The 70,295-nt window shown below is 54.7% G+C and overlaps 2 protein-coding genes across 4 annotated transcripts; both read left to right on the forward strand.

The window, feature by feature from the left end:
* Nucleotides 1–21,677: 21,677 nt before the first annotated feature.
* Nucleotides 21,678–37,452, forward strand: LOC146765583 (uncharacterized). Of its 3 annotated transcripts, XM_085559148.1 has the most exons (4): nucleotides 21,678–27,970; nucleotides 28,334–28,505; nucleotides 33,916–34,099; nucleotides 34,325–37,452. In XM_085559148.1, exon 1 carries the CDS (start codon nucleotides 23,071–23,073, stop codon nucleotides 24,178–24,180), a length of 1,110 nt encoding a protein of 369 aa, XP_085415274.1. In that variant the 5' UTR covers nucleotides 21,678–23,070; the 3' UTR covers nucleotides 24,181–27,970; nucleotides 28,334–28,505; nucleotides 33,916–34,099; nucleotides 34,325–37,452. The 3 variants fall into 3 exon arrangements, with proteins under 3 accessions (XP_085415274.1, XP_085415273.1, XP_085415275.1); XM_085559147.1 differs by having other exon boundaries at nucleotides 21,678–28,505; XM_085559149.1 differs by lacking the exons at nucleotides 33,916–34,099; nucleotides 34,325–37,452 and adding an exon at nucleotides 31,442–32,660 and having other exon boundaries at nucleotides 21,678–28,505.
* Nucleotides 32,432–33,908, forward strand: LOC146765584 (uncharacterized). The gene is made up of 2 exons (XM_085559094.1): nucleotides 32,432–32,447; nucleotides 32,538–33,908. The coding sequence occupies exons 1-2, from the start codon at nucleotides 32,432–32,434 to the stop codon at nucleotides 33,422–33,424; spliced, it is 903 nt and encodes a 300-aa protein (XP_085415220.1). The 3' UTR covers nucleotides 33,425–33,908.
* Nucleotides 37,453–70,295: the final 32,843 nt, after the last annotated feature.

The raw sequence follows: 70,295 nt of genomic DNA on the forward strand, positions 1-70,295 counted from the left end.
ATTTTTCCTTTTGCTTTACGGAGGTATTTTCCCAGCCCCTAAAGCTCTCTCACACCCAGCTGACCACTCGGTGCCCTCCATCCCCCGGTGCCACCCTCATCTCTGCCCCCTGGGCCCTGCCAGGATCTCAGCTGTGCAAACAGCCCAGCCTCTGTTTATTTTGGTAGCCTTGCAAAATATTTATGGAGAGTTATTCGAGCAGAAAGGCTGAATGGAGATCATTGCAATGTGTCAAATTAAAGAGTGCTTAATGCTGCCTAATCTCCTGGTAATTGCTGTTGTGGCAGCGATGGCATCGGGCTGGGTAAGGAAGCTAATGACAGGCAAAGGGCTGCTCCTGGCACAGCCAGCTCCCACAAGCCGGCCCTTTCATCTCTATTTTCATCTATTTTTTGATCTGTTTATTGATTAAAGACCCCTCAGTGTTCCAGCACATCCCCTGCTCACAAACAGGGGTTACCTGCCCAGGGCAATGCCCCAAATCCAGCCCCTGCCCCACAGAGGTCGCGGCCCCTTAAAACATCCCAGACAAGGCAGGTTTGTCATCTCCATTGCAGAGCAGGGGAATGAAAGCATCCAGAGACCACCAGGCCCAGCAAATAACAACAACAACAATCAATTAAATACTCGCCATTGCTGATGCTTCTCTGCACTTTGCAGAGTTTGTGCCGCACTAATTACCGGCACTGTGTGTGACGGGGCCGGGGTTTACTGGGGGAGTTTTGTATCTCTGATCACTGAGAGCCAAAACCAGTCCCCTGTGGGGCACGGGCACCTGCAGCCTCGTGGTTTGCCTCGCTTTTGTCCTCGTGAGGCCAGCGGGGAGAGGAAGAGGAGAAGGGAGACACGGCCTGGACCCGGGGAGGACTGGGAAGGACAAAGTGGCCGCTGGACGCGTTTCCAGGTGAACTCTGATTCTGCTCCCTAAGAACTCTCTCTTCTCTCTCTGTTCAGTAATAATCCTGCCTTCGGAACAGCAAACCCATTGCCCTGGCAACCAGCTGTGATGTCAGAGGAAATTGGCTCTGACATCCTCGGGGGAAGCAGCAGGAGTCAATAACCCTGGAGCGAGGCAGATCCCCCTCCCGGCACCCAGCACCCAGCACCCAGGAGCAGCCCAGGGAAGGAGGATCTCTCTTCTCTGGGCAGAAAAGTGGGAGGCAGCTTTCCCAAGATCAGCAGCATCCCACAGTGAGCCGGGGGCTGGCACGGGCACATTCCTGGCACATTCCCGGCGATGCCTCCTCTCCCAGGGCAAACAGCGACACTCCCCAGAGCCTCGGGGCTGCCCCGCGTGGGGCAGGGTGGGGAGAAGCCCCGCGTGGGGTGGGAGGGGGATGCAGGAAGGGCTTTCCAAGGGGAGGGGGCTGAACCGGTCTGTTCCAGTCGCGGAGCGCAGCGAGCGAGAGGTTCATCATTAACTGTCAAACAGCGGTTTTAATCAGCCCTGCTCCTCGGTGGAAGATAGATTTAATATCAAGGCACATTTTCAGAGCCATTAGTTTAATTATGACAGGTGTCTGCAAACTGGATGGCTCCGCTTTCAGCTCTGAATGACAGCGCTTAATTCCACAGGCCCACAGGGGCCATGAGGGTACTTTACAAAAATGAGCTTCCATTAAAGCATAAGTGTTTCTTTCTTTCTTCCTCCTTTTTTTTTTTTTTTTTTTTAAATACATATATATATATATTTATCTCCTTTTGTTCTCTCTCCTCTACTGAGAAAATGAGAGCTGATCAGAAAATTGCCCTTTAGCAGAAGCCAAAATAATTTTCCTTGCCCATTAGGAGGGGTATTACAGGTTGGGAAGGCTGTGCCCTGTGCTCTCTGGCCAGGAAGAAGCACAGCAATTTGCTGCTTAACCTTTCCATTATCCATCTCCCTCTCCAGTGTTTTCCCAGTAAAGAGATAAATAACCAATAATAACAAATAATGGAAGATTTGGGTGCCTGTAAGATGCTGTTTAACCGAGGCAGGTTACCCTGAGCCCCTCCAGCACCGTGTCCAGCTCACAGCATCTCACACCCACCTGCTTTCGGCCCCAAGGAGTTTTCCCCTCACCCTTGTTCCCTAAAAACGGGGAGCTTTTCCATCCTCGGGGCAGGCAGGGCTAAACCCACTAAACCCACGGGGATTTTGCAGCTTCGGGAAGTTTGGATCAACTTCACTAACGCCACAGCTCCAGCCCTGCCCGGGGCCTTCAGCCCGGCCCTGGCCGTGCACCGGCTCCCTGGTGAACGCCCCTAATTCCCTGCTGGAATCTCGCTCCAGCTCCCCACGGGGCGCAGGGAGGCCGCCTCCCTCTGTCCCACCGGCTCCCGCCGGGATGCGGCCCTGGAGAGCGGGCGGGGATGCGGGGAGCAGGAGGGACCCGTCCCCTGCGCCATCGGCAGCCCCGCATCCCTCCCGCATCCCGGGGCTCTCCCGCATCCCGGGGCTCTCCCAGTCCCGCATCCCGGGGCTCTCCCGCATCCTGGGGCTCTCCCGCATCCCGGGGCTCTCCCAGTCCCGCATCCCGGGGCTCTCCTGCATCCCGGGGCTCTCCCGCATCCCGGGGCTCTCCCGCATCCCGGGGCTCTCCCGGCACCGCATCCCGGGGCTCTCCCGCATCCCGGGGCTCTCCCAGTCCCGCATCCCGGGGCTCTCCCGCATCCCGGGGCTCTCCCGGCACCGCATCCCGGGGCTCTCCCGGATCCCGGGGCTCTCCCGCATCCCGGGGCTCTTCCACATCCCGGGGCTCTCCCGGATCCCGGGGCTCTCCCGCATCCCGGGGCTCTCCGAGTTCCGCATCTCTCCCGCATCCTGGGGCTCTCCCGGATCCCGGCGCTCTCCCGCATCCCGGGGCTCTCCCAGTCCCGCATCCCGGGGCTCTTCCACATCCCGGGGCTCTCCCGCATCCCGGGGCTCTTCCACATCCCGGGGCTCTTCCACATCCCGGGGCTCTCCCGGATCCCGGCGCTCTCCCGCATCCCGGGGCTCTCCCAGTCCCGCTTCCCGGGGCTCTCCCACATCCCGGGGCTCTTCCGGATCCCGGGGCTCTCCCGGATCCCGGGGCTCTCCCGCATCCCGGGGCTCTCCCGCATCCCGGGGCTCTCCCGCATCCCGGGGCTCTCCCGGATCCCGGGGCTCTCCCGGATCCCGGGGCTCTCCCGCAATCCGGGGCTCTCCTGGATCCCGGGGCTCTCCCGCATCCCGGCGCTCTCCCGCATCCCGGGGCTCTCCCGGCCGCACAGTGACCTCTGCTGCAGAGCGCAGCAGCGGCCGGCCCGGCTCGCACTGCCGCCTGTCCCGGGCAGCTCCGGGGTGCCTCCCGCACCCCGAGGCCCTGCCCGTGACCCCGCAGGGGCAGAGCCGCCGGAGCGGGTGCCCAGCCCCTGCTGGGAGCTCCGGAGGGCAGAAAAGGAGATTACAAGGCGCCGGTGACTGCTCGGACTGGCCGGGACGTGCCCGCGGGTTCTCAGCAAGGAACGCGCTCCTCCAGCCCTCCCCAGTCCCCGTTCCTCCAGCCCGCTCACCTCGGGCTCTGCCCCGGCACCCCAGCCTTGCCCCGCTGCTCTGCCACCCCCGCTGCCACCACCTTCCCCGGGCAGCCCCGCACAGCCCGAGTGTCCCCAGGCGGTCCCGCACAGGGAAAGGGCACCGGCAGCTCGGGATGAGGGGACAGAGCCGGGGGGGGATCCTTTGAGGGGACAGAGCCCTCAGGGTGGCTCCTCCGAGGGGACAGAGCCCCAGGGTGGCTCCTCCGAGGGGACAGAGCCCAGAGTGGCTCCTTGTGAGGGGACAGAGCCCCAGGGTGGCTCCTCCGAGGGGACAGAGCCCAGAGTGGCTCCTTGTGAGGGGACAGAGCCCCAGGGGCGGCTCCTCCGAGGGGACAGAGCCCCAGGGGCGGCTCCTCAAGGGGACAGAGCCGGGGGTGGCTCCTCCGAGGGGACAGAGCCCCAGGGTGGCTCCTCAAGGGGATAGAGCCTGGGGTGGCTCCTCAAGGGGACAGAGCCCCAGGGGTGGCTCCTCCGAGGGGACAGAGCCGGGGGGGATCCTTTGAGGGGACAGAGCCCCAGGGTGGCTCCTCCGAGGGGACAGAGCCCTCAGGGTGGCTCCTCCGAGGGGACAGAGCCCTCAGGGTGGCTCCTCCGAGGGGACAGAGCCCCAGGGTGGCTCCTCAAGGGGACAGAGCTTGGGGTGGCTCCTCCGAGGGGACAGAGCCGGGGGGGATCCTTTGAGGGGACAGAGCCTGGGGTGGCTCCTCCGAGGGGACAGAGCCCCAGGGTGGCTCCTTGTGAGGGGACAGAGCCCCAGGGGTGGCTCCTCCGAGGGGACAGAGCCCTCAGGGTGGCTCCTCCGAGGGGACAGAGCCCCTGGGGTGGCTCCTCCGAGGGGACAGAGCCCTCAGGGTGGCTCCTCCGAGGGGACAGAGCCCTCAGGGCGGCTCCTCAAGGGGACAGAGCCCCTGGGGTGGCTCCTCCGAGGGGACAGAGCCCCAGGGTGGCTCCTCAAGGGGATAGAGCCGGGGGGGGATCCTTTAAGGGGACAGAGCCCCTGGGGTGGCTCCTCCGAGGGGACAGAGCCCCAGGGGCGGCTCCTCAAGGGGACAGAGCCCTCAGGGTGGCTCCTCCGAGGGGACAGAGCCCCCAGAGTGGCTCCTCCGAGGGGACAGAGACCCAGGGGTGGCTCCTCCGAGGGGACAGAGCCCCAGGGTGGCTCCTCAAGGGGACAGAGCCGGGGGGGATCCTTTGAGGGGACAGAGCCCGGGGTGGCTCCTCTGAGGGGACAGAGCCCGGGGTGGCTCCTCCGAGGGGACAGAGCCCTCAGGGTGGCTCCGTTCGGCCCCGCAGCCCCGGGGCCGCAGCTCCCGCAGTCTGGAGCTTTTGAGGCTCTTTCCGAAAGGTCACAAGGAAATATCACTCCTACTTTTCCCCAAGCCCGATGTTGAACATTGAAGTCTCCAGCCAGCCCTAAGCGCTGTTATTACTTGCTCCTAATTCACAGGGTCCCTTGTTATCTCCACGTGTCCGTGACCTTTCTGTCGAGTGTTTAGGAGCTGATGGAGGGGAGCTGAGATGTGTCAAAGCTGCTCGTGAGACAGAGCACGGCAGCCTCACGGGCTGGCAGGGCAGTCCCTGCTCCCCCAGCCCTGCCCCAGGCACAGACCCGGGTCCCCCGGTGCAAACCAGCAGAGCCAGCCTGATTTCAGCATCCGAGGGCTCCTGGAGCAGCGAGGGAAAGGAGAGGCCTCCGGACCCTTCTCTGGTCTGCTTCCACAATGGACTTGGTCCAGGGCTGGTGCCAAGCTCAGGAATGCAGGACTGGTCCGGAGAGACGCCGGCATTCAAACCTTACAGAGGCTTGGAGGTGGGGAGAGGGGCTGGACGAAAGTTCCAGGTGATGGAGGCACCCAGCACAGAGTGGTTTTCAATGGAAATCAGCCCATAATATGTTTTGGAGGTGTTGCACAACCCTTCAGCACCCAGTCACCGCTTGGATCAATTTGTAAGCACAGCCCAGGGGTGCTGAGCTCCAAAAAGCCACTGGGATTTCACAGGAAAGAGATATTTTCAGGATCCATGACCAAAGTTAACAGCAAAGTTGATTCAATTTCTGATTTAAACAGTTTTCCAGTTCCTTCAAAAACCACAAACCGCCCCCAAAACAAAAAAAAAACAATGTTTATTCAAAACACAGTCACCCCCCCTTCCCTTTCACCCCCTCTGGAAGTGGCTCAGAGCCAGGAGGGGTCTGGCAGGTTCCAGCACCAGAGGAACCTGGGAGAGACAGCAGAAGTCCTTTAAGCCCAACCACACAAACCCACAGATATTCCAAACAAAGAGCATGGGAACTTGGCAGTGGGAGAGGCTGTCTGAGTTATAACTCAGGAGCTGACACATGATGTGGCTCTGAAATGAGATTTAATAACACACCCCCAGAGGGGGAAGCTGCTGCTCTGCCGCACCCCGCTGTCTGCAGTGCCTCTGAGGGCAGCAGGACAGGCCCTGCTGTGCCTTGTGGGACTCGGTGCCGTTGTTACGGCAGAAAAGCACCATCAGCTGGCACAGGGACTGCCCTCCTGGTTTTGAGGCCATTGCTCCCACAGCTGGGGGCTCAAGGGGCACCGGGTCGGTGTCAGAGGAAGCCCAGCAGCTCCCAAACAGCCTCCTGTGTCAGCAGCCCCTGAGCCCATGGAGCCACACCTGGGAGTGCTCTGGGGCAGGAGCAGCTGGGGTGGGTCAGAACCGAGCCCCACAGCAGGACACAGGAAGGGCCAGGGCAGCCCAGTGACCCCACAGCTCCCAGCCCGCCTGGGCTGCTCAGCCAGCACCCCAAAATCGCCTCTGTGGACTCCTGGGGTCACGGCACTGATGGGAAGGAGCCTCACTGCCCACCTGGGCTGCAGGGAGAGCCTGGGGGGCCCCAGACACAGAAAATCTCCTGCGGCCCCACACCCGGGCTCTGGGCACCTCCAGTGCCCCCAGGACAAAATAAAACTGTCACAGGTGAGAAACAAAGCCCGAAAAATCCCCAGGGGCTTTGAGCAAACAGCTCCCCACGCTGCTGCTGCTGCTGCTGCGGGAGCATCTCATCACTGCAGGCGATTTCCACGCGGTTTCCAGGGCTGACTGCGGCCCTCGGCGCTGGGGCTGCTGCCCCTCCGAGCCCCTGTGACCCTCCCCAAAGCGTGGCAGCAGCACCAGGAGCAGCCAGCCCGGGATTTCGCCACCTCTGCTGCTTTGTCTCCTGCCCTCTGCTCTGACCTGGATGTTTCTGTGCTCCCAGCCAGACACAGCAAATGGAAAAACAAACCCACTCTGCTCCATGGCAGAAGAGGCAGCGGATTTTTGTGCCTGGTGGCAAACACCCAAGCCATGATGGCAAGTAAAAGGCATCAGCTGTGGCAGGCAGGCTCCTGCAGCAGCACGGGACGCGTTCCCTCGGGGAAACCGGCAGGAACTTCCTTAAGGTCAAGCTCTGGCTCCAGGAGGGAGCAGAGGAGATTTTCCAGGCTGCCAAGCACTCGCCTCGGTGCTGCTCAGAGCAGTGGGAGCCCGCTCGTTTGTGTTTCAGAGCGCTTGAAACAGAAAATCCTCCAGGAAAAAGAGAAAAAGGGCACAGGGGCAGAGCCCCAGAGCTCAGCCCTGCCGAAAGCAGCGACAGCACCCAGGGCAGAGCTCCTGCTGGCACAGCCTGGCCATGGTGGCCACACTGGCCAGGGCAGCACGAGGAGGTGGCCGGCCTTTGGCCATCCCGATGGTGGCTTTTGCCCCTGTGGCAGCTGAGTGTGCCCGGGGGCTCTGCTGGGGCTGGGCACAGCGGGGGCAGTCTCCACAGAGAGGGGCAGCAGAGGAAAGGGAACGTTTCCTTTGGGAAGGGCTGGCCATGGAGCACGGGGCTGCCACTGTCCCTGGGGCTGCTCACGGTGGGGATGTGGCACTGGGGCTGTCACTGTCCCTGGGGCTGTCCCCATCCCTGGGGCTGTCCCCATCCCCGGGGCTGCTCACGGTGAGGATGTGGCACTGGGGCTGTCCCCATCCCCGGGGCTGTCACTGTCCCTGGGGCTGTCCCCATCCCTGGAGCTGCTCACGGTGGGGATGTGGCACTGGGGCTGTCCCCATCCCCGGGGCTGTCACTGTCCCCGGGGCTGCTCACACAGGGTGAGGATGTGGCACTGGGGCTGTCCCCGTCCCTGGGGCTGTCTCCATCCCCGGGGCTGCTCACGGAGAGGATGTGGCACTGGGGATGTCACTGTCCCCGGGGCTGCTCACACAGGGTGAGGATGTGGCACTGGGGCTCTCTGTGCTGCTCCTGGCTGCTCTCAGCCCCTGTTGTGCCACCGGCTGGAAAGAGGAGGTTGCACAGTCCCACCCCACCAGGAGAGCTTGGATTCAGGCCCTCAGGTACAAACCTGCTCCCCAGGAGCTCCCAGGGAGGAAAAGCTCCTTCTGGGCTCCTGGTTCCTCTCTCTGTGCCCACCCACAGAGCTCAGGGCACTTGGGGTGCTTTTATTAACTCCTGCTCCTCCGTGGGCACTGAGTGTGACGCTGTTGAAGCCAGGTCTGGGGTGCCTGAAGGGGAGACAGAAGGCGTTTCCTCAGCAGTTATCCATCCCAAAATACAGATTTGTATTGCTGAGGCATTGGCTGTCGGGCTGTGAGCAGAAAATCACTCCTGATGCAATCAAAGCTCGCAGCCTGCTCAGCTCTGATACAGCAGCCCCTGCCCAGCATTAATTGCCAGTTCCAGGCTGAGAAACCCAAAAAGGGAGAACTTCCCCAGCACCCAGGACCCTCAGCACAGGGATGGCACCTGGCCCTGGCAGGAGGAGGAGCCCCAACGTGGCACAACAAAATAATTTTAAAACACCTTCAGAAGGGTTGGGAGCATAAAAATTTCTGGCTCTGTCGTCTCTCTGTTTCTGCAAGCTGCAAAAGATCCATAATTCTCACACTTAATGTAATTCCAAGGCATCTAAAGTGATTTACAGTCAGTTTACTCAATACTTTCAGCTTTATTTAATGTAACAGTTATGGCACATAAAAAGTTTATTGAAAATCCTTTGGGAGTATGATTGAGTAAGAAACAGTCATTGCTAATGCCATTACAAGAGCTGAGGAGAAGGATCCCAGCATGTTCCCTGGGTGACCTCTCTGGCTCTGAGATCTGGGGCCACCCCAGGAGGGGACAGGGCCACCCCTGTCCTGGCCTGGTGGGGAGGGGGTGGCCTGGGAGGGACCCTGGGGACAGCCAGGAGGCTGCTCTGCTGGCCACAGGGCTGGGAAGGAGAGCAGAGGAACTTCTGGGAAGCTGAGGTGGCAGGACTTTGCCTCCTGCCAAACTCACTCGTTTGAGCAGATACTTAATTCCGTATTTCCATATTTCCATGCAGAGCTGAGCCCCTCCCGGAGCAGTTCTGGGTCAGATGGGATGGAAACAGGGCGGCAGGAGGCTGGAAGTGCTGGGATTGTCCCCAGCTCAGCTCCCTCCTTGGCTCTGCCAGCATCCCCAGAACGTTAAACTCGTCCCCAGAGGTGAAATTGCAGAAGATGTTAATTTGCCTTTGCAGTTAGCAACCATTACTTTTGCCATCATTATGGCAATAACTCCCATTTATTAATTGCCAGCACTGGTAGTGAGAACATCCACAGCGGTGAGCAGCTCTCAACATCAATTTTTGTTGGACATTTTGCAGTGCTGGCAGCCCACCAAGGCTGCCTGGAACAACAGAAGATTCACATTTATCTTGAGAGGTGAGAAAATGAACAAAAGATCTGTTCCTGTCGCTCTGGCAGCAGCCCCAGGCTCCAGTCCAAACCCAGCCTGTCCAGGGGGATAAACAAATCCCAAATCCCAGGCCACAATCCCACTGGAGAGAGCTCCCAGCTCCTCCAGCCCTGCTGCCAGCCTGGGTGAGGCCTTGGAAGGGGAACTCCAGCCTGGCTGGTGCCAGATGTGGGGGCTCCACCCAGCTGTGGCACCGCTGATATCCCAGGAGAGTGGGCACAAAGCCACCCTTCCCTTCCCTTCCCTTCCCTTCCCTTCCCTTCCCTTCCCTTCCCTTCCCTTCCCTTCCCTTCCCTTCCCTTCCCTTCCCTTCCCTTCCCTTCCCTTCCCTTCCCTTCCCTTCCCTTCCCTTCCCTTCCCTTCCCTTCCCTTCCCTTCCCTTCCCTTCCCTTCCCTTCCCTTCCCTTCCCTTCCCTTCCCTTCCCTTCCCTTCCCTTCCCTTCCCTTCCCTTCCCTTCCCTTCCCTTCCCTTCCCTTCCCTTCCCTTTTCCTTTCCTTCCCTTTTCCTTTCCTTTTCCCATTTTCCCATTTCCCATTTCCCATTTTCCCATTTTCCCATTTTCCCATTTCCCATTTCCCATTTCCCATTTCCATTTCCCATCCCCTGGGGCACTTCAAGGTCTCTTTTCCCATCCCTGTGCCCTGCAGGGCTCCCAGCTGAAGGTGGAAGAACCAGCCCAGGCCAGCAGGAGCAGAAAAAATCCGAGTGCCCCAAGCAAACGGAATAAACAGGCAGTGGAGGAAAAACATGTTCCACATGTGCATGTTCCATAAACAGAAAAAGGTTACATTTTTCAGATAAGATGGATGATGGATTGTTTAGCTGTGTTTGTCAATCAAGTATTAAGGCTTGCAGAATTAAAATCAGAGCAGTTCAGAGATGGGTTCCAAGCTCTCCAAAACATCAGGTTTGGCATTTCGATAGCTCTCAAGCTATCAACTCTAGACACACAAACAGAGAGATGGATGGCTGATTTGGAGAGGAGATGGAGACATTCTTTCAAGAGCAGTTTTTTTTTGTTGTTGTTTTTTCTCCCTTTTTTTTTTCCAAGAGATGATTTGCTTGTGCCAAGAATTCAGCCTGGGGAAAAGTCCAAATGCAGCATTTCCTCTCTCTGAAACTGGGGCTTGGCCCAGAGCGAGCTGTGGCTCGGCAGCTCCGCTCCGAGCAGGGCCGGGGGCTCCAGCCCGGCCGGGTGAGCGGGGCAGGGGGGGCAGACACCCCTGCAGCTGCCACAGGCTGGTGGGGCAGGCAGGCAGGACCCGGGGCTCCCCCGAGCCCGCTGCTGTCGGACAGAAATTCCTAGAAACAGCTGCGGAGCTGCGGAGGCTCTCGTGGAGTTGGGGTCTGCTGGGAGCAGCCTGTGTAGCTTATGGATTAATGTGCTATTATTACATTACTCTTTAAGCTTCAAAGGTCTGCCAGGAAACCTAAGCCCACTATCTATTGAATGACATTTTAAGAACAAATAATACATTAATATATTTAATTTGAGAATAAACACATACATTATAGGAAGGGATTTTGTCTATGCTGATAAGTCAGTGCCTGACCTTTCTGCTGCAATCCCTGGGTGCCGAGCCAGGGCCTCTCCCTGAAGCTCAGCCCCAGCCCTGCTCCTGCAGCTCCAGGCCGCCTCTGGAAGCAGCAGCTCAGCCCTAATTATCCCTTCGACACTAATCTGCAGCTACACTAAATCTTGTTGCCTCAAATTAGTTAATCAATTAAGTGTCAAACCACAAAATGTTACTGATTGTGGCCTGAATTTATTGCCTTGGCACGAGATTCCATCTGCTGCTCCCTCCTGGCTCAGGTTCTGGGCTGGAGGACTTTGGGCTGCTCCAAACCTTCAGGGAAGGGTTGGTGGAAAGGAATGGGCTGGAGGAGCAAAGTCCTGCTCCCAGTGAGGAATGACCCTTGAACTGGTTATACTGGGGACAGGGTTGGGCAAAGGCTCATTCACTGCAGAGAATGGACAATTTTAGGAGATGATCAATGTCACTGAAAACCTTTTCAGATTCAGAGTGGGTTTTCTTTTTTAGAAATTCAACAAAAGATAAAACTGAAATCTGCAACACTCAGCTTTTTCAAAAGTCGTGAAAATATTCAGCTCTGGAAAACATTTTGGTCACAAAATAAAATAATCTGCTTTCTTGGAGACAGTTTCAAAAATACATGTCAGATTTAAGTGTGTATTTGAAAGAGGAAGGTTTCTAGTAGGAGGTTTTTGGGTTTGTTTGTTGTTCTTGAAAAACAACAACCACTTTTAAACAGACATTTCAGATTTCAGAGAAATATTATCTCTCATCCAAATGATGTCGAAAGGAAAAATGTTAAACAGTTCTGATCCTCAGGTTCATGTTTGCACGAACGCTGTGACCAAGGGATCTGCTGTCCCAAATCATGATGTGGGCAAAAATCCAAGGGACAAGGGGGAGTGTGGAGAGCTCACAGTGACATTGGGACAGCAATGTCATAATGAAAGAAGGGGAGCTCCTGAAACAGAAATATAATCCGAACCTAACCCTAAATATAAACATGATCCTAAACCTAAACCTAAACCTAACCCAAAACCTAAACCTAACCCAAAACCTAAACCTAACCCAAAAGCTAAGCCTAACCTTAAACCTAACCCTAACCCTAACCCTAACCCTAACCCTAACCCTACCTAACCCTAACCCTAACCCTAACCCTAACCTAACCCTAACCTAACCCTAACCCTAACCCTAACCCTAACCGTAACCCTAACCCTAACCCTAACCCTAACCCTAACCCTAACCCTAACCCTAACCTAACCCTAACCCTAACCCTAACCCTAACCCTAACCCTAACCTAACCCTAACCCTAACCCTAACCCTAACCCTAACCCTAACCCTAACCTAACCCTAACCTAACCCCAAACCTGCTCCTGCTCCTCCCCTCCCCGGGCGGTGAACCTGCTCCTGCTCCTCCCCTCCCCGGGCGGTGAATTGCAAACCAGGGCCGGGCTTTGGGAGAGCAGTGCTGGGCAGAGATTGCCAAAGCCAGGTTTATCGATCCCCAGTCCAGATTGATGGCACAATAAGAGCAGGAGGCGAGGAGTGATTTTGCTTTTGAAAACGTTGATGAATAAGCACTCAGGGGCAACAAATAGCTGGACTCCCCGCATGATGGACGGCAGCAGCAGAACAAGATGCATTTTTATAAATGGGTGAAAGGAGAGGAGGACTTATTAAAAAAAATGAATGACCACACGTGGCAGGGATATGCCACTGGGGAGAAGCCAGCCATTGATTTATGTGCACTACTGGCATTTGAAAATTCAATAATAACATTGACAAATGAGAGGCAAAGCTGGCCAGAGGACAGCAGAGAACTTGGAGTGGAGAAAGAAAATGCCAAGGTCAGGATGAAGGAACAGAAAAACATGCTTATGTTGGAAAGGTTCTGAGTGAACTCATCTATATAAAGACATTAAGAAAAATCACTCTGGGATCAGAGCTCACCCTCCTGCCCGTGGCAGGGACGGAGGAGCTGTGGCAGCCAGAGGAGCTCTGGGGATGTCTCCGCGCTGGCACGGGCAGCAGGACCCAGCCTGCCCCTCCTGCTGCCGATAAGGGGCTGCTGGTGCTGCCTGGCACCCCTCAGCAAAGCCTTGCTGGATTTTAGGAGCTGCTGCAGGATTTTGTTTATTGCTGCTGGCGAGCTGGGGGCACAGCCCAGCCCCAGAGCTCTGTGCTCCCTTCCCCTGCCCGGGGAAAGAGGAAGGGAAGAGCTGCTGAAAGCCTCTCCTGAGCCACAGGCCCGTGGACAAAAGCACTAATTGAGCTCATCAGAGCCATCCCCGCTCCCTCGTGGACAATCCCTGTCCTCAGCAGCCTCTGGAAGGTGGTGAGGGCAGTGGTACCTCAGCGTTTGATCTGCTCCTCGCCCACCGCCCTGGGGGCAGGCGGGCAGGGCAGGGGCTGCCAGGGCTGCCCTGCTCCCCCTCAGCTCCCTGCGGGCTCCTCCTCACCTCTGCAGATCTGCTCCAGGTGCTGGCAGGGCAGGGCTGGGCGTGGAACAGGGTTCTGTGCCCAGCCCAGGGGCACCAGGAGCTCTGTGCCCAGCCCAAGGGCACTGGGGGCTCTGTGCCCATCCCAGGGGCTCTGTGTCCATCCCAGGGGCACCAGGGGCTCTGTGTCCATCCCAGGGGCACCAGGAGCTCTGTGCCCATCCCAGGGGCTCTGTGTCCATCCCAGGGGCACCAGGAGCTCTGTGCCCATCCCAGGGGCACTGGGGCTGTCCCCATCCCAAGGGCACTGGGGGCTCTGTGCCCATCCCAGGGGCACTGAGGCTGTGCCCATCCCAGGGGCTCTGTGTCCATCCCAGAGGCACCAGGGGCTCTGTGCCCATCCCAGGGGCACTGAGGCTGTGCCCACCAGGAGCTCTGTGTCCATCCCAGAGGCACCAGGGGCTCTGTGCCCATCCCAGGGGCTCTGTGCCCAGCCCTATCTCACGGGGCAGGGGAAGGGCTCTGGGCTGGGGCTGCAGCCCTGGGGAATGCCCAGGGAGTGATATTTGCTGCTTTGGAGCACCTGGAGGGAGGGCACAGCTCTCCCTGGGGCTCAGCACAAGACTGGAGCAGCAAAGGCTTTGCTCAGTGTGGAGTTTTAGGACAATTTCCATCCCAGAATGGCTGAACCCAGCCAGGAGCCGTTCAAGCCCTCAAAAGAGCACTTGACATATTATGGCTGGGCTTTTCCCCTTGTCTTTCTCCCAAACAATTAATTTCCACCCTCAGCAAAGCAGCTGAAACTCCTGCTCGTGGAGCTTTTCTCAGTCCTGCAGCCTGGCAAATCTCCCTGCCAGAGCCAGATTAGCTCTCAGTATTGTCTGATCTCTGTCAGCCGCAGCTGATGTGCAGCTCTGCCCTGGCTCCTTCAGGAGGAGTCCCTAAGCAAGCTCCAAGCCAACAGATCCTGCAGCAGAGTCATCCCCTGGGTGCCCTTTGCTCCAGCAGGAGCCATCCCTGCCAGGTGGTTTTGGGGAGATTCCTAAAAGTGGGGCCAAACTGCTCAGCTCTGTGGGAGGTGGACATGGACAAAGCCTGCTCTTTTGTGCTGCCCTGGCAGAAGTGTCAACAGAAGGATTAATCATAATCTCATTAAAATTGCAGTGCTGAGGACGGAGTCTGTGGTTCTCTTGGATGTTCTCTATATTTAGATTCCGTGTTGCTTTTGCCACTCTTCTCCTCTACTCCCAGAATTAGTGCCCGTGACACCAGCGAGGTGCTCACAGCCACACGCAGTGCTCAGTGTGTAAAAGCTCTGAAAACAAACAATATCACCTGGAGTTTCCTTAACCTGAGGATCTCAAAGCAGTTTGTGTAGGCAAGTATCTTCGCTGGGAAGGTGAAGTGCAGTAGAGGGGATTTTTTGGATTCCCCCAGGTTTTATAGCAAATCAAATTTTCATCTCTGGATGAGAATAGGCTGAGACTTGCAGAGAGCCCTGGAGCCCCTTCCAGCTCCTGGAAGATGCAGGAAAGTCTGTGAAAGTCTCTCAGTAAGACTTTTACACAAGCAATTAAGGCTGGCAAGGAGGCTCTAACTCTCTCTGCTGCAAAACCCCTCTGCTCAAGTTTGACAGAACTGAAATAATGAATGAGGGAAAAGTTGAAAAGCTGATAAAATCTGTGTGAGCCCACCCCTCTGGCCGGGGGGGGGGAGGAACAACGCTCTGAGCTGTGTCAGCAGCAGGGTTTTGCAATCCAATCTGAGGCAGTGCAGCTGAGGACAGCTGCAATTTGGAGTTTGGAGCCAGAACTGCCAAACCCCATCCACAGCTGCTGTGATTCTGCTCCCCGAGCCTTGTGAGCAGCCAGCACCGAGCCCCCTCTGCCCCAGGGGTGGGAGCAGCTCCTCAGCACCACTCCAGAGCCCATTAAACCAAAAGTAAGATACCTCCAATCATTATTACTCATTTTTATGGCCACGTTGTTCACAAATGACTGAATTTAGCTGTCAAATGTACAGAAAAGAAAAATAAAATCCGAGCAGCAGCCATCTGCACCCCAGAAAGGTTTGTGCTTCCCTGGTTGTTTATGGCACGAGGTCCCAGCTCCTTTGTTCCCCCAGGTTTGTTCTTGTGTGGGAAATGAGTGGCTTTCACTTCCCCATTTAGAAGGCTTTTGCATTCTCTCTCCGGTGCACCCTCGCTCCCTCCCTGTACGTATTTTTAGTCCATAAATCTGGGATTGGCACGTGGAATTGTGTTTGTTTTCCCGGTGCTGTCTCTCTGATGGTTTTCCCTCGCCTGGGTTCTTCACTCTGCTCCCTGGCACTGCTGTTCTCCCTGGCCAGGCTGCTTCCCTCAGCCCCGGCAGCTCCCGAGGCTGGGGAACGAGCAGGGGCAGCCCCAGCCCTGCCTGGGCTCGGGGGTGCCGGGGGGGCTCAGCTCCTTCAGCTCTGTCCCACCCTGGAGGGATTCGTGGAGCACTCACAGCTTCCCACGGCTGGGGATTTATCCCGGGCATTTCCAGGAGTTCCTTGTGAGCAGGTAGAGGAACCCCCTCTCTGAACCATCCCCCCGAGGCTCCTCAGCAGCCACTCCATTTTCCAGCAGCTCCGTGCCCCTGCTCAGAGCCTCTCTTGAGCACGGTGTCCCAAATCCAGTGGCCACTTAAGACAATCTTGGCCAAAAGGCATCGAGAGCAAGGCACAGTTGACACAAGTGAGAGTTCCACTCCATCAGAGCATGTAAACACGTATTTAGCTCTAAGTGGATAAATAATCCCTCTGAAAGCCACCCACACGGAGCTCTCCTCGGGCCCTGGCGCTGCGTTTTGGGCGAGCGTCACGTCCTTCCCCTTCCAAGGGAAGAGAAGCACGGGTTAAAATCCCAGTCCCTGGAATGGTTTCGGTTAGAGATCATCCAGTTCCAATTCCAATCCCAGTTCCAACCCCCCTTCCAGCAGAAGGGGACACAGGACAGCCTCGGCCCAGGTCTCCAGCAGCAGTGCCATGTCTTGGGGAGGTTCTGGTGGCCCCACAGGTCCTTGCCCAGAGCACCACCCAGCCCTGAAGGACCTGTGCCCGTAGAGGTTCTGTGACCCCAGAGAGCATCCCCAGCCCTGCCCAGGGGACAGGAGCAGAGCCTTTGGGACAGGGAAGGATTGACACAGCCCTGAGGGACCTTGGAGGTTCTGTGACCCCAGAGAACATCCCCAGCCCTGCCCAGGGGACAGGAGCAGAGCCTTTGGGACAGGGAAGGATTGACACAGCCCTGAGGGACCTTGGAGGTTCTGTGACCCCAGAGAACATCCCCAGCCCTGCCCAGGGGACAGGAGCAGAGCCTTTGGGACAGGGAAGGATTGACCCAGCCCTGAGGGATCCTGGAGGTTCTGTGACCCCTCAGAGCATCCCCAGCCCTGCCCAGGGGACAGGAGCAGAGCCTTTGGGACAGGGAAGGATTGATGCAGCAGCAGCAGGAGGGCAGAGCAGGAGCGGGGCTGTCCCCAGCACAGCAGTGACACCAGCAGGCACCAGGGCTGGCCCTGCTGGGGCAGCCTGTGGCTGGCAGGGTGGGAATGAGAAATCCCAGGGAAAGCGAGGGAGGAAATGAATTCCAGGCAAGTGGCTGGGGCAGGGGGAGGGAAGGGTGGAACGAGCGTCTCTCTTTTCAAGGCAGCTGGGCTTATTTTAATGGGCAAGGTCAGCAGAGAAATGACCAGGAAGAGAAATCGCTGCCATTACAAATCAGCCACGATCTTGTATCAATTATTCCCGGCGCAGTTCCCTGCCTTGGGCTCGGGCAAACACGGCCTAATCAGTTTTACATCTACGTTTAATTTTATTGGAAAGAGGAGCCAGCAATGCATCATGGGGCTGCTGCGTGACATGAAAGGTGACCCCTGCCAGCTTAATGACACAATACATAACCCTTAATGAAGTCACTATCTTGTCCTCTTTTTGCTGTCTCAGCCTGATGATTTATGATGGCATCATTTTGCTTTGCCCTCTTTTCATTTCGGCTTGACAAAGTGGATGAAACAATTATCTTCGTTATCATCCGGAGCAGGAGAATTGTGATAGCTGAGGATTTCTGCAGGTGCAGGGCCTCGGCTTGGGATCAAGGGAATGCAAAAATATGGCTGGGAATTTTGGGGTTCCCTCTGTCTTTTCTCTTTCTCTGACTGTGGCCTTGTGAAGGTGGAGGGAGGATCTCACCAAGCCTTGCAAACCGTCCATCACCATGGCAAGAAGTAATTTCAGGAGCTCTCTGGAGCAGCAGGGAAAAAAGACCTGGGAGATGTCAATACATTTCCTTTTCCATCTTTTTTTCCCTCTCCTCTCCACACACACCTGTCCTGGAGTGCTCTGTACCCCCAAAATAACTTTGTCAGGCTCCCAGGTGCCTGACAAAGGTGACGGGGCAGGTGTAGTGTGTGGAAAGGTGGCAGCAGTGACTCTGTGTGTGCCCGTGCCTGCACACCCCGAGGTGTGTGAGCGTTGTACCTGATTTTCTGTTTCACTAAACCCAGCACCAACCCCTCTGAGCTGGGCCCAGCCCTCCATGGCCACAGCTTGGTGGCTGCCAGCACATCACACCTGCTGCAGCTCAGAGCCCCGGCCCAGCTGCTTTTCCCACGTTTTAGGGCTAGCAGGTCCCTTTTTGGCCGTGCTGCCCGCAGAGGTTGCGTGAGGAAAGCCTTCCTCGTGGACTGGGATGCAGATGGAAGCTGCCAGCTCAGGGTTTCAGTCCTGCCAGGCAGAAATGACAAAGTGCCCTCGCTGGCCATCTGCTTGCTGGCACTTGGCACTGCCAGGCGACGGCGTGGCTGGTGCTGCTCGGGGTCCGGGGGCTGGAGCTGTTCCTGAGCTGATTCGGGGTGACTGGGAGCAGCCCTTCACAGGCTCCTGGACAAATTGCTGCAATTCCTCACATGGTGTGAAGAGACAGAGACAGAGACAGGCCCAGCTCTTCCCAGCACGTCCTGTTCCCTGCAGAGCCTTTCCCAAATCTGACCTCGGTCTTTGCTCCAGTCCACCAGGTGATGGAAGCCCTCCTGCCACGTTTCACCACTCAGCTGAGCCCAGGGGTTTTCTGCTGTGTTCCACCACCCAGCTACTCCTCCTTCCCAGTCAGCAGCTCCTGGAGCACCCTCTGTCAGCAGAGCTGGAATTAAAGTGCTGTTCCAACCCTCAGAGGCAGCCCTCAGCCAGCCCCATCACACTGGCCTGCTCCTTGGATTTACATACTCACAACTCCACCTCTTTTCTGCCACGCTTTTGATGTTTTTGGGAATAGTCAAAGCCTTCCTGGCTTTTACAACCACGGTTTCAGCCTTCTGAGTGCTCTTACTTGTAGGTCGAGGCCTCTGTACACTGAAGCAGTCAGAGCACATCTAACTAAGTTCTTGTGCCTCGTTCCTGACTAATATAAAACACGCTTGCCAGCCCGATTCTGCATCAGGGCCCCATCCTCCTCCTCCCGGGGAAGGCTTTCTCTGCACGCTGTGACCTGAGCAGGCTTTCTGCGGGAGGGTGGGGAAGGAAGGGGAAGATAAATGCAGTTTGGCAGGACATTAAGGCAAAGCACAATATTGCCTTGTAACGCAGCTCCTATCTGATCAGCAGAGTCAAACGGTGCCGAGCTGTGTCTCAGAGGAAGTGGAACCAGCTGCCCCCGTCAAGCTGATTGCTGAGATCCTCCCTGAGATATTCCTTCTGTCTGTGGGAGATACCAGCTGCTGAGGGATTCCCAGCATGTGCTGAGTGACCCTGGCCCAGCTGAGGCAGCCCCTTCTCCTGCCCCCACCCTCAGGCTCCTCCAGGGGCACAGCGGGGAGGGGACAGCACTGGCACGGAACGGGGACAGCCACTGGCACTGCCACCCACCCTGGGCTTTCCCAGGCAGCAGGGGCTGAGGAAACACGGCCTGCCTTATCCTGGAGAGCAGGGGATGTGGGAGTGGGACTCGGGGGCTGCTTTCTCTCATAGTGAAAGAAAAGCTGCAGCTCTCAAATTGCTCCTTTAATTTCCTAACACCTTCCTCCGGCCCGTGCAGGAGGTGTTTCCTGCTCCTCTTGTCAGTTTGGAGAGTATCCTAGGAATTCATTCACATGGGAAGTGGGAAATGTGATGCGTTGGCAGAAAACATAGGCAGCAGCAGTCTCCAGTATAATAATAAGTTTCAGAATAATTTGCACAAATTTAACTAATTAATTTTCAGAGCAATCCCATGGAGCAGGGAAAGGCTGAGGTCACCCAGGTCCAGGGCCTCCACACCACCCTCACCCCAGCAAGGGGTGCCCAACGTGACCAAGCGCCCAGAACCTCCTTGCTGGGCAGGAGCTCCAGGACAGAGCCACAAATCCTGGTTAGCCTCAAACACATCAGGGAGAGGAGAAAAGGCTCTTGGAGTGACTCCTCCACCGTCAGGATAATTACAGCCAAGATTAGAACTGGGTGGAAAACAGGAGCATTTTACAAATGAAGGAACAACTAACTGTAGGGTGGTTTAATCATAATTAATGGGAAGACAGTGCTCAATGAGGAGCTGCACAAGGGCCTGGCTGCGGCTCCAGCAGCCGACGGTGATGGATCGTGGCTGCTCCCTAATCCCCGCTCTTTATATGCCCATTCTTCCTCATGTCCTTGCTCTAAGAGCTTTTGCAGGTTTTACATCATGTGGTATCCAAGGGTGTTTAAGTGCCACGGTTTGATCCATGGGCTCTGGATTTGGGAGTGAGGGCAGGGCGTGCTGTCTGTGCTGCTCCGAGGGTTAACGCATCCCTCGCTCCGCATCCTGCGCCGCTCCTGCCTCCCGCGAATCCACCGTCTCCCAGCTCCAGATTTGGGGAACTTTGACATCCCCTAATGAGGTAAACACATTACTGTCATGTACAAACAAACAGCAACAAATTAGCAGCTGACACGTGCGGGAGCCGCGGCTCAGCGACGCGGCATCGTTGCACTCGTTAGAGGCAATTAATGCCTGCCCGTGCCCCACTGCTGGCCTCTGGCTCCAGCCTCCATCTGCCTCCTCCTCGAGGCCTTCATCCCCCTGTGCCGTCCTCATGATGCAGGGCACGTCAGGAGCAGCACCAGGCGCTGCTGGGAGGACTGGGAAAAGCCACCGCAGTGCGTGGCTGGGACCACGCGGAACTGGCGGGGCACAGGGAGGGCTGGGACATCCCTGAGTGCCCGGCCTGGGCTCACATCCCGGGATTCTCACTTGGAGTCTCCTGCTTGAGGCCCCACCCCAGCTAAAACAGGCTGGGGAGGGGAGGGCTGCGAGGGAGAGATGGATATTTGACTTTGTTTCAGCAGAAGACTCTCTATTAAGCGAGAGCCAGGACGGCAGGCCCACGGTCAAAGGGCTTTATTATAATAATTGCTTTGCAAGGGTGAGAGCTTCTGGATAAGAATCCAAATCAGTCATCACTCACAGTAATAATCGCAAAAAAAGATAAATAAATAAAGGTAGGATCCAGCCAAAAAAGGAGCTCACATTATCAGCCATTAAACCAATAATCCATTAGTGCCCAAGGTTGCTGAATAATATAGTACTTTCCCAGCGCCCATAATTTATAGTGCAGACTAGAGAATAGACACGATTATTAGAGTGAGGGCTACTGGCTGACACATGATGCATGACCGTGTGGCATTGATCTTCACACAACAGGAAGGTGTCTAGACGGGAGATGTATGGCCCCCGCAGCCAGAGCGGGGCATATTTCATGCGGGGCCTAATGGAGTGGTGGAGGCCGTGATGGATGAGCCGCGGGCACGCGGAGCCGCGCGGGCACGGCCCCGCTAATGCGTGACCCCGCCGCTGCCCGCGTCCTTCACTCGCTCGCCGTGACCTCGCGGAGAGGCAGGGACAGCGAGAGGCGCACAGGGCGAGGGAGGGAAGGGGGGTGGAGGGGAGGAGCAGAGGGGAGAAGAAGAAAAATAAAAGATAAGGAGAGGCCGTGATGTAAATGAGCAATCTCGCCTGCCTCAGGCTCACTGCAGCGCTGCGCCGCTGCCTGCAAGGCGCATTCTGTTCCTGCATGTACAGGGTTACTCCTGCTTCACACAGGTGCTACTGAGAGCACCGAGGGGGCCCTGGGGTGCAAGTCTCAGCCTTGCTTGTGCTGCTGGAGCTTGTGGGACCAGCACCATATTCCATGGGAACAGCCCCAAATGAGCACCATATCCTGTGGGACTGGCCCCAGATGAGCACCATAGCCCATGGAAACAGCCACAAATGAGCACCATGTCCCATGGGACCAGCCCCAAATGAGCACCATATCTCGTGGGACCAGCCCCAGGTGAGCACCATATTCCATGGAAACAGCCCCAAATGAGCACCATATCCTGTGGGACCAGCCCCAAATGAGCACCATATCCTATAGGACTAGCCCCAAATGACCATCACATCCTGTGGGACTGGCCCCAGGTGAGCAGCATAACTCATGGAAACAGCCACAAATGAGCACATCCCATGGGACTGTCCCCAAGTGAGCACCATATCCCATGGGAGACTGGCCCCAAATGAGCACCATAGCCCATGGAAACAGCCCCAAGTGAGCACCATGTCCCGTGGGACTGGCCCCAGGTGAGCACCATATCCCATTTTATGGCAGGCCAGGTTCCTTGTCACAGGATAAAGTGGGAGGGGATACTTTTGGGGCCTTGTAGAGTCTCTCAAATGGCTCTGCCTGTGTCTGTCCTCAGCCCTAAACAGGAACCCCATAGCAGCAGATGAGGTCCTGCCAGGACCTTTGCAGCTCCTGGAAAGCTTCTCACCACCCAGTCTGGGCACTTCCCTTCCCCAAACAAGGAACAAATCCACGTGTTCCCCCTGCTCTCTCCAAACCACGTACAAATCTCATTCCACCCCTTGCTGCGTTCCTTCCCCTCCATGTAAGCTCCCCGAGCTGCCTGGGAAGGAAAGGAGAGAATGGCCATTTACTGTGTTTCTTTTGCCATCTGGGCTTATTAAAAACTGCGCAGCAAATTAAAAATAGGTGGGAACAAAGATGGGGGAATGACATAAAGGGTTGCAGAAAATTCTCTGTGTACTTTTAAAAGCTGGAATTGCCATATGGACTGGCAGAGAGACATGTTTTACATTTCCACTGGTACATGACTGACATCATTTAGCATTAACTTCTATTTGAATAAAATGGTAGTAGACATTTAGGTAATATTACAGGGCAATAAATGTTTTAAAGAGCCTTGGGGGGATGCTCTTGAAACAGAGTCCAGACCAGAACTCTGAAAATATGTCTTAATATATATTAACCTCTTTTAGGACTTTTGGCTCTCAAACAAATAATGGAGGATAGAGGGTTTTTTTTCCCCCCTCCCCTTTTACTTTCTGAATTAAGAGTCCCCAGCTATATTTTTCCCTTTTTCCTCTTTAGCTGTGCTGGGGAGAACATGAGGGAATGTAGTTAAAATTCAAAAAGGTTCCCCTTTATCATTACCATGAATCAACACAATAAATGAGCCCCTTCAGAGCACGGTAATAAGAATTTGATAAATCATCAGCCAAAAATTAACTAGATGTCAAAACAATCTTTGGGAAGTGTGATGGATTAGGGGCGATAGTGGCAATTAATCTCCCAGCATGAGTTCACAGGAGAGACTGAGCGGTGGGAGATGGATAGGGGGGAGACCAAGGCCTCACAAGGTCAGGACACTGCGGAAAGGAACAGGAGGCAGAGAGAGACGGAGAGAAAAAGAAAAAAATTCCACTGAGTCGGCAATCCCCGGCCCCCGGCAGCCGAGGTAGAGGTCAGTCACACGCCTTTGAAAGCCTCTCTGTCTCCAGCTGCTCCTGTGATGAGGCAAGCACTTTCTGCTCCTGCAGTAAATGCCAGCAGCAGCTCGGGGTCCAGCCCTAGGAGAGAGTCAGGGCCAGGGATGCTCTGCCCTGATCCAGGGATGGGCGTCTGCAGGGAGACAGATCCACCTCGGATGTGGGAATCCACCCATCATCCATCCATCCATCATCCATCCCCCATCCATCCATCCATCCATCCATCCATCCATCCATCCATCATCCATCCATCCATCACCCATCCATCCATCCATCCATCCATCCATGCATCCATCCCCCATCCATCCATCCATCCATCCATCCATCCATCCATCCATCCATCATCCATCCATCCATCACCCATCCATCCATCCATCCATCCATCCATCATCCATCACCCATCCATCCATCCATCCATCCATCCATCATCCATCCATCCATCCATCCATCCATCCATCCATCATCCATCCATCCATCCATCCATCCATCCATCCATCCATCCATCATCCATCACCCATCCATCCATCCATCCATCCATCATCCATCCATCCATCCATCCATCCATCCATCCATCCATCCCCCATCCATCCATCCATCCATCCATCCATCCATCCATCCATGCATCCATCATCCATCCATCCATCCATCCATCCATCCATCCATCCATCCATCCCCCATCCATTCATCCATCCATTCATCCATCCATCCATCCATTCATCCATCCATCCATCCATCCATCCATCCCCCATCCATCCATCCATCCATCCATCCATCCATCCATCCATCCATCCCTCCCTAGGCCCAGCTGGGTCAGCAGGTCCCTCTGCCCGTGCCGGGAGCACTGGGCAGGGCTGGCACAGCGGTGCTGCTCGGTGCAGGTACCTTTGAAGAAGGTTTTGGCTCACCAGAGGTTGGGCTCCTCCAGCACCACCCCGGATCTGGCAGGGACCCGGGGCTCCGGCCCTTGCTCACAGCCTGGGGGTGCTGCAAGGAGACAGCCCTTGGCTTCCGCACCAAATAAAGCAAAATGTTTGTTGTGTCCCCTGAAGGTGCAAACCCAGCTCGGGAGCAGCCTGGGAGTCATTCCTCTGCTGAGCCGGGGTTACCCACTGCTGCTGCCCTCCCTTCCCTAGTGATGTGCAGCTCTGCGAACAGAAACTCAGTGACACAACACGACTGGCTCGTGATTACCCCTGGTTGGAGGCTGAGCCTCCCCGAGCTCTGACTGCTTCACTCCTGCACGCTCACACTGTTGGTAACACCTTCCTCAAATATTTGCATCCTAAAGAAGCAGCAGCCTTTTTTTTTCCCCTTTCTTTTCTTTTTTTAATTGCATCTTTCATCATTTCCCCCGGGTTGCTCACACAGTTCTGTGCAAGAGACAAATGCCTGGCAAAGGCTGGGACGGTGCTGGCTGCGTGGTGCACATCAATGTCAGTGAGATTTCGGGAGGGGGAGAGGGAAGCAAGCCCCCGCCCAGCTGGAATGCTCTCCCACAATGCCTGTCTCTTCTCAAGACAGACAGGCCTTGGATGGGACAGATGTTTCCACCCAAAAGCAGATGTGAAGATGTTACTTTCCCAGGGAGGAATGCGGTGGGGTTTATTATTAACCAACAGTCCCCACATGACAGCTTCCCTTGACCAACAGTTGGAAAATCTGGAAAAACACAGAGCTCTCTAATCCAAGTGGTGGCAGGAAGCAGCCAGCCCTGACGGACTCTGCTGATTTATTATTATTAATTACAAACTGGAAATGACCGAAAACATCTGGGAGAGCCGAACGAGGAAGAGAAAGAAAGCTTGAGCAGAGGGGCCAAATACTTGATTCCGTGCTGGGCGCAGAGTGCTGCTGAACTTCAGCAGCAGCTCTTGGAAAGGCTCTGGGCAGGCTCAGAGGCAGCCGAGGGATGGGTCTGGGGGGCAGCAGCCCCAGGGGTCACCCTGCAGCACACGGGTACCCGAGGAGCCACCCGGGGGCTGTGTGAGCACAAAGGGCTGTTCATCCCCCAAAAGCTGAGGCTGTGTCTCCTGAGGCCCCCCAGCACTGGAGGGGTGAGCAGAGTGTGGGCAGCACCAGCAGTTTTGGACATCATCGCCATCCCCAAAACTGTCCCTCCTGCTCCTAGCCCAGCTGGGGCCTGTCACTGTCACCCTGCCAAGGTGACATATGGCCCTGCTGCTCCAGAGCTCTCTGCCCGTGGCTGAGGGGGAGCTGCAGTCATTATTTCAGAAATAAAATTTACCCCCAGCCAAACCTGGGGCTCAAACTTGGGGTCCCCAGCAGCTTCACGCTTGGCAGGTGCACACAGAGTTTGCTGAACCATCGGATAGCCTGGCTCAGCGTCACCCAAAGCTTTGGATTTCTTTAATCCTTTCACTCTGTAGAACTATCCCACTTCCAGATTTTAAACCAAACATTGAGTCAGGCATTATTTGGTGTAAAAGAAGGCATTGCCTGCTGCCAGCCCCACCTCAGGACACACGGACACTTTCTCACCCGGTACACAGAGCCCCTGACACGCACACGCAGCTGTGGTGATCCCACGACCTGAGAGCTCCTAAAACATCTGTTTGCATTTTCAGAGCAGTACTAACATTGTCAGACCACGGCAAATCTGCTTAATTTTCATAGACATATGTATAGCACACAAGCCAAAATACACTTAAAATGGGACATTTCAGAAAACAAACAACCATTAACTGATGAAATAGAAAGGAAGTTGGTTCCTGCACTTGCCCTCTCCCACACACATCCCCTGCAGCCGCAGGTCCATCATCTCCTCGTGACTCCCTGCTCAGGCTCACACCCAAAAACTTCTACAGGAAAACACAGACACTTCCCATGCCAAAGTGTCCATCCCTTTCTAAGGGAGCTTTCAAAAAGGCACCACATCCATGGGAAAAGTCGGGCTCACCCACCTTGCCTCCACAGATCCATTTGTAGAAATTGAACCTGAGCAGGTTCTTGCCACCCCTGCCCTTTCCCTAATTTACACTGGGAGGAACATCCAGCCCAAACCCATGCCTGGAGGTGAGCAGAGGTGCCCCCTAATTGGGAACAGCAACTCCAAGGGGCTTTTCCAACGAGGTGCAGATTTCTCTGGCACACATTGTCAGAGCTGAAGGCAGCATAATGAAGTCCAGAACTTTTAGGTTTCCCCTTTAATATATCCATCATGTCTAGATCCATTATTGACATGTTGACTTTCTTGTTTCTGATTTAAGCTGCCAGACTCGGTAAAATTGCCTTGACAGCTTTAGCATTTGTGGCAGAACACTGACATGATGTTACTTACAGCTAATTAAAGTTGAGAGCATAATAAACAATCTCGGGATCCTAGCAACCCACTTTCCCCGGGCATGGAGTTTGCTGGATCTTGACCCGAGATCTTTGAAGCTCCAGCAAATTCTTTGAGTGACCTCCCTGCTCTGAGGGCACTGGCTTTGGGGAGCAGGGCTGGATAACACCAAAAACACCCGGGCATGGCTTGTCCAGAGACATGGGGAGTGATGAGAGACAGGGAGGGGGAACTGGTGAGGAAACGAGACCCTGGGAGGTGCTGGAAGTGGGTTTGTAAGGCCATTTCACCGAGGAGGAACGGGCCAATGGGTTACAGCTAATTAGCAACGTGATGAAAGCCAGCGAAGGAAAATTCAGACTGATTACCAGGAAATCTTTCCTCTGGTGAGCTCTGCTGAGTGCAAAAACCTCTCTGGAGGGAAGCAGAGCAAAGCAGAGCACTGAGTCGTTGAGCACTGATGGACGCAGCCGTGTGAGCCTGGGGAGGGCCCTGGGGGAAGGCTGAGTGTGAACCAGAGATTCACAGGAGCAGACTTTGCATGGCTGTTCCAGAAGGTCCTGGAAACTTTCACTGCATCAGTTCCTTCTCCTTTCCTCCCTCGTGCCATCTCCAACCCAGCTGCTTCACACACGGGAGCCTCTCACGGTGTGAAATCACTCAGTCACAGAACAGAAAGATCAGGCCAGTCCAGGGCAAGATCTCACCTTCCCTTCTGATGAGCACCGTTTTGTTATTTATTTTGTTATAATAACAAAAGAATGAACCTTGCCATACACAAATCAGATTCTCAGAGCTGACTCAGCCAGCAAAATCAGCATTTTTTTCTTGTCTGCAGGGAATCAAAAATCACTACTCACTTGTGCAGAATCAACTGCAATTTGAGGTGAATTAAATCCAAAATCTCCCTCTGTTCCTACAAATGACTGACATGCCTTCTTTATTGCCAGTTTCTTGAGTGCTATTGGACTGATTTCTCCCATTTTCACTGAATCTCCTCATTCTGCAAAGTAGGGCAACAACAACATTTCACATCTCCTGCAAAGCCTCAAACGCAGTGACACGCTCGCTGTGAGTCACGAGAGCCACTGAACGCTGTGGTTAGAGCAAACAAAGGTGAAGCTGTGCTCAGTGGGAAGCGGGCAGGCTCCAGCACGTTCCTCTGCGTTTGTGCATGTGAGGAGCGACTCTGAATCCCAGCGAGGTGATGATGCAGCTGACATGCCCACAGAGAACCTTTAACTGGCTTAGCAACCCAGCACAAAGGCTGTGGCTGCTCTTAATCTCTTAATTCACCTTAAACCAGCCTGCAACCAAAGCTCTGTTCTCACAATGATTTACTGCGCTGACAGAGCCTTCAAGACTTTTTTATAGAGACAAAACTTCTGGGCACAGACAAAGCCCTGGAGGTGAACCAGCCACTCGTGAGTGAGAGAAAGAACCTGGTGAGAGAAAGGACTTGCATCCAGGCCCTGTTTGCACACACTGGTGCACTGCAGGAACCCCAGGAACATCCATTTTATTCCCTGCTTCCCAGGGACCTTCCTCTCAGGCTGCAGCGGCACGATGTCCTTGGAGCAGCGCGTGGGGACGGGCGGATGCAGAGGACAGCCAAGGAAAAGGTGCTCACTGGCAGGAAGTCTGGGTTTACCAACCCCCAGCCAAATCTGGGGCTCCAACCAAGCCCCAGCTCTCTGACCCCCAGCAGTCACAGCTGGGTTCGGCCTTTATCCAGGCTGACATTCCCACCACCACATCCCAAGAGCTCCGGCTTTTCCAGTGGTGGCCCCCAAAACAGCAACAGAACCGTAGAGCAGAGCAGGTTTAGAGCAGAGCTTTATGTGAGATTCCCAGAAAAACCCAACCCAAACAACCACCCCCAGCCCGGCCCTGGGTTTAGTCTGCGGGCTGGGAAGGGTTTCACCTCTGGGCAATGAGCTGTGGCAGCAGGAAGCCGCGTTGCCAAATACCTGCCACGCTTGCAGGGATGACAGGAATCCATCCCAACAGCGATGGAAACAAAACAAAGCCCTGCACAGCCACCTCAGCATCGACGCTGGAAGTGTTTATAACAGAGATCCCAGGGTCCTGGTGTCCAGGAAAGCTGAGTGATTGCATCCTGACATTCCTGCTGCCACGGAACAAACGGCATGGCAGGTACAACTGGTAACAATTTTCTGAAATTACAGAAATTTCTTGTTGTTTTCTTTTTCCGTAGTTAATAGTTCTTTTGTCCCGGCTCTAGACATTTTGCTAATCAGTTTCTATCATATGGGAGCTATCAGCAGAGACAGTCAAGCCTCAGGATATGTAAAACCTTTCCATTGCCTGAAGAATCCAAGGAGACCTTTGACACTTGCCAAATTCCCTTGCAGGGGAAGGGTAAGGGAATAAACACGGAGCCAAAATCTGAAAAGTTGTTTCTTCATCAGCCTTTAAACAGAATCTTAAAAGTTTCCTCTGTTCGTGTCATGTTTTTATGGGGCATCAACAACCGAGGGGCTGCTTTGCTAAGGCTGCTTCTTTTTATCCTCTCCAGTCTCCTAGGAAAAAACAGCCCCAAAACCCAACAAAAACCCACTCTGCCACTCATGAAGCCATGTGAGGGGCTGAGGGGAGGTGCCACAGCAGCTTCACAGTCCAGCACCTCTGTTCCCTTTCCTACTGAAACCAATGGAACACGGAAATCGGGGAAAGTGAACCAAGGCAATTGGAAGCAACAGGGCAGAACCCCCGGTGCGTGCTGCAGGGCCGGGCTGCCTCTGGCACTGCTTTTGCAGGAATTGATCCCTGGAGCCATCCCTGAGCCCGGCTCTGCCCTGCTGAGGCTGCTCCTGCCAGGCTCCGGGCTGGGACCGGGAACAGGATCACCCATCCTCACGTGGGCCTGATAAAAACCACCCCTGTGCCACTGCAACTATATCAAACCTTCTCCAAAAAGTCACTTCGAGGTCACTGTTTTTGTCCAGTATTTCAATACATTAAATGCAATTACTTCATTGTTGATTTACCTGTCATTAGAGGCATGTGTTTGAACATGATTTATTGAGTGAGTTTTGTGCCAGTTGACTTGCAATAGATTGCACAATATTCAAAAAGGCTCATTTGCTTGGCATTACATTAGAAGCAGGGTGATTGCAACACAAAGCAATGTAAATGAGTTCTGAGAGGCTCCATCATTCATGTTGTCATGTACTGAATCCTATTATTATTTATTACCATAATTGTACTGTGTTTCCTGGGGCGATAAATTAGGACTGATGGGTCCCGCTGACAGCCAAGGACTGGACTCGCTCTATATAATTTAATAGGGATACTGTTGGATCTCTGCTCGGAGGAGACTTAGGCAGGAATTTAGTAACTAAGCAAAATCCTTTCTTAAAAAAATTAAAAATAAAATAAAAGCAGTGAGGTTCCCCTCACCCCCCTTCTCCCTTGGCAGCAATTTAAGTCTTGATAAAAGCTGCAAAGGAAATGGGAGCACTCTGTCTTTCATAATAGGATTGTTAAAAAAAATCACTGCCCTGTGTCACAATCTGTTTTCTGCTCCCCGCTGACAGGCAGCCTCCCGTGCTGGGAGCGCGGGGACAGCCGATGGCTTAAAGGGACAGCGGGGACAGCTCCTGGCCCGCAGCACCGCCCAGCCCTGCCTCCCATCCCCAGGATGGCTCTGGGCAGCCGGGCAGGTTCCCCACACCTCACACCCAGGGGCACCCGGGCCCCCAGAGCCAGCCTTTCCTCAGGTCCTCAGAGGGGGCTGTCGATGGCCTGAGGGATGTCACCTCCCTCCGAGGGGCTCCCAGAGACTTCCAGGGGTTCCCCTGAGCCCTCGTCCCAGGGGTCCACCTGGAGCTCCCCTCCCAGGGATTCGCCTGGATCTTTACTCCCAGGGATTCACCTGGATCTTTACTCCCAGGGGCTCACCTGGATCTTTACTCCCAGGGATTCACCTGGAGCTCCCCTCCCAGGGATTCACCTGGAGCTCCCCTCCCAGGGATTCACCTGGATCTTCTCTCACAGGGATTCACCTGGAGCTCTGCTGCCAGGGCTTCACCTGGATCTTCTATTCCAGGGCTTCACCTGGATCTTTCCTTCCAGGGATTCACCTGGAGCTCCCCTCCCAGGGATTCACCTGGATCTTCCCTCCCAGGGATTCACCTGGAGCACCCCTGCCAGGGCTTCTCCTGGATCTTCTATTCCAGGGCTTCACCTGGATCTTCCCTCCCAGGGATTCACCTGGAGCTCCCCTGCCAGGGCTTCTCCTGGATCTTCTATTCTAGGGCTTCACCTGGATCTTCCCTCCCAGGGATTCACCTGGATCTTTCCTCCCAGGGATTCACCTGGATCTTCCCTCCCAGGGCTCTGCAGGCAGCCCAAGGCTCAGGGGGACTCTGTAGTTGAAATCCTGGGGATGTTTTCAGCATCGTTTTGGTAACAACCTCCCAGCTCAGCCCTGCTCTCTCTGCTGGAGCTCCCTTCCCATGCCCTGGAATTCTCAAGGCCTGAAGGGCCAGGTCAGGGCTCAGGCAGCACCAAAAGAGAGAGCAAAGGCCCCACCACCTGTTGGAACTGAGGAGTTCCTTCCTCCTAACCCTGGGTGCTCTAGAGTGCAAAACACAAGGATGAGACACAAAACTCAGCTCTTATTTTATATCCAGGCACCAAAAGCTGTGAGCGGGACAACTACAGGGGAAATAGGGAAAGAATGTCTGAAGTTCTGATATTTAGATTAAGATTCAACAACAAAATTCTTCTTTCCAAGCTTTTAAACACCACCAATACTTAATTTTTCTTCTACAGTTCTTGTAAAGACACTCAGAGTTGCAGAACCTCAGAACTGTTGGGCTAGAACAGGTTAATGGTCCCTACAGTCCTGTATGTTGTATTTGTGAGCAACCAAATGTCCATAAATCCTCCTAGTGGACAATTTTATGGAATAATCAACACATCAGGGATATTTCTTTCTAACCTTCTCTGAGTTAGTGACTGGCTTATGCCCTGAGGCATGAGAGCTTATTGACTGGATCCATCTCTTGTTCAAGTCAATAGTTATCTGTCAATTCAGGTCAATCCAAATGAGATTTTATTGACAGGAGAAGCTACACAAAATGTTGCCAAAGTGTGAGAAAATGACAAGGCACCCCTACCTTCCTCGAGCCATCTGTCAGCGAGAGAAACAACCTGCACTGGTTTTACAGAGAGACCAACTCGCAGCTCCATCGAACAGAAATCGTCCTTGATTTGGCTCCATCGACTTAATTGAGCTGAGCTCTGCTCAGCACAAACACGATCCATCCCGTGCCTCCACGGGCGCCGTCGGGAGGAGCACGAGTGCATGAAGAGGCTGCAAAGCCATGATGGAGTGAGGAGGGGCGGCAGGGATCCTGCGCTGGCAGAGGGCAGAGCTGCACCCGCAGCTGCAGGGCTGCGCTCCCCGCTGTCCCTGCTGCTGCAGCCCTGCTCTCCCGCCCTGCGGACACGAGCCCTGGCACTCACACATCAAAGGCGCTCTGCGCTCGCCCCCTTGCAGCAGTGACACATTTTTGGCCCAGCACAGCACATTAATGGAGCTCGCTGTCAAACACGGGGCTCGCAGACAATGTGGGGATTGTCCAGGCCCATGGGCAGATCACCAGGTAATGTGATGCAAGAGCTATAAAATATCTCAAAGACACTAGCAAAAACCACAGAGTCCGGGTTAGAAGAGAGCCTTGTGGTTTGTGGGGATTTTTTTTGGTGTAAATTCTGGAACAGACTGTGGCATCTGACACAGTGGTGTTTCCAAACCCAGCCTGGTTTGACAGGCACATTTCCTTAAGTGGTGCAGTGTTTCCTTGTCTTCTGCAGAGTCTCCTTCCCAGCACGTTCTCCCCATCCTTCATTTCATTGCTTGGAACAAATGCCAGGCCCAGTCCAGGTGTTTTTGTGGCACCAGGGACAGGGTTTGAACTCCCCCGTGTGCAGGCACAGCACTGTTCACCAGAATGTCTCACCCCAAACCAAACAGGGCCTGCCCTACCTGGCACCATCCAGGCCGTGGTTGAGCTCCAGGAGCCCTTTGGCTCCAGCCCTGTGGTCACGGAATGTCCATCAGTGAGGGTCAGCCCCGTTGACCCGGCCTGGAGTGACACTGGGGACACCGCAGAGCTGGAACACCCCCTGAAGGGGCAGCTGTGCTGCTTTGGTGAGCTCCCAAAATCCATCCATCCATCCATCCATCCATCCATCCATCCATCCATCCATCCATCCATCCACCCATCCATCCATCCATCATCCATCCACCCATCCATCCATCATCCATCCATCCATCCATCCATCCACCCATCCATCATCCATCATCCATCCATCCATCCATCCATCATCCATCCATCCACCCATCCATCCATCATCCATCCATCCATCCATCATCCATCCACCCATCCATCCATCCCTCCATCCATCCATCCATCCATCCATCCACCCATCCATCCACCCATCCATCCATCCATCATCCATCCACCCATCCATCCATCATCCATCCATCCATCCATCCATCCATCCATCACCCATCCATCCATCCATCCATCCATCCATCACCCATCCATCCATCCATCCATCCATCATCCATCCATCCATCCATCCATCCATCCATCATCCATCCATCCATCCATCCATCCATCCATCCATCATCCATCCATCCATCCATCCATCCATCCATCCATCATCCATCCATCCATCATCCATCCATCCATCCATCCATCCATCCATCCATCACCCATCCATCCATCCATCCATCCATCATCCATCCATCCATCATCCACCCCTCCATCCTTGCCCACCCCCAGGACCATTCCCGTGCTCCCAAGTGCAGGATGAAGGTCTGGAGGGTGTCTCTGTCCCTTTTGGCCGTTTCCAGCAGCCCAGCAGCCGCTGCTCCCGTCTCTTCCTGTCAGAGCCGTTTGCAGCTGAGCCGTGTGGAATATCCCGATGGATCTGAACGCAGCGTTCACAGCCGTGTCCACGCCCGGGCTCCGAGGCGCATCCATCTCCCTGCTGCACCGCCAGCCCCAGCTGGGACTGGCACAAGGGAAGGATGAGGACGTCGTTCCTGCCTGTTTTGTAGAACACATGTCCCCAAATCTCTGTTACGGTCCCCACAGAGCCCTCTCCCCAGTCATGCACTTGTTTAGGCTCTGATCCTTTCATTAACAATGGAGAAACGCGGGCCCTTACATCTGTTAGCAAGCATAATTCTAGACAAATACAACTTCTTATCAAATAAGCCTGCAATAAATGTTTCATGAACAGAACCCTTCAATAGAACTCCCAACACTAATTTAATGAGAAGTATCAAATGAATTTTTTTTTTATTCTGATATCTCCCCTGAGACAAATGATACTTTGCAGGCCTATTTTTAACAAATGAATTATTGACTTAAACTGGCACAATTAATCACAATATAATGGGATCAGGGGATGTTAGAGGCTCATTCAGCACGGCAGATGATGAGTACTGACTCTTCCAAGAAATGAGGCTCTTTAATCACTCCCAGATTAACAGCTACATGCTTTCAAATTTCAATCACAGGGAACTGCCAGTGTGGAATGAAAAGGGCCCACTCCAGTAGGAGCAAAGGAAGCAGGAGGATTTCTCACCCCGTTGGAGCCCTGCTGCTTGTTGTCTCAGAAATGGGCACCGAACTTCCCTGGGGAAAGAACAGGATCTAAACTGTGCTGCATTTCCAAGAGTATTTCCTTCCAGTCTTCATCAGGTAAGAATTTGGTTCCAGGACAGAGCTCACAACCCCTCAGGCTGTTTAACACCTCCCCTGGAGGGAGAATCTTCAGGGCTTAATAGAAGAAACCCTCTTAGTTAACCCCCTTCTCACTAGGAACACTGTTCTCTGAAGCTTTTGGGTGTTCCTGCCAGAGGTGCTGCTTCACTGCACCCCGCAAGCACCAAAGGTGTTGGTTGGAATTGTTTTCTCTTCCTTCAGCTTTTACCCGAGAGCGTGGAACAGTCTCCACGAGGATTTCACTGCAGGAGGAGCATCCAGCTTATTCTCCTGATACAAACCCCCCTCCAAGTGCTGCTGCCAGCTTTGTGTCCCCTTGAAGCTGAGGAGAGTTCCCCAGCCAGCTTTGCTGTGCCCACCACGAGGCTTCCACAGCTGCACGTCCTCAAGTGAGGAGGAAGCCCTGCAGCTCCCGTGATCCTGAAATCCACCCAGGGAAGGGGGACGGCTACTTGCAATGGGAAAGCAGTGGGAAAGAGGCTGGGGAGGTGGCAGATGCAGTGGGTTGTGCCAGACTTTCTCAACAAGTCTCACTGTCTGCGTGGCAGAGTGAGGAGATGGGAGCTGAGATGGGAGCAAGCCCTGGAATGTGCCGGAGCTCCTCAGAACCAGCTCTGCTGTGCCCTGGGGCAGATCCCAGGGCTCTGGCACCCAAAATCTCCTCTCTGCTTGAACTGATAGGCCTGTGAGAGTGGCAGGGCTGGTGGGGCAGAGGTCCTGTGCTCCCTGTGCTGGAGGAAGCACGGGGATGTTCACAGCAGTGCTGGGCACGTTATCATCTGCTGGTTCCACTTAACAACTTCTCACAACATATGCAGTTTACATTATGGTATCCTGCACATGTAGGCTTTGGCTGGGAATATCCTCCAGAGCTCGGGATTTATGGCCATGCAAATGCTCAGGGAGGCGAGGAGAAGGCCTGCCAAAGCAGGGAAAAGGAAAGACTCCTTTGTTCCTGCTTCTGGGTCACGTTAACCCCAGCCCTGCCGTGCTGCAGCACAGGCAATGCTGCTGCTCGTCCTTTCCACAGAAATTCCCCAAATACCAGCATCGCACACACATTTCCTTGGCTTCCATGGGCAGCTGGAGCTCGGCCTCTGAGAAAAGATCTGCTTTCAGCCAAGCTGTCTTTTCCCTTCTCTGCAGGCCTGGCATGACAACAGGCCTGGCTCTGTCATCGCTCCCCAGCCCTGCTTCCCTTGGGGAGGCTCTGGAGTCCCAGCAGTGCCAGCAGTGCCCTCGGGGCAGCAGAGGAGCTGCTGTGGGCAGAACTGCACGGACACGGGACGAAGGATTTGTTCTTAATGCCCCTCTCCTTCATTTCAGGGGAAAAAACATGAGAATAGTTCAGTGTAGCATAAGAAGAGAATTGAAAAGAATCTCTCTGTCCATCCTTTCAGTGTAGAATCTGAGAGTCATGGGATGGTTTGGATTGGAAGGACTTTAAAGCTCATCTCATCCCATGGCAGGGTCAGGGCAGGGATAACTTCCACTGTGCCAGGCATCTCCAAGCCCCGTCCAGCCTGGCCTGGGACCCTGCCAGGGATCCAGGGGCAGCCACAGCTTCTCTGGACACCCTGTGCCAGGGTCTCACCCCTCACAGGGAGGAATTCCTGTGCAAAATCCCATCTAAACCCTCTGTCGGTCCATGTGAAGCTGTTCCCCCTCGTCCTGTCCCTCCAGCTCCAGGGCAATCAAACCTCAATCCCAAGGTTTCTGTGGATACACAGTGAGGATCATTATTCCTCCTTGCCCAGCTAATTACCTGGGGCCCAATTACCTGGGCTCTGGGCTTGTGGCACCCCATTGCCCTTGCCCAGCTCTGGCTGCTGCCCAGGGAGAATTGCAGCTCTGGAAAAGGCACAGAAAACCCAAGAGCTCCATTTCCCGTTAGGGCACAACCAATAAAGGCCCAAGCCCAGCAGCAATCTGTCAGCTGTCAGCTGGGGGGAAATGAATTCTCAAAGCAATTCCAGCAGCCTGTTGATCCACAACCAGGGAATGGTGGGGACGGATCCCATGGGAACGGGACCCGGGTGTTTCCTCCCTGCCTGCTCTTCACCCCAAGGCTCGACCTCCCACAACGTCACAGAGCACCTGAGGAATGTTGGAACTGCAAAACCATGGGATGGTTGGGTTGGAAGGGACCTTAAGGATCGTGTCCTTCCATGCCACGGGCAGGGACACCTTCCCTGGAGTGGGTGGCTCCAACCTGGCCTTGAACCCTTCTAGGCGTGAGGAATCCACAACTCCTCCAGGAAACCCGTGCCAGGGCCTCACCACCCTCACGGGCAAGAATCTCCTCCCTGTATTTCATCTCAATCTGCCCTCTAATTGTGCCTTTTCTGGAGCTGTTTTCAGCGCTAGGCTGCATTATCAGCGCATGCAAATGAAGAGATTTTCATGGATTTAGGAGGTACAATCTCATTTTACAGCCACAGGTAACAGGAAGAGAGGTGGCTCCATGGAATAGGAGGGCAAACGCAGCAAGAAAGGGACTTCCCCACATTTAGAGGCCTGTGAGCTTCCAGCTAAGAAAGGGAAGCAAGTTTATGCTCCTTGCGAATGTTTATTATTGCAACAGTTCAAAAATGAAATCGCGTATTTGTGAAAAAAATGTGGTTGAAGTTGTTCCTGTGTGGGTAGAAATGACCCACATTCCTACTTCTCTCTTAATTTTTTAATAAGCTGATTCATTCCCTGCATGGCATCACTACATGTTCATACCTTTATCAAAAACGTTAATAAAATATTCACTTGTATTTGTTTACCAAAATGCCTTTTATGAAGATGAAATATTTCTAAAATCTGCTCATTTATGTTTTTCACCAAGCAATATACTAAAAAAAACAAAACATAATTTGTGTTGGTGAAACTCAAAGAATTTTGACAGCAGCAACAACAACTTGTTTTGTGAAAATCGCTTTTGAGGTGGAAAAAAAGCAACTCTTTCAGACACCACCATTAAATATTATCTATTTTTTAACCAGCCTGCTCCTTGATGAACACTGCATCCTTGGTGCCATCTGAGACATTTGAGCACAGCAGGACATGCAAAGTTTTGCTACAGAAACTGCAGTTAGGTGTGTTAGTCACATAAATATAAATATTTATATAAATAATTATAGATCTAAATAGATATATCTATATAAATATAAACATAAATATAATCACAAGCATCTAACCATAATTAAAATTAAGTGTACATATAACTGTAGATGTAAATGTAAATATAAACTTGCAATTGCTCATGGTGTGTTATTCACATAAATATAAACAAATATATTTATTTATATAAATTAAACTAAAATAAAAATATAAACCTGCAATTGCTCGTAGTGTGTAATTAATTTCCTGATTGTTTAGGCAAACACAAAATGGAGCAACTGAGCAAAGACAGGCCCCCTTCCCCTACCCTTGTCCTGCAAATAAACTGGTTTTTGCACAGCAAGCTGGGCTGGGCTGGCAGGCACCGCCTGGCTCCCGGGAGCACACTTGGCTCCCACAGCCCTGCGGAGAATCCACGTTTCTCCTGACTGACAGGTGCCACGGCGATCAATAAGGGCAGAGAAAACAGCCTGAGCCCGCAGCTGAAGTTGCTCTTAGACAAATTTGGCAAACAAAGGCAAGTCCCCGGTGCCGGCAGCGAGTGGCACGGGCACTGTCACCCCGCGATCCATCCCAGCCCGGCCCAGCCCAGCCCGGGCCGGCAGCCTGTGCCTGCACGGGGACCAGGCACAGGGGACTGCCTGCATCCGCCAGCAGGTGCTCAGTGAATTCCTCCAAAAGGACAAGAGTCCTTCTTCCGCTGGCTTTGGGATGAATTAGCACGGATTCATAATCCATAAATCCTGGTGGCAGCGGAACAGCATCCCCCCTGTTGTTATTTATTTTGAGATTTTCACTGGGGCAATAGCTTTACGTTTGACATTTATATAGGTCACAGTGAGCTAATAGCCATCTGCCATCTGGGGACTTTTATAATGAACATTGCAGAAGACTATGAAACAATCTCTGGCATTTCCGATGCGAGCAGAAGCTGAAATAGGGTTGATCTTTACAATATGCTCTGCTGTCTCTGCTCAGGTCTGCATTAGTCATTTGCCTGGCCTTGCTACACTCGCACACGCGCTCGCACATATGGGGAGGGTGGGTTCAGCGTTTAATACCAACAGTTAATCACCAGGCGCATGAAAAACACCCAATACCTTCCTGCACGGCTGTAAAAGGCCCCAGTTCACCTGAAAACTCTTCAGGCACCTCAGAAATATTGATGAGCCCGCAGCTCTCCTGCAGCACGGGCACAGAGACAGCTCCAGCGCTGGCCTGGCTGTGGTGTGTCCATGGGAAGGCTCTGCTGTGAGGTCACAGCCTTCCCTCACTCCCTGCCCCCAAAACACACCCAGACTGAACAGAAACGGGGAAGAATAGGCAGAATTCCCAGGGAAACACCCTCAGACAGGTGCTGGGGCACAGCAGGCCCTGCTCCATCCCAGTCTTGGGTCAGAGAACCAGCCCCAACCATTTCCAAGGTACCAGGTGCACTCAGGGTTGGAAGCAGCAGAGCCACCTCTGCAGGTGCTGTCCTCACCCTGAGGAGCACAGCCTGGAGCTGCTCCTGGGCAGGACAGTCTGTGCCACCTCCCTGGAGCTGCTCCTGGGCAGGACAGTCCCTGCCACCTCCCTGGGGCTCCTCCTGGGCAGGACAGTCTGTCACACCTCCCTGGGGCTGCTCCTGGGCATGACAGTCCCTGCCACCTCCCTGGGGTTCCTCCTGGGCAGGACAGTCCCTGCCACCTCCCTGGGGCTCCTCCTGGGCAGGACAGTCTGTCACACCTCCCTGGGGCTGCTCCTGGGCATGACAGTCCCTGCCACCTCCCTGGGGTTCCTCCTGGGCAGGACAGTCCCTGCCACCTCCCTGGGGTTCCTCCTGGGCAGGACAGTCCCTGCCACCTCCCTGGAGCTGCTGGGACAGGAACATCTGCACTTCTCGGCACCTGCGGGCACCGTGCTGGGGTCAGCAGCTCCTGCAGACGGGCAGAGAGAGAGGCAGGGCTGGGCATGGAGAGAGGCAGGGCTGGGCACGGAGAGAGGCAGGGCTGGGCACAGAGAGAGGCAGGGCTGGGCACGGAGAGAGGCAGGGCTGGGCAGGGAGAGAGGCAGGGCTGGGCAGAGGGAGAGGAAGGGCTGGGCAGAGGGAGAGGCAGGGCTGGGCACGGAGAGAGGCAGGGCTGGGCAGAGGGAGAGGCAGGGCTGGGCACGGAGAGAGGCAGGGCTGGGCAGGGAGAGAGGCAGGACTGGGCACAGAGAGAGGCAGGGCTGGGCACAGGGAGAGGCAGGGCTGGGCATGGAGAGAGGCAGGACTGGGCATGGAGAGAGACAGGGCTGGGCATGGAGAGAGGCAGGGCTGGGCAGAGGGAGAGGAAGGGCTGGACACAGAGAGAGGCAGGGCTGGGCACAGAGAGAGGCAGGGCTGGGCAGAGAGAGAGGCAGGGCTGGGCACAGAGAGAGGCAGGGCTGGGCACAGGGAGAGGAAGGGCTGGGCATGGAGAGAGGCAGGGCTGGGCACAGAGAGAGGCAGGGCTGGGCATGGAGAGAGGAAAGACTGGGCATGGAGAGTGGCAGGGCTGGGCATGGAGAGAGGCAGGGCTGGGCAGGGAGAGGCAGGGCTGGGCAGTGCTGCCTTGCTGAGCTGTGCAAGCCACCTCCAGGAGCTGTGAGCCAGCCCAGGTGTCCTGAATTTCGGGTCAGCACTTTGAGAGCCAGGCTGGCCATTCTCCTGTACCCGCACAGGGTTTGTGCTGCACCAGGGCTGTGGGAAAGGGCACGATGTGCTCAGGCATGGGGGAATATCCCAATATCCCATCTCAATTAGTCACTCTTCAAAAAGCCTCCTCGGGGGGCCGGGCTCCTTAATGCTGCACGTTCCTCCTGAGTTCCCCAAGCCTCCCCAGGCCTGGGGGTAATAAATTACATTTGTCTGTGCTGCAGCAGCAGCAGCCTGTCCGAATCCTCCTTTCCATGACTCAACTCATGATGAAATGCCTATTTCCTGGTGCTGAGATCTGTGAAAATTGGTCTTTCCAGCCTCCCTCCCAAGGGCTGTGCCTCAGCCAAGTGTCCGGGGGTCCCTTTGATCAGAGGAGCTCTCTGCCTTCCCCGTGCCCTGGTACCGACGCCTGCTCCTGGGGTGTTTATTAATTGTATTTTGTCTCCCAAGGACGGCACACAGAGCGCATTTGAAATCCAATCCCCTCTCGTGGGGCTGAGGGACGGGAACCAGGGGGTGCCTGAGCACTGCCCAGGTTTTGACCTGGTCCTGGAAGGACTCAGGTTACTGAAAACGCTGCACTGGCTCCCACAGGCATCAATCTTCTGGGCTGTGACCTCTGCAGAGTTCGGCTGGTGACAGCTTCAGGAGCTGCAGGTCAGCTGCTGCCACCACGATGGATGGGCAGAGGGGCAGGCTGAGGGACAGGGGCCTGGCATGTCCAGCCCAGCTTCCCTCCTTCCAGCAGCATTCCCAGAGGCTGCTGTGGCTCTGCCCAGGGGTGGTAGAGCTGTGGGGACACTGTGGGGACACTGTGGGGACACTGGGGACACTGTGGACACTGTGGGGACACTGTGGGGACACTGTGGGGACACTGGGGACACTGTGGGACACTGTGGGGACACTGTGGGGACACTGTGGGGACACTGGGGACACTGTGGGGACACTGTGGGGGCACTGTGTGGACACTGTGGGGACACTGTGGACACTGTGGACACTGTGGACACTGTGGGGACACTGTGGGGACACTGTGGGGACACTGGGGACACTGTGGGACACTGTGGGGACACTGTGGGGACACTGTGGGGACACTGGGGACACTGTGGGGACACTGTGGGGGCACTGTGGGACACTGTGGGGGCACTGTGGACACTGTGGACACTGTGGGGACACTGGGGACACTGGGACACTGTGGGACACTGTGGGACACTGTGGGGACACTGTGGGGACACTGGGGACACTGTGGGACACTGTGGGACACTGTGGGGACACTGTGGGGGCACTGTGGACACTGTGGGGACACTGGGGACACTGTGGACACTGTGGGGACACTGTGGGGGCACTGTGGACACTGTGGACACTGTGGGACACTGTGGACACTGTGGACACTGTGGGGACACTGGGGACACTGTGGGGACACTGTGTGGACACTGTGGAGACACTGTGGGACACTGTGGGACACTGTGGGGGCACTGTGGACACTGTGGGACACTGTGGACACTGGGGACACTGTGGGGACACTGGGGACACTGTGGGGACAGCTGGCAGCCCCTCGTGGCACCAGCAGCGGACCCTCAGTCCGCTGGCCCTCCTCATCCCGTCCCTGCTCCCTGCACTCCCTCCCAGCGCTGCCCCCGTGTCAATCACACCTATTTTAATGTGTTAACTTTCTAAATCCACTTTTGTGCTCACTTAACAATGAGCTGCTTTGATCAGGGTAATACCAGCAAAACCAACAAACCCGAGCCCTCCTGCCCCTCCCCTGGAGCAGAGCTCACCAGGCCTTGGCCTTGTAAAACCAAAGCAATTGCAGCCTTTAATTTTATTTCCTTTATGTTCAGGCCGTTAGGTGCTGGTTCTGATTAGGGACATTCTGAGCAGGGATAAAGCTATTTTAAATAAAAACCATGTTGAGCTCTGGGGGAGGGAGGAAAAAAAGCACAACCTCATCAATTTAGAAGGGTCTGGCAGAGCTGATCCTGCCAGCCCAGCCCCTGAGCAGGGAAAATACACTTCTGTAGAGTGTGTCACCCTTAGCCCAGGTGCCAGCCACGGACAGAGCTGCTGTGTGCGCCGTGACACCGCACAGGGCGTTGTGGCAGGCTCAGGGACAGCTCAGAGCCCAGCACCGATCCTGCTCAGCTGCAGCAGTTCTGGAGCCCCAGCCCTGCCTGTGCTTTCTGCCAGCTCCTGCTCCCCGGGCTCTGGGCAGCCTCGTCTCTGCTTCCACCCCTCTGCCACTGCAGTTTGTCCCTCTGTGTGTCTGTGCAGAGCCTCTGAGCTCCGTCACCCCTCGGTGCCAGCATCGAGCTGGGGATGAGCTCCTGCCCCTCGGGAGGAGCTGCTGGCACCTCTCAGGGGTCAGGGCTCACGCTGGAGACAAGGGGATAAAAGCAGGAGCTTGTTCCTGGGGAAGAGCTGATGGATGTGGCCTGACTGAGAGTGCTGAAACTAGCACACGCTGCTGGGAATGCACCAAAAGGCCTCACGTGGGGTTATTTTTATTAATTATTTTAACCCTGGTTAGAGGCAGAGTGATATGGCCGCACTGGGACCAAGACTAAAGAGTCTCTGCCTCTGGCTCAACCAGTTTCAGTCTTTTTCCTCTCGGAATTTTTAGTGTGACACAATATCATTAAGCAGAGCTTAATGACAGACAATGTGGCAGTTTCATAAAGCGAGAGTTTCCAGGTGCTGGGACTGACCCTGATATTGCTGCAAAAACTTCAACAGACATCAGAGCTTTTTGAGCAAACTCTTTTCTGTTCTTTCCCTGTCGTTTGTGTTGGAAGCCGTGTTTTCCCTGTGATAGACACAGATGGCCTGGCAGCACCTCCAGGGAGCTCTGGGGGACTGAAACCTCTCCCCAGGCCCTGAGGGTGAGTCCTGGAGCACCAGGACCCGAGTGCCGGGCAGGCCCTGGGTGCTGGGCAGGGGGTGCAGCAGAGCAGGGCACCCACACGGGCTCCAAAACCTTCATTTATTCCCCCGATACGTGAATCTGTATCACATGCTGGAGCTGTGGCTCTCTTCCCAGCCTGGGGAAGGCCAGCACCCTCTGGAGCCACCAGGGCTGGGCTTTCGGCACCCGCCTGGCCCCTTTGCAGACAAAAGCCACGGAAATCCCTTCAGCAGCCTTGGGCAAGCCCTGGGAGCCTGCCTGTGGGGCACAGGGGCTGCAGAGGTGCCACCAGGCCAGCGTCCCTCCCTGGCAGCCCGGCACCGCGGTGACAGCTGCGCGCGAGATGAGTGAATAACCTAATCGAGCCATTAAAAGAAACAGAAGCCCTCTGCCCTGTTTGATTTCTCTCTATAATGATGTAAAGTGCACTTTAATGGAGTCAAAGTGGTCCTGGGCCATTCTTGTTAAGGCCGTTTGATGCAGTGCTATTGAGTCCCAGTGCTCGCCTTCATTACCTCCCTCCTGCATTGTACTCCAGACTTCCCCACAGCCTCTCTGCTGCCACAGCCCCTTGCCTGCATTTTGTCTACATAAATTAGACCTTGTGCAGCATATTGGCCTGTCAGGGGACTAGGAAGAAACTGTATATTGTTTCTGGCATTCCCGGGCCCTTCTGCCCCTGACATCTGCTGTGTTTGTGACAGGGAATACATTCCTGACTCATTATCCGGGCAAGCGGAATCCCTCCCTGACAGCACCATTAATCAGAATCAAGCAGTCCGGCAAATAAAAAAAAAAAAGGGAGAGAGAAGAAGAAAAAGAAAGCAAGCAAAGAAAAGAGACAGTTCCTAACTTTCACTTCTGTGTCATTCCAGTGTCTGGACAAGTAGCAATCCATCTTGCTGAGTGACAGCTCTGATGGATGGCATTATTTATGCTTTTGTGTATTAAAAGATAGTTCTGGCACTGGCTTGTCACTCACCAGAGATTTGAAAAAAGTTGAAATTTAATTTGAAGGAAAAGAGGGCAAAGATCAGAGGATGCTGGCTGGGGAGTTGTGCCTGGGAGGGATGGAGATTGTAGCAGAGGGGACATGGCAGAGGTGTGGGGACGGTGCAGGGCTGCCCTGCAGGCACAGAGATCTCTGTTTCTCAGGGTGCATGGGGATCTCCAGGGCCCAGGGGTCTGTGTTGACACAAACAGGTTTGATGTTCCTTGGAGGGATCATCACTGAGGGGTGAGACAGGCATATGCTTAACTTTCTGTCCCTAATTTGTGAGTGTTTGTGTACACAAATATGATTAGATATGCACATATGTATGGTGTCTGCAGCAGGGGGGCTTCCCATGCACATGTGTATTTACACAAATTAATTTCAAATACAGCCTTTTTGTCCCAGCACACACATCTTCAGTACAAAACACTTCCCTAAGTACACACACACACACACATTTACACAAACATACACACACACACACACACACCCCAGGACCTTCACATGGGCACCTCCCAGGTGGAAAATGCACCCAGGTTTTTCATTTCTCCCTCTCAGGAAATGCTCACCCACACTGTCAGTCAGTTGGAGTACAGAGCAAGGACAATATTCCTGGGGAGCTGCTTCGTCCTGACCCATTCCTAAACTCAGGATCACCAGAAAGGCACATCCAAGTCTTTGTTTAACTGTGCTGGCACCGAGGGGTCTGTACAGCCCCAGGGGTCTGTACCCCTGCCCCACAAGGTGTGTGAACACCACAGCATGGGCAGGATGTTTGGGGGTACCAGGGGAGTCCTGCAGGTCACGTTCACTTCAGGAACAGACAGCTGAATCCCCAGCTGCTGATTCTGGGTATTAATGCTCCATGCTCAGAGTGAACAGGGAAGATTTACCTAATCTGGGGACCGTGGTTAATTTAGCAAAGGGCATTGTGTGAATAAGGCATCTCAAACTCAGGTGTCAGCGTTAATTAATGATATTTCCAGCCCTGACCAACCCTGCTTTTGATCTGAGACAACATGAAACAACCAGAAACCCCACTCCTGTTGTTTATCACTTGTCTTGGAGATGACCCATCTCTTGGCTATTGGGACAAACATCTGCTGTGGAACCCATTAGCCAGCAATGAGCATTTGTTCCTAATTAATACAGATTTGTTTCTTTCCCCAGTCCCAGCAGGTCCCAGATCCCCTCTCCTGGGCTACTGGCAGCAGCAGCATCACCCAGCCACACCTCCAGACCCTGAGAGCAGCTCTGGAGTCTGCAAATGCAGGGCAGAGCCCAGCACTGCAAACCCAGCACTACAAACCCAGAAAAAACCACCACTGCAAACCCAGGACAAACCCAGGACAAACCCAGCACTGCAATCCCAGGAAAAACCCAGGACAAACCCAGCACTGCAATCCCCAAACAAATCCAGCACTGCAAACCCAGCACCGCAAACCCAGAAAAAAAACAGAACTGCAAACCCAGGACAAACCCAGGACAAACCCAGGACAAACCCTGTACTGCAAACCCCAAACAAATCCAGCACTGAAAACCCAGCACTGCAAACCCAGAAAAAAAAAAGAACTGCAAACCCAGGACAAACCCAGCACTGCAAACCCAGCAGTGCAAACCAAGCACTGCAAACCCAGGACAAACCCAGCAGTGCAAACCAAGCACTGCAAACCCAGGACAAAGCCAGCAGTGCAAACCCAGGACAAACCCAGCAGTGCAAACCCAGGACAAAGCCAGCAGTGCAAACCCTGCCGGGGCCCCAGAAGCCGTGCTGACTTGCAGACCCAGCTGGACCATCACCACAGGATCCCAGAATTCTGTGATTCTGTGATTCTGTGAGCTCCAGGAGTGACTTGCAGGCTCAGCTGGATGGTTGCCAGCATCCTCCTGCCCTCCTTTCCCTTCCTGGGGATCCTGCCTCTCCCCTTCCCACCTGCTGGGGTTTGTCAGTGTTTGGGAGAACTCTATTCCTGGACTGAGCAGGATGGACACTCAGGGAGTGCTGGCACCCAGAGCACCCCAAAACCCCACAGGCCCAGCCCGGGGTCACCCCCGTGCTGCTCTGTGCAGAGCAAGGCACTGTGTCTGGAAAGGTTCCCTGCCAGGATGACATCACAGCAATCCCAGGCAATGAGCTGTCCCTTCAGGGTGTGAAGCTGCGGAATAAACCTTATTCTTTCAAGATCCAGAGCTTAAATTTCAAAGTGAGATGTGTGTGTAATCCCCTCAGGCTGCTTTGAAAGCCCAGCCGGTGTTTGCAGAAGGAACTGGTCATTTTTCTCCTCGAGGTCTCAGCAAGGCAGAGCCTGGGGATTGGCTTTTTAAAAATGTTGATACCATGAAATTGCAGTTGGCTGGGAGGGAGGGAGGCTGCAGTTAGTGCAGAAATATGTGCAGGGGTTTCTCTTCGCTGGCTCCAGAGGGAGAAGTGGGGCTGCTCCAGGAGGAAACACAATAATCATCACTCAGAAGGGCCAGCACAGCAGAGAGGAGAGTCTGTCTCATCTGTCCGTCCTGCTTTATCCATTTTCTCACACTGTCCTGGGTGATGGACACATCCCAGGCCGGGCCTCAGCCGGGGCACACGGAGCAAATATTCGTGGCTGCGCTGAGGACGATTCCTGCCTGGTAAAGATCTGCCCCTTGATCTGCAAAGCCAAAGAAACAGAAGCTCCTGCCTTTGCAGTGGGGTGGTTGGAACGTTTAATTCGATTCTGTCGTCTGTCAGAACAGCAGGCAGAGGGAAGGAATGTACTGGTGTCATATGGAAACCACGGCTCGATGATGGACAAAATTAAATCCTTGCATTTGGACATAAACCATGGTAACACAAAATATGCAGCAAGTCAGGCTTGCTTTTCAGTGCTGAAAACACAAGGCCCCACTTGGCAGGCTGAGGAGGGGATATTAGTCAGATTTAGACATGGTTTTCTTTGTTTTATTGAAGGATAAATAATTATGTGCTGAGATATTCCAGACTCATGTTAACACAGCTCTGTGTGAACCACAGCGGAGGATGCTGTGAGAATGGGAAGGACTGAAGGTCCTTTCGCCTACAAACTCTCTGGGAATTCTGGAAAAGCTTTGTGATTTGCTTCTAGAAAACAACCCCAAAGTTTGCTCACAAAACACAGAATCACGGAGTTGTTTAGGCTGGAGGAAACCTCTGAATTATCGAGTCCAGCCCTTTCCCAGCACTGCCAAGCCCACCACCAGAATCTGACATGATGATTTCCAGAAATCAAACCTTCCAAGCATTTTCTTCCCTGACATTCCTGAGTTCCTACAGATTCAGGGTGTCCATGTGGCCCTGCAGGGTCAGCTCTGTGTTCCTGATCCATCTGGGGAGCCCTGGCAGCAGCTGCTGGGCCCCCCATGCCCTGGGCTCCCAGGCCAGTGCCAGTGGCCAGCTCTGGCCCACACACAGAGATTCTGAGGGAAGTTTCGTTATGATGTGCGAGCATTTCTTCCTTGATTGAAAGAAACGTCTGTGCAGAACAACAGACAAAAGCGATTTGTCACAGCCCTCTCCTCTCTCAGAGCAAAGATCCTGACAGGGATTTATTGAATACACCCAAATGTGCTGAACAGCTCACAGTGACGCTCAGCAAACCCACGTTCTGCCTCACTTCTCCCAGGGGCTGCTCCTGTTTCTGGTTCAGGTGAAGCCTCAGTGGGAGTGAGAGCTGCCCACGCTGGAGGATCCAGGGTGTTCCAGCCCTGTCCCATTGCCACACTCCTCTGTTTATCCTCACCTTGTGCATCCTCATGGCACAGGAGCTGCTCTGGTCCTGGTTTGGGTTTTTACCACCCCTCTTCTCCCTCCCCAGCATCCCCACCCCAGCTGCTGCTCCCAATGTGATTTATGAGCTCTTGCACAGTGAAATCTGCATTTCTGGTGCCTGCCAGCACTAATGGAGCATGCAGAGATCTGACAATATCAACTGATCTTAGTCACTCATGTTTCTCTTTCCTGATCAGCCTCCTCTGCTGCCAAGAGAATTTTAAAAGAAAAAAGTGGAAGGTGAAAGGCACAATTCACTGAAGAAGATCTGGAACAGCCTTTTTCTAGAAGAAAAGCTGCTCTGGTTCCTGCCCCTGGGATCTGAGCTCTGGTTCGCACCAGCCCCAGGCTGCTGCAGAGGCTGCTCCCCCTCCTGCACTGCCAGTGTAAAATGGACCCTGTAAATGCCTTTGGAGGGGCAGGGGACAGCGGTGTCACCCAGCAGGGTGAGCGGCCACAGGGTGGGATGGAGCTCAGCAGCCCCGGCACGACGTGGGGCTGGATTTCACATCTCCCTGCCGCCCTGCTCCGCGGCTTTGCTCATTAACAGGGCTCTGATTCTGTGACTGGAACTCCTGGTAAGTGGTTCCTTCGGCAGAGATCCAGCAAAGCACTTAGGCAAATTCATGAATTTATGTCCCATTGACTTCTGTGTGAGTATTTATGTGCTCCAAGCCGTGAGTGTCTTAAATGCATTTCCAGATTGGGCCCTGTTCTCACCAGGCTTTCTGCAGCCTCGTAAAGCCCAGGCTCTCAGACTCCAGGAGTTCAGGCTCCCACTTCCCCTCACCCCTCAGCAATGCAGAATGCAGCTACAGAAAATGCCCTTTAACAACAGAAAAGTTTTCGTTCTGAACTTCTAATAATTCTGGAGAGCAGACGAGTTTTGACACATTAAAAGAAACAAAAAAACACCAAAGTGATGGCTGTCAACTGAGTGCATGCCTTTGGGAGCCCCTCCTCTGGCCAGCAAGTCAAAACTGCCTCCCACATCCCATTAAGGAGGATGAACGGAGTGGTTGGGAGCATCTTTGCATTAATCAGTTCTTTTTCAGAAGTGCTAATTTAATTTCTTCCAGGCTCCAGGCACCCCGGAGTACAGGAACGTGCTGCTCTCACCCCGGTGTGATTCCTGCTCTGCCCTCTCCTTCTGCAGCTGCAGCACCACACATCCTTTAACCCATCAAACATTCCAAACCCCAAAGTGATAGCCTGCAGAAAATGATTTATAGTCAGCTCGAGCTGCTCTTAATAGCAGTGGTAATTTCATCAAACTAAAAGCAGCAGTGATTTATTTTTAATTATAATTACTCCTTCAGTGCAGGAAACAGAGCAGCGAGTAGGGTTTGCACTTCCTGCCCTGTTTGTCCTGGCCCTGCATGATTCCCTGGCTGCATTTCTGGCAATCCTGCATTAAATGTGCTCCAGGTTGTTTCTGTGACTGGAATAAACAGGATTATGGCCTTGTCTTAGTGCTTTATCCCTCTCTGACACTAACCAGGAGTGTCCAACAGCACAGTTTAGAGCACCCCAAGCTTTTCTCCAACATCTGCCTACATGGCTTTTCCGAGCCTGACCTGCCAGGGGTTGTGAGGGGTGAGGGTGCAATAAACTCCCAGGGAAACCTTCCTTCAGGAAGATCTGTGCACAGATCCAAGGGCTTTTGGCACTTTGCGGGGTTAGGGTTTCTTTCTACTCTCCTCAAGCCATGTCTTTGAGGAACAGCTGGACTCTGCTCATGGAGGAGCCCAGCTGCAGGAGGCCGCAGGCTGTGGCCGTGGAGGAGCTCACAGAGGGACAACTCCAGGTCCTGCCCTGCTCTCCGAGGGGAGCTCCACGTTCCATCCGCAGGAAATGAACCCCTGTGCCAGCCAGGGACAGGGCAGCTGCCAGGCTGCTGCCTCCTTAGCCTGAATTTGAGACTGCAAATGGCAAAGCTGGGTCACAGATCATCCTCTGCTCACGGAGCCGCAGGGGAGGAGCTGATGTTCCGTGGCAATGGCCAGGAGGGACCAGTCCGGACCTCCCTGGGCTTTCCACGCTCTGGGTGAAGCTCTGCCCGCCCCAGGTCACCCCTTCCCTCCTCCCCTGAGCACGAGGTTCATGTTCTGGCTGTGAAACACCAGCTGCAAAGCTGAGGCAGGAGATGAGGCCCAGGGGTGGAGAGTGAAGCACTCAATGGATCTCCCAGAGCACAGAGATTAAACACACGCTGACGGCTGGAAGTGCAATCCCCAGGGGCCATGGAATGTGTTCCCAGAGCTGAAAGGATGCTCAGCCAGCCCTGCTTTCATCACCCCTGTCCGTCAGCACCCAGCCAGCAACTCCGCAGCCCTGTGGAGACGAGGCATTACAGAGATCAGGCAGCCCAGGGAAGTACAAAAGTGATTGCAAATGTTCTAATCTCATTAATCTGCTGCTTCTCCCCAAAGATCTTCAAAGCTCAGGCCAGATCCTCAGCTGGCAAGTGAAGTAGGAAAGCACTTAAATAAGACCTTAAATTTAAGCTCATGCTTGAATGCTATTTACCACAAAGTTCATTTGAAGATAAATTCATGCTAAAACAATATTTCTAAGCAAAAAAGCCCTCACTTGAGCCAGAGCCTTTGCAATATAAACAGAGTTAATCTGTTCTAGATGAGGATTTTCTGCTATGGGGCTTCTTTCCCACTCTCCTGAGCCCCTTTCAACCAGCAAAGGGAGTAGAATTGGGGGCTTTGGTGCCTTGTCTCAGCAAACCAATTCTACTTGGATTTTGCATATTCAAGGAACTGCTGGAAAAATCACAGTGAACCAGTTTGTCACCAGGATGTAACACAGGCAGAACAAAAATTGCTGTAATAATTAATTAATCAAAATCTGATTTACAGCCTCAAAAGACCTGTTTTCCTGACCCTTTTTCTTTCCCTGCAATTAGCTGGGAATTGCAAGCACTGCTGTCGTTTAGAGTGCTTTGAGGATTAATACACCCAGGCGAAAACAATTGCATCCAGGTAAAAATGGATAAGTCCAGGTAAAAATTAATATATCCAGGCAAAAATTAAGGCATGCAGGTAAAAATTAGTATATCCAGGTAAAAAACAATGCATCCAGGAAAACCAGGCAGTGTAAACCTGCATGATGCCATCACCTCCAGACACCCCAGTTAAAGCTTCACCCTTATCTCAGTTATTGCCTCCTCAGCTGAGAGGCAGAATTTAAACCTCCACAGCAGGGAGAAGGTTCCGGACCCCGGGCGTGGTTCCCGGTGGGATGGGAGCTCCCCACGCCCTCGGTGCCTTCCCCGGGCTCTGCTGAGCCCCGGCCAGGGAGGGCTGGCATGGCAGGGTCACCGCTCGGACAGCGCTGCGGTGACCACCCCTGCCCGCCACCGCGGGGTCCCGCTGTCCCCGAGCCCCTCGGCGGTGCACACCAGCCCCGGCGGTGCTGGGGAGCGGGGCTGAGCTCTGGAGGCACCGGGAGCTGCCCGGGCTCTGGGTCAGGGTACCAGAGTGGGAACTGCAGCGGCGAACGGGCCGGCAGCGCCGGGGCCCGGCGAGGCAGAGGGTAAGGAGACGTTAATGTGTGCAGTCAGCTCCCATCTTGCACTCTGCGAGTGTGCTGGTATGAGTGGTTCTGACACCCTGAACATAAACCAGATGGCCCCTTTCTTACGCCATATCATGCAAAGAGAGATTTGAATTAATTCATGTAGAAATCATGACAATTCTGTTGCTGTTGGAACTCAGTATAGCGGACAGGGTGGCAGGAGATTATGCTGAATTTTTAACTTATAAAATACTAGTGACAGATGTCACTGCCTGTTCTCCTTTGTTTCTCGTCCTTTCTTCATCCTCTAGGGACCTCCTGCCCTTCTCCAGAGCTTTACTTCTGGGCTGCACAGCTTAAGAACTTATTTAAATACACTTTTGTGCAGAACTTTACACACCGTGTGTAAAGAAAGATCCACCAACCCCAGAAGTGCGTGCCTGAAACACAAATACACTGGGGAAAAGGAGATTTCATTTCCCAGTGAACTCCACCTACAGCCCTTTTGAAATCCCATCCCCAGTCAATAACGGGGATCGATGGCCCGTGCGGGCAGCAGCGCCTTCCTGGGGCAGGTGGGGCCGGCGGGAGGCAGGAATTCCGGCACGAAAGGTGCCATGCCCTGGCTCCTGCCGTGCTGTCCCTGCCCATCGGACACTCCCAGCCCCCGGCCACGGCTGCGTTCGCAGGGACACCTGTGCAGCAAGGTGTGGCAGCAGCAGCAGGCGCTGCAGCTCCGAGCTCAGCATCCCTGGGCTGGCGCTGCCGCGGGGACACCCTGCTGTCCCTGTGCCCCTCTGGGACACCCTGCTGTCCCTGTGCCCCTCTGGGACACCCTGCTGTCTCTGTGCCCCTCTGGGACACCTCAGTGTCCCTGTGCCCCTCTGGGACACCCTGCTGTCTCTGTGCCCCTCTGGGACACTGCACTGTCCCTGTGCCCCTCTGGGACACCCTGCTGTCTCTGTGCCCCTCTGGGACACCCTGCTGTCTCTGTGCCCCTCTGGGACACCCTGCTGGCCCTGTGCTCCTCTGGGACAGCCTGCTGTCCCTGTGCTCCTCTGGGACACCTCAGTGTCCCTGTGCCCCTCTGGGACACCCTGCTGTCCCTGTGCTCCTCTGGGACACCCTGCTGTCCCTGTGCCCCTCTGGGACACCTCAGTGTCCCTGTTCCCCTCTGGGATACCCTCTGGCCCTGTGCCCCTCTGGGACACCCTGCTGTCTCTGTCCCCTTCTCTCTTTGCTCGCACTTCCAGCACTCTCAGCCCCTGCGCTGTGTGGCCTCCGCGTCTGACAGCCCCCGAGCCCTGGGCAGGTCTGGGAGCCCTGGGCAGGTCTGGGGGAGCCCCGGGCAGGGCTGGGGAACCCCTGGCAGGTCTGGGAGCCCCTGGCAGGTCTGGGAGCCCCGAGCAGGTCTGGGAGCCCCGGACAGGACTGGGGGAGCCCCTGGCAGGGCTGGGAGCCCCGAGCAGCGCTGGGGGAGCCCCGGACAGGACTGGGGGAGCCCCAGACAGGTCTGGGAGCCCCTGGCAGGTCTGGGAGCCCCGGACAGGACTGGGGGAGCCCCAGACAGGTCTGGGAGCCCCTGGCAGGTCTGGGAGCCCCGAGCAGGTCTGGGAGCCCCGGACAGGACTGGGGGAGCCCCTGGCAGGTCTGGGAGCCCCGGACAGGACTGGGGGAGCCCCTGGCAGGGCTGGGAGCCCCGAGCAGTGCTGGGGCCCCTCCAGCCGCACAAAGGCACCGAGGGTGGTGCGGCTGGCACGGTCCGCCCGTGCTGACGCTCCCTTTCAGCAGCGGCTGTGGGGCCCGAATCGCTGCCTCCCGGAGGATGCCCAGGGCTGTTCCCGGCTCCTGCAGGGCTGGCAGCGCTGCCGGGCCCTGCGGAGCCTCGCGTTTCCTCCGCGCCCCCTCCCCTTTGCTTTCCTTCCACTGGGGAACTTTCTCCTCCGCCCGCCATCCCCCTCCGAACCTGAATGAACACTTCTTTCAGTAATGGGTTTTTTCCACCTGGTTGAGTTGATGAAAGGTTTATGAGTTGACATTCGGTGCGAGGAGAACAAAGCGAGCGCGGGCTGTGCGTGCGCGGGGGTGGGGACGGGCGCGACAGAGCTGCTGAAAACTTTATTAGAAACTGAGAGGTGCTGGGAGCCATAAATCACCGGGCGCACCCTGAGAACCCCCGGGAAGCTGCCACGGCACAACAGAGCCGGCGACACAAGGATGGGCACCAGCGAGCCCCAGTGAGCAGCGCTGGGCCACTGGGAGGAAGCACAGGAAGGAGGAGAAGATGACGCTTGGTGAGCATCCATCCACCTCTCATCCACTGGACCCACTTCCCTGTGACAGACAGGGACGTCCAGACTCCCCACCGTGAATCCCAAAAAGATTGGGGTTGGAAAGGACCATAAATCCCATCCAGTGCCACCCCCTGCCATGGGCAGGGCCACCTCCTACAAGCCCAGGTTCCTCCAAGTCCCGTCCAACCCGGCCTGGAAATCTGAGTTACAAACGGAATGGCTCCAAAGGAGTTTCCAGAGGCAGGAACTGCTGTGCAGGCCCAGCTCAGGGGGAAAACCAGCTTCAGGCAAGAAGCTGCCCCTTGGACAGCCACCCACGCTGCCCCTCTGAGCCCTGTCCCGGTTCCACCCGGGCTTTGCTTGGATTCCACCTCTGCCCAGGTGAGAGCCGGCAGCTCCTGTTTACCAACACACAGCTGAGCAGCAGCTTGCTGTGAGTGTTTGAAAACACCGCGCCCAAAACAAACAAAAGGCTTTCAGCTGGTATTTGTTAGGAAACCAGCGTTAACAGGCTCACAGTTATGAAAAGCACCTTTAGCAACACGAGCGGAATGATTTTTACTTTGCATTACAGAGAAGGGGAGAAAGAGCAGAGCTGCCACCAGCTGAGCCTGTGAAACGAGCAGGAGGCACATTGTCACAGCGGCTCCCGGCTCACACACGGCACTGCCACTGCCACACGCTGTCCCCAGAGCAGCCTGCCTGACCCCAGCACCCTCCCACACCTTCGGCAGGTCGGGGCTGCAGCGACGGAGCGAGAGCACCTTCCCAACACCATCCCTACACCTTCTCAACACCTTCCCTACACCATATCCACACCATCCCCACACCTTCTCATACCATCCCTGCACCTTCCCCACACCATCCCTACACCATCCCAACACCTTCCCAACACCATCCCTACACCTTCTCAACACCTTCCCTACACCATATCCACACCATCCCCACACCTTCTCATACCATCCCTGCACCTTCCCCACACCATCCCTGCACCATCCCCACACCTTCCCTACACCATCCCCACACCATCCCTACACCATCCCCACACCTTCCTCATACCATCCCAACACCTTCCCCACACCATCCCAACACCTTCCCCACACCTTCCCTACACCATCCCTGCACCATCCCTGCACCATCCCCACACCAGCCCTACACCTTCCCTACAGCATCCCTACACATTCCCCACACCATCCCTGCACCATCCCCACATCTTCCCTAGACCTTCCCTACACCATCCCCACACCATCCCTAGACCTTCCCCACACCATCCCAACACCATCCCCACACTTTCCCTACACCATCCCTACTCCCTCCCTGTGCCCTCCGTCGCTGCAGGGCAGCGTGCAGCCTCCTCCCGCTCCCGTGGCTCTCTGGAATCGCCCCGGTTCGAGCCTTCCCTCCCAGCAGCAGCCTCGGTTCTGCTCTGATTTCGGCTGTTAATGAGCGCCGCCCGCGCAGCCGGGCGGTTTCTGGGGCAGCAGGAGCGCTCTCCCGGGCCTGCCGGGAATCGCTGCCGAGTCGGGATGGGGAGCACCGGGATGGGGAGCATGGAGCAGGTCCGGCTGGAATATGGAGTACTAGGATGGGGAGCATGGAGCAGGTCCGGCTGGGATGGGGAGCATGGAGCGGGTCTGGCTGGGATGGGGAGCACGGAGCGGGTCCGGCTGGGATGGGGAGCACTGGGATGGGGAGCACCAAGGGGTCTGGCTGGGATGGGGAGCACTGGGATGGGGAGCACCAAGGGGTCTGGCTGGGATGGGGAGCATGGAGCAGGTCCAGCTGGGATGGGGAGCACCAAGGGGTCTGGCTGGGATGGGGAGCACTGGGATGGGGAGCATGGAGCAGGTCCAGCTGGGTTGGGGAGTACGGAGCGGGTCTGGCCGGGATGGGGATCACCGGGATGGGGAGCATGGAGTGGGTCCAGCTGGGATGGGGAACACAGAGTGGGATGGGGAGCACCGAGGGGGTCTGGCTGAGATGTGGAACACTGAGCAGGTCCGTGTCAGGATGGGGAGCATGGAGCAGGTCCGGCCAGGATGGGGAGTGCTGGGATGGGGAGCACCGAGTGGGTCCGGCCGGCCCGGAGGTGCCCAAGCCCGCAGCTCCCGGGGTCGACTCTCCCTGGTCATGCCGGGCTGTGCACGAACACGTTTCTATTTAAACTCTGATCCCAGGCCGCCGCTGCCTCTCGAGTGCGGCTGTCCTGGAAATGTCACCGTGGAGCAGTGTGCTCAGGAGATTAGAGCTGCTCCAGCTTGCAAATGGCAGAGGACAGTCACAGATGTTACTGTAGCCATGGGTCAGACGCACTTGCTCAGGCTGAACTTGTTGAATTGCATTTTGAAATAAATACAAAAAAAAAAAAAAAAACAAAAAGGGAAAAGGGGCAAATGCTGAAAGACTCTGAGCAGCTGTGCCTTTGCTCAGGTTTTATCCTGGCTAAATAAATTTCCTTTCCCCCACAACAACCATTAGCCCTTACAAGCCTTGGAGAGATGCATAAATAAGTGAATTCCTGGGCCAAAGTATGCTTAATATTGCCAGGCTCGTTGTGTGTGGAGCAGCGGAAGAGTTAACAGCTGCTGTGCAGGGATCAGGGGGTGGCTGCGAGGCTCGGAGAACCTCTGCTCCAGCAGCACTGACAATTCCGGAGCAGGCTCACACCGTGGGATGCTGCCACTTCTATGCACCTCATTTGGGAGCTGCTGATTTGCAGATAGCGAGACCTGAGTGGCTCTGACGTTTTTACAAAACCAGGTGCTTTTAAGACGTACCTTTAAAATCCAAATCCGTTTTAAATCACTGCTGAGAGCCTTGGCTGGTGTGTAATTGTGCTTCTGGGCCCTGGCTCTGAGGAGCAGCCGAGCCCTGGCCTAGATCAGCAGGCAGTGACACGCATCCCTCACACTAATGGGCTGCCCCTGGCTGTGCTGGGGAGAGGCACAGGGAAGGGCTGGGCAGAAGAGCCCAGATGTACTGAAAAACCCAAAATAAAAGTCAGGTGTGACTGCAGCTCCAGCCCGAACGCTCGGCGTTCATCATTCGCTCCTTTTCTGGGCTCTGCACTCCTGAGCAGCTCTGGGGCTCTGCAGAAAGCCAAGTGCAGACAGGCTGGAGTCGGTGATCAGCCCCAAAGTCGTGGGGTTCCAGCAAACCCAGCCCAGGCAGGGGAACCCCCTGCTGCCCAGGGTCTGCTGAGGGAAGCCAGGCACAGGAACAGGCACAAATCCCCTGGGTATGGGAATTTTTCTGAGCAAAAGCTGGCATGGAGCAGGAGAGCCAAGCACTGCTCCAGCAAGACAAGTCCGGGCCTCGAGCTGGGCCCTGGGCCTTTCATCCTGCCTGGCCTGGCTTCCAGGGATGACTTTGTTCTCTCAGATGTGGCTGCTAATTACGAGCCCTCCAAGTGCCATTAGTGGTTTAACTGGAGGGAAACAGCCATATAAACAGCACCACTTCACTATCCTCTGTTTGTGTTAAGCTGGATTTCCCTTTTGATATTTATTGAGGGAGACGTGGATTTGTTTGAAGATTCAGCTCAACTTGTTAAGATTTTACTGGAGGAAGGAATTCAGCCACTGGAATTGCCACGGGCAGCTTGGGAGGGAAGGGGCAGGGCTGGGGCAGAGCTGCCAGCACACGGGCACTGCAGCAGGGGCCACGCAGGAAATTCTGGGTGTGCAGAGCCACGAAGGAAGGGCAATATCACCTCCCTGTTCTGTGGGCACCTTCCACCCTGAGGGCAGGCACTTTCCAGGCTGGAGAGCTCAGCACTGGACCTGGGGTTGAGTTTTGGCTTGCAGGGCTGGAATATCATTTCAGTCTTAAGTGGTTAAGAAATTACAGTTTGGAGAATAGGGTCAAAGAAAAACCTCACTAAAAAACAGCATGAAAATATTACACCTGAAAAAGTCACTTTTTAGGTATTCTTAGAAGGAAAGCTTTTTTTTCTCCCCAGGGAGAGGAAGTTATATTTTCATTTTAAAATAAAAGCAATAGTAAAAGGTGAGAGACACCTTTAGTGAAATGATGAAAAACACAAATTCTTCCCATTGTAGGAAGCAGGTTTTGGTCAGCTGCAGGAGCAGGGGGTGTCCTGTGAGAGCTCAAACTGAATTTATCAGCCTCGAGGACGACAAGGGGGAGGCCAAGGGCACAAGGCACTGAACAGAAAGCAAAGACAAGGAGAATTTTGGGCATTTCCCCCCCAGAGAACCCCCCAGGCTGATCCAGGCGGGATCAGCTCTTTGCAGGGACAAAACCCCAGATGGGAGCCCAGAGCCAAGTGCTGACCTCCAGGACCTCTCTGGGGAAGGCCGAGTGCTGGGTTGAGCTGGAAGTGCAGCTGTGGGGAGTGGGAATTGCTTCCCAGCAGGATTTGGGTCAGGGTGAGCTGCCTCAGAACCCGCTGGCTCCTGGAGCAGCCTGAGGAGGGCTGAGCAGAACTTCCCGAGGTTCCCCACGGGTGCTGTGAGTCCCAGAGCGCCTGGCAGGGTGTGAAGGAACCGCCCTCAGCCTTGCCCTCAGCCCTGCTCTGTCCCACGGAGACGGAATTTGGAACCGCCCGTGCACCTGCGAGGTTTTACCAAATCCAGCAGGAATGGCACACGCCCCATCCCAGCTCAGGGGTGTGGATTCAGGAGCTCCTCTGGGTTCAGGATAGCTGTTGGCACAGCAGTCCATCCTCCAGGCAGTGCTGGGTGGAAAGGAGCACAGAAAAAGGCCTAAAACGAGTCCCTGCTGTTTGCTGCCTGTTGGGGAAGATGAAACAAGAAACCCTTATAAACATGATTGCCTGGCAAAAGATTGAGAAAATACAGAGATTGAGATGGTAACAAGTTTTGAGATACCAAACCTTAGTTACTGCACAAGTAGAACACCATAGTACAGCCAGGATGAAGACAATCCCCCTTCTGGTTGAACAATGCCCTTGCCTACAGGTAGGTCCAAGGGTCAGATGGACTGTTCAATCTCACCCCAATGTGTGGTTCATCCACACCTGTAACCCTCTCCTGAAGCATCAGGAGTCTGTGACCCCACTGGCCCAAGTCTTGTTCCAGCCCACCTTGAACCACCTGATAAGGAGTCTCTGAGGGGCCAGACGCCCTCTTGGAAATTCCGTTCTCTTGGAACTGCTCCTCTCCTGGAACATCCTCTTGGGATCCTCTCTTATCTCCCTCTGCCCCTTGCCTCTCCCCCCACGCCCTGGGGCCTGCCACAGGTCACGTCTGGTGACTCCAAGCAGGGCCTTTCACCTCTCTAATAAACCAGATATTCCAAGAGCAGCCTTCAGAGACCTCTGCTCTCCATCCACCCAAACCGTCCTGGAGTCCAGCGTCCCTGCAGATGCCACTCCACCGGTCACGGGCTTGGCTGCCTCAGGTACAAAGTGAGAGTCGATTATTTCTGATCCCTCAAGCAGGGTGAGGCGGCAGCGCGGGCTGGGGGAGCGAAAGCAGCAGCCAGGGAGGAGCAGGATCCCATCTGCTGCTCCTGCAGGGCTGCAGCCCAGCCCAGGGCTCCCTCCCGGGCAGCCCCTGCTCCCGCAGAAAGCTGCAATTACTCACGGCTGACAGCTCAGCCCCACAAAGCCTGCGAAGTTCAAAGCGCTCCCCACCTGGTATTTCTCTTTTACAAGCTCGCAGCTACACAGTGTAACTTTGGGAATGTTTGAAGCTTCCTTTCCCACAGGCCCGGGCGTTGCTGTGCTCGCCTCGCTCTGCCCCGGCTTTCACTTCCCCGGGTACAGCTGAGATAATTCAGATACGGGCACGAGGCAGGAGAGCTGCTCAGCACTGGTGCTCCGTTGGGTTTAAATGAAGCCACACGGAATAAATTGGGCTGCTGGGAGATTTGCAGTGTCCCAAACATCCCGCAGAACACAAGGCTGTGCTCACCAAGCGATGCAGAGCGCTGGAAGCAGCCCAGGCTGGTTTGCAGAGGTTCTGGGGGCTCCTCTGCAGGGTGACAGAGACGTGAGGCTGGAGGTGGCACAGCTGGAGCCCGGCAGGTTCGTTCTGCCTGGGCCAGCTGCAGCATTTCACTTCTCTCCAGGTGAATAAATGGAGGGCCTCCACTTTCCCTGCAGGCTGCAGTGTGTGTACACGAGTGGCATTTCCCCTATCAGATTGCTGTACAAAAACTGCTGTCAGGCTATTAATAATCTGCAAAAACACCTTGAAACTTGACTCAATGAGGGCACATTGCAAATGGGCTCTAATGGCTTTTATTCCTCATCTCTGTCACCTCAGATCTAATCTGCCATTTTCTCATTTTTTATCCTCTCTGGTCCCCTCAAGAATCACCCAGCAGCTCTTCCCTCAGCGCAGGGGGCTCTGAGGGGTCAGCAGGGGTTTGTGGACGGGGAAGAGTCAGGGGTGTCAGGCAGAGCCTGGCACTGACACCGGATCCTGATTTTTTCCTTTATTTTGGGGCCTCCTCTGCATTTTTAGCAGAAACAACCAAATTTCCGCAGCCTCTGTGCCCGTGTTTGAGCTCACAGCCCCCGTGCTGGCTTTGCTGTGGAACACTGGCCTGGAGAAAGCAGAGGGAGGATCAGAGGCTGCTGAGATCCTTCTCCTCCGGAGGAAACGAGAGGAGGAAAGGGGGGACCCTGCAGAGCCCTACACAGCACCTGGGACCTGGTCAGGCTTTAAACCTTCACATACTCCAGGGTTCTTCATTAGATATCACTACAGTTTTTAATTAGATGGCATTCCTAGGTCTCTAATTACCCTTGGAACGATGGGAAGGCAGGAGGCAGCTCCTGACAGAAGTTGTTCAGTGTGGGATTCTCAGAGAGAAGCCGCAAGTCCCTTTTCCCCTCGGCCACCTCAGCATCACAATCTGTTTAGGAGTTCCTTCTTTTCTGTTTTATTTGGTTATGCAAACACTCATTTAAGGAATATTTCTCAAGCCTCCTGTGGGAATCCAACCCAATTTCCAGAGACAAAGCACGTGCAGAAATGACTAACATTTCTCTTTGAGGAGGGGAGGAGATTTAAGGCTTTTGACTCAAGGTTTTTTTCCCCCCTCTTTCTCGTCTTTTCTTCTAAGTATCTCTTTATTCATCACTTTAATTACCTAATCGTAAATTTCTTTAGGGGGTTACTTAGAAGGAAAATTAGCATCAAAGCTTGGCAGTAAATTCAGGGGCTTTTGGAGCAGGTCCAAGCTGTTTCACCTGTGATTAATTAGAGGATTTTTTTTCTTTAAGTGCCAGAGGGCTGCTGAGGTCTTTAAGCAGTTACATGACTGCTGGCAGCTCAGGAATTATGATTGATGCTCCGGGCTGGCATTTAGGACTTGTGCTTCTCTTTGGTGCTTGCCTGGAGAGGGGAGGACACCAGAGCAGCTCCAGAGGCTCAGGCTGCCCACAGGAGGGAAGGCACTGGGACCAGTTCACTGCTGCTGTTCCACGGGATCCAGAGGAGACACAGGGGGAAGGGCTCATCCTGCTCAGGCTGTGTCCCACAGAGTCACAAATCAAGTTATGGGCAGCCTTCTCCTCTTTAAAGCTTTCTTTAAGCAATGGGCTGAGTCAAGGGTGAATGTGAAAGGGAAACAGGGCTAAAGCTTTGACCCCAACCCTGAAACCTGTGAAAAAAGACTTAAAAATCCGCTTCCCTTTCACAAAACACTCATGCTCTTTTCTCCTTTCCCCAAAGGGCAAAGAATGAATCTCGTAGTTGTTTTGTTTTGTTTTAGCAGAAAACCAGAGAGCCAAATTCCAGACTCATCTGGCTCCTCCTTCTGGCTGGAAACAAAAATCCTGTTCTTCCACCAAAGGGAGAAAAAAAAAAAAACCAAACCTAAACCAAACCAACCCCCAAGCTGTCCATGAAAGCTCCAGCAGAAGTCAGAACGTCAGGCAGCTCTGATCTCAGCCCACCCTGCTGGAGCAGGCACCAGGTGAGCTCTGCAGCCCAGGGCTGTGCAGATCCCGAGCACAGGGCACTGTGCCACGCTGCTTGCTGCATGTCTGCACTTCTGCATTTCTGCCCCAGCAATGCACAGGTGCTGCAGTGGCAGCTCCAGGGAGCGTTTGCAGGCACCCACACACAGCCTCTCTCCCACACCTTTGCTTCTCACAGCTTGTGACATCAGAGATTACTCCTTGCTGGAAGAATGTGGCATTGTTGACATTAAAAAAAGGCAAAACAGGCCTTTGCTTTGCTTGAACAGCACAGGCTCTCTTGATCAGCTGTCAGAGGTGCCTCAGCTGTACAAAGCATTTAAACCTGTCTAACATCAAAAAGTAAGGTAAGACAAGTCACTTTGATGCTCCAGAGCACATGCCTAACATGATTATTGCAGCATCTTCCTGGTGATAATAGAATTATGCAAAGGAGGCCTTGACCCATTAATGCTTTTACCTTTCTTAGGATTTCTCTGCCTGTTCCCTCCTTCCCCAGCAGCAGAAGTGCTGGCTCAGGCAGAGCAGCTGAACAAAGGCTGGGAGGGACAGGAGTCACCTGTGAACAGGTTTTGGTGTTTCTTGCAGTTTTCCTAGTGCAAAATGCCCTGGCACTGCACAAAATCTGCTTCACAGCAGAACGCAGAGGTCCAGGCACGTGTGCTTATTTAAAGCAGGCAAACCATAAGGAAGGAAAAGGGATGTGACGCCCTCTGTGCCCTGCTGGGACAGAATTCCAGCTGGGAATGAGGGAAGGTTCAGCTGGTGACAATGCAGAGACCCTGCGGGATCTCAGTGTGAGGATCCTGGGTACTCAGAGGCTGCAAACCCTGCCCAGGCTCTTCTTCCCAGCTGTAAGTGTGTGCCCACAGCTGCCCGTGCTGAGGGCTGGCCTGAGACACGGCTGGGGGGCTTGCTGGGCAGGGGGCAAGCAGAGCCCCGTGCACAAATCCTCGTCCAGGTCTGCACATCCAGGGGGTGCTTTTAGGCCAAAAAACTCCCAGCAGGAGCTCAGCTGACTGCCTTGGCTGCGGCTCAGGCCTGAAGAGGGCTGGAAGGGGGAAGGCTGAACAATTCTCTGTGTGCTGTTTGCTCCAGGCATGCTTCACCGAGTCCTGCTTGCAATCTGTCCTCAAGGGCAAATGCACGGGAGTTTGTTCAGGGAGGATGAGTCCCACACATCCAAAACTGCATCCAACCCCAAACTTCCCAGCACAGAACACCCAGACCTGCATCCAAATCCCAAACTTCCCAGCACAGAACACCCAGACCTGCATCCTAACCCCAAACATCCCCAGCACAGAACACCCAGACCTGCATCCAAACCCCAAACTTCCCAGCACAGAACACCCAGACCTGCATCCAAACCCCAAACTTCCCCAGCACAGAACATCCAACCCCAAACTTCCCCAGCACAGAACATCCAAATCTCAAAACTCCACATCACAGAATGCCCAGACCTGCATCCAAACCTCAAAACTCCACAGCACAGAATGCACAAACCTGCATCCAAACGCCAAACTTCCCCAGCACAGAACATCCAAATCTCAAAACTCCACATCACAGAATGCCCAGACCTGCATCCAAACCTCAAAACTCCACAGCACAGACACCTTTCCACCTGCAACTTTGGGCCGAGGCTTTTCTTGTGCTTTTCACTTGTGTTGGGCTCCTGAGTGCCCCGTGCTGACCCAGTCCTGGCTGTTCCAGTGCTCAGGGGTGCAGCTCCATGGCCTGTGTGCAGGGCTGGGATGGAGATGGACACCTCAGCCAGATGTGCAGGGCTGGGATGGAGATGGACACAGCCAGATGTGCAGGGCTGGGATGGAGATGGACACCTCAGCCAGGTGTGCAGGGCTGGAGAACCCCTCACCCCTCACCCCTCACCCAGCTGTGCAGGGCTGCCACCAGAGCCAGGGCTCTGCCTCTGCCACCCCCTGCTCTTTTATTTTCCCTCACCAGCCCAGCTCTGCCCATTCCCCTGGGCACAAAAGCTCCTGGAGCATCCCCTGGAAACAAAGCCTTTCTTCCCCCATTTTGCTGCCTAAACCAGAAAAAAGGAGCAGGACCTTATCCCTGAGCTTTGGGAATCTGTTAATTGGCTCCCCAGTAAAATTACAGTGCCTCTGCTGCCTGATAATGATTGTAAATGACAGGGACTATCAGGTTTACCTTGTGATGTCCCTGGGGAGTTTGCAGTTAGTTTAGTCTGAACTCTGCGTCAGCTGTTTGGGTTCCTTTCTTCTCGGCATGTGGTATCTGGACTCAAGCTGCAGCCTTTCAAACCTAATTAGTGTTAGGGGAAAGAGAGGGAGAAAAACCACCAAACACCATCACTCTCCTCCCTCAGCTGACTCAGTAATGTACAGGCAGGGCCTGATTTATGGGACAAGTCCAGGGTTTTTTTTGTTTGGGTTTTTTCCATGCTTATCAATCCAGTGTCTTCGGCTCAAGCTGCAAAAACCCTGAATTTTGGTTTCAGCGACTGATTGCTCATGCAGAGTTCTCTGGAATGGCTTCATTTTGCTCAGGAATGGGATACACACACTTCAAATAGAGTTAATTTGGCTCTGGAGCAACTGCTGAAAGATGGGATGAATTTTTTGATTGCTCAGAATCTTTAAACCAAGATGAAATGCCTCTCCAGGAGAGCTGGAGCTGCACCACCACTGAAATCTTGACATGGGAAGAATCAGTGGCTGGAGCAGGAGGAGAAGGTTCCCTCCACCTGGGAACTCCCTGAAATCCCACCAGGACTCTTCCATCTCTCCCTGTAGTTGCCATACTCTGAAAACATCTCTCTGTGCCCTTATCTCAGTCAGCATCTCTTGGAAAAAAACTGACTGTGGTTCAAACTCGGATCGAAGGCAAAAAAAGGCCTGGAGTGCCTCTCTCTCTCTCTCTGTCTCTCTCTCTCCTTTTTTTTTTTACTCTAAGGTTGGTTCCTCTGCCTGCAGTGCATCACAGAATCACAGAATCACAGAATAGTGAGGTTGGAAGAGACCTCTGAGATCACCAAGTCCAACCCATGCCCTGACACTTCAACTAGACCATAGCACCAAGTGCCAAGTCCAGTCTTTTTTTAAACACATCCAGAGATGGTGATTCCACCACCTCCCTAGGAAGACAATTCCAGTATTTTATTATTCTTTCAGTGAAAATTTTTTTTTCCTAATATCCAACCTAAACCTTCTCTGACGTAGCTGAGGCTGTGTCCTCTGGTTCTGTCAGTGCTGTCCGGTGGGAGAGACCGACCCCACCTGTCTGCAGCCTCCCCTCAGGAGCTGTGGAGAGAATAACTTCTTCCCCAGCCTTGCTCCAGCACTCCCTTCCTCACGGAGCCACTCTGGAACCTGTCACCGAGAGCTGGGGAAGGATGGTGTAAGTAAATCCCTTTGGCTGATCCCAAATCCTCTTACCAACATCTGACCACATTGTTGGGCGCAGGCCGGTAATGCTGTTAGAGTAATTCCCAGTCTTTCAGAGGCAGCAGCTCTGCTCCGGGGGATGCAGGAGTGCTACGGCTGCGGGGGAATCTGCACTTTACATATTTAACAGAAGCGTGCTGAGCTCTTTAACATATCATTGCTGTACTTTTTGACATCAAAAGGATTGCATTTCCATACTTGGGTGAATTAATAGGATTTGCATGTCACCCTCATTCTGTACTTTCTTTGCTGAGTTACACTGCGGGGATTTGAAAGGTGGGGAGGCTGTGGAGGTGTGCTCTGTGTGTGAATAACACACGCCCGGCTCCGGGGCGGGTTTGAAGCTCTTTAAAGGAGCAGCATGCCAGTGACGTGCTCAGGAGGGGTGTCCTTCTTCCCCAGCTGATGTCTGGCTGCAGCTCCAGGCTGCAGCACTGCTGGGAACCCCTCTGCACGCAGAGCCCAGGCCAAAATCTGCTCCCAGCACCAGCAGCTGCCCAGTCCCAGCGACCCTGAGCTGCTGCTGAGCTGCCTGAGCTGGTCCTGCAGGGCTCAGGAACCCAGGCTGGATCAGGGGAATTCAGGAGCCCAGGCTGGATCAGGGGAATTCAGGAGCCCAGGGCTGGATCAGGGGAATTCAGGGCTGGATCAGGGGAATTCAGGAACCCAGGGCTGGATCAGGGGAATTCAGGGCTGGATCAGGGGAATTCAGGAACTCAGGGCTGGATCAGGGCTCATTTGGGCTCAGGAACTCAGGGCTGGATCAGGGGAATTCAGGAACTCAGGGCTGGATCAGGGGAATTCAGGAACCCAGGGTGGATCAGGGGAATTCAGGGCTGGATCAGGGGAATTCAGGAACTCAGGGCTGGATCAGGGGAATTCAGGAACCCAGGGTGGATCAGGGGAATTCAGGAACTCAGGGCTGGATCGGGGCTCATTTGGGCTCAGGAACCCAGGGCTGGATCAGGGGAATTCAGGAGCCCAGGGCTGGATCAGGGGAATTCAGGACTCAGGAACTCAGGGCTGGATCAGAGGAACCCAGGGTGGATCAGGGGAATTCAGGAACCCAGGGCTGGGTCAGGGGAATTCAGGGCTGGATCAGGGGAATTCAGGAACCCAGGGCTGGATCAGGGGAATTCAGGGCTGGATCAGGGGAATTCAGGAACCCAGGGCTGGATCAGGGGAATTCAGGACTCCCTGGAGGACCTGGACCATGGGACTGTGCTCCCTGAAATGTTCTCTGCTGTGCAGACCCCGGGAGTTGTTGAAGCCATTGGCAGTTCTGCTCCCCCTCCAAGGGAGAACATTCCATTGCAGCTCACCCAAATTTCACCACGTGTGCCACCCGAACTCCTCCCTGGTCTCGTTTCAAGCTGAGCCAGCAGCTCCAAGTGTCCTGAGAAGCTCCCAAGGACAGCCAGAGGAGGGGATTGCTGGAGGCTCCCTCCCTGCTGGCCCCCGTGCCCAGCCCATCCCTGGCAGCAATGTTGGGTTTCTGCCTGGATCTCAGCCCGCAGTGCCCCTGTCCTCTGCAGCAGGGTGAGTGCTGCCCTGGGCAGGCTCAGATCCTGTGCCTGAGGGACACTTGATCCTCTCAGGCAGGTCCTGCTCTCTCTGGGCTCTCCTGACAGTGGCAGTCATTAATTACCCCCGGCTGATTGACATAGCAGTGAGCAGCAGCAATGCAACGCTCTCCTGACACTGCAGCCCTCCCAGAGCAGCCTAACGGGACCTGGCACCCTTCTCCTGGGCAGCTGCTGCCCTGGTTTGGGTTTGTGCAGCTGCTGTGGCACTGCCACTGTCCCCTGGCCCTGAGCTGGGGCACGGCGAGGGGAGCCAGGGAGGAACGGGGCTCTCCCAAAGGTGGGAATGATTTAGTCATAAATGAATGCCCCAATTTAATAATTAAAGAAACTCATTAAATTATCAGAGTATAAAATTGGAAAAAAAAGAAAGCCACTAGCGATTCGACTCTGAGCCAGGCGAGCAGTGCTGGGGAGATTTAGGACTTGGCCTCTGTGGCACCAAAGTCCAACTGGAGGGGCTGAGCTGCGCTGTCACCGGTGTGTGCCACCCCAGTCAGCCCTGACACTGCTGGCACTGCCACCTGCCCTCTGTTCCTGCAGTTTGGGCTTGAGATCTCCCACACAGACCTCGTGTGCCCATTTTGGAACAGAGAAGAACAATCTCACCTGTGCCCCTCATTTTCCTGACTTGGCAGAAATGCAATTGCTGCTTCTGCTGCCTCAGACTGGGGTCACAGAGTCCCTGCCACGCTGTCCTGCTGCCACAGGGACCTGCCCTGGCTGCGCCTTGCACAGCTGCCCCTGCTCTGCAGGTGACTCCTCCTGAGCTTGTGTCCCCTTTGCAGGGCAGCTCCCGCGGGCAGCAGGGCCCTGCAGAGCTGGGGGAGCCCTGGCACTGCAGAGCTAGGGGAGCCCTGGCCCTGCAGTGCTGCTGACCTGGCCCTGCAGAGCTGCTGACCTGGCCCTGCAGAGCTGCTGACCTGGCACTGCAGTGCTGCTGACCTGGCCCTGCAGAGCTGCTGACCTGGCATTGCAGAGCTGGGGGAGCCCTGGCCCTGCAGAGCTGGGGGAGCCCTGGCCCTGCAGAGCTGGGGGAGCCCTGGCCCTGCAGAGCTGCTGACCTGGCCCTGCAGTGCTGGGGGAGCCCTGGCACTGCAGAGCTGCTGACCTGGCCCTGCAGAGCTGCTGACCTGGCACTGCAGTGCTGCTGACCTGGCCCTGCAGAGCTGCTGACCTGGCACTGCAGAGCTGCTGACCTGGCCCTGCAGTGCTGCTGACCTGGCCCTGCAGTGCTGCTGACCTGGCACTGCAGAGCTGCTGACCTGGCCCTGCAGAGCTGCTGACCTGGCACTGCAGTGCTGCTGACCTGGCCCTGCAGAGCTGCTGACCTGGCACTGCAGAGCTGCTGACCTGGCCCTGCAGTGCTGCTGACCTGGCCCTGCAGTGCTGCTGACCTGGCACTGCAGAGCTGCTGACCTGGCCCTGCAGAGCTGCTGACCTGGCCCTGCAGTGCTGCTGACCTGGCACTGCAGAGCTGCTGACCTGGCACTGCAGTGCTGCTGACCTGGCCCTGCAGTGCTGCTGACCTGGCCCTGCAGAGCTGCTGAGCCCCAGCAGAGTTGCTGACCTGCAGTGCTGCTGAGCCCCAGCAGAGCTGTGCAGAGCCAGGGGGATGGAGAGCAGCACCAGAACTCCCCGTCACAGATGGAGAGCCTGCACAAGGAGCTCCCTGAGCAATGACTGATTCCTGCCGAGTCCCCCTGGGTCAGGAAGCGTCTGAGTGCATCATTTTTAAAGATGACTAAATCACAGGGCCATTAATGTGCTGCCATCCCTCAGCCCTGCATTCCCAGCACAGATATTTCACCCAGCCGGGTCCCAGCCTGGCCCTGCCCCTGGAATTCATCACGGGGGCTCTGAGGAGCCTGGGGGGCCGCAGAGAAGCTCCTGGGCTGCAGCCACAGCACAGGGGCTTTAGTGCACCCTTTTCTCCCCAGCATTCTCTCCACAGTGTCTGCAGCACTCCTATTTCTCACAGACCACCTTGCTGCTCCTCTCCCAGCTCCCTGACTCCTCGTGGCAAGGGTTTCCTGGATCCTGACCCATTGTTTCTAAGAAGTCTCCATTTATGACCTGCCTCTGAGCCCCGAGATCATCTCACCAGCTCAGGAACTCCTGGCACGTGGAGCTGAGCTTGGCAATTAATGGTCCTTCATGAGCCTGATTAATTGTGGAACTCCTGCCAGCCTCCATGGGGAAGGGCTGCAGGGAAGGTGTGAAGGGTCTGAGTGTCTCCTCTGGCTGGGTCAGAGCTGCAGCAGCGCCAGCAGGGCCCTGAGGATCTCCAGGCCCTGCTCATCCCTCTGGGAATGCCAAAGCTCTGCCCCTCTCAGCTTGTTCCGAGCACTGGGCACAGCACCGGGCACTTGTCCCAGGCAAATTCCACCAGAGGGATTTATGGAAAGCTTCTTCAGTCACAGGAAAGCTCCAGCTGGTTTTGTTCAGCTCTTTGCTGCTTCCAGGTTTGAAATTCCTGGGGTTCCTTTGCTTCCCAGGCCATCCCTGTGCATCTGAACATCTTTCCGTGCTGCTCAGGACTGCAGCAGGGCTCGGGACCGGGCTCAGTTTGTTGTTCTGTCAGAGCTGTGACACGGCTGAAAGCCGAACCATGTCAGCAGGGAGCAGAAGTTTCCCTCTGCTGACACGCCACATCCTGCAGGGAGGTGTCAGCTCCACTCACAGGCTCTGCTCCAGGGGCTGGGATCTCCAGGCTGGGCTCCCAGCCTCTCTGTGCTCCCAAAAAACCCCAGGGAGGCCGCTGGGCTCCCAGCCTCTCTGTGCTCCCAAAAAACCCCAGGGAGGCCGCTGGGCTCTCACCTGGCTGCCTCTGGTGGTGCCTCCTGCTCCTCTGGGAATGGGCAAAGCAGCCAAGCCCCCTCTGATTTATCTCTCAGAGAGCTGAGCAAGGACAGGGACAACCCAGATCTCCTGGGGTCCAGGCCAGCAGAAAAACCCCGAGGATGTCAGGGCTCTCTGAAAGAGTCCTGCTGCACACCCAGACCTTTGTAACACCCTCTTTATTCTCCTGACAAACCATCCTGACTCCTCCAAGGGCACCGAATTCACTCCTGAGTCAAAGTTCTGCAGTTCCTTGGACAGGCAGGGCTGCAAAGGGGAAAGGAAGGCGGCACAACCCAAGGCACAACGCAGGAAATCTACCTTGGCCCAGGAATGCCATTGTCATGTAAAAACCCCAAAGCCCTGCCTATATTTAGAAAGTTTCTTGCCTTGCTTTGCTTCTCCCAGGCTTGCTTTGTTCACCCAGAGCTTCAGAGGATTAAAAAAGAAAAGCTCTCCTGGGAGCTGCTGATGGACATCACCAGGAAAATGTAATTCCCGGGATCCAGGGGGGTGGGCACAACACCCCTGAGCTGATTGCTCCCAGGGCTTGTGAGGGAGCAGATTGTTCCTCCTTCCCTGTGTGAGGGGATGGGACAGAGCCTGCAGGATTTAAAACAACCCCAGATTTTTTTTTTTTTTTTAAACCTGGCAACCAAAAATACTTGAAGGAGAAATCCAGATGTTCCTGGGAGCACGGGGCCTACCTCCTGCTGCTTCTCACCAGCGAGCTGATTCAGCAGGATTCAATTTGAAGTTTGGTTTTTTGGGGGTTTGATCACACCCAATCCTGTCTCTCTCGCCATTAAGTCTAATTTTGCCTTTTCTGCCTGAGTGTCCTTTGCAGCCTGAGTATCAATGCTCCCATATTGCACAGGGTGGGAATAAATTGAGGATGGGACCTGACTCCACTGAAGATTTTGCCAGAAATGGAATTTTTTCCGGTTCAGACAGTGCAGGACAGATCCTCTCTGCTCAGAGGGGCAGAGATCAGAGTCCCTGGCAGGTCCTGGAGGGGCTGCAGGGGGGAGCTCGTGCAGAGTTCTCTGGAATGGCTTCATTTTGCTCAGGAATGGGATACACACACTTCAAATAGAGCTAATTTGGCTCTGGAGCAGCTGCTGAAAGAT

The sequence above is a fragment of the Lonchura striata genome, chromosome 22, assembly GCF_050655825.1.
Source record: "Lonchura striata isolate lonStrDom1 chromosome 22, ASM5065582v1, whole genome shotgun sequence".
NCBI lineage: Eukaryota > Metazoa > Chordata > Aves > Passeriformes > Estrildidae > Lonchura > Lonchura striata.

Coding starts and splice junctions, on each gene's coding strand:
- LOC146765583 (XM_085559147.1), top strand. CDS start 23,071: ATGAGGCAAGCACTTTCTGCTCCTGCAGTAAATGCCAGCAGCAGCTCG.